The sequence below is a fragment of the Ornithodoros turicata genome, chromosome 9, assembly GCF_037126465.1.
Source record: "Ornithodoros turicata isolate Travis chromosome 9, ASM3712646v1, whole genome shotgun sequence".
NCBI classification, from domain to species: domain Eukaryota; kingdom Metazoa; phylum Arthropoda; class Arachnida; order Ixodida; family Argasidae; genus Ornithodoros; species Ornithodoros turicata.
In genome coordinates, this window is record NC_088209.1 from 745,040 (window position 1) to 817,128 (window position 72,089).

The window sequence follows — 72,089 nt, forward strand, 5'->3', positions numbered from 1 at the left end:
CGCCTTCTTCGCGGTTGATCCCGGATGGTCACATTTTTGGACACACTTCGACATTTAAATGACAATCGACATTTAAAGGACATCCAAGCTCGTATGGATGACTTTAAATACTCCTTTTATTCAAAAACAACACGTGATTGGAACAGCCTTCCGGCCGCCATTGTGAACCAAGTTGATATGTATAGTTTTTTTGCAACTTTAGAACCTGTTTTGCCACCGGGAACGGTCCACTTCTGGACGAACAGTATCCTGAAATGCACGCAGTGAACTACGCAGTGCACAAATGCATGGAGTACATGCACAAATTTTTTTGAGCTTTGTCATCTGTATTTCAGGATGCCTGCAATACAGGGCAGTGTAGAAAAATGGGAACAGTCAGACAAATACAGCATGACTGAAAAGTAAAAAAGAAAATTCTCAAGAAAGCTGTATAGAGCCGCTAATGCAATCATGCAATAACTTAATTTGCACAACTGGACAGTGGCAGTTCTCAGAGCAGCCTTGCCAAAGGAGAAGATGTCACATGGGCCTCTATGTGATTTTACTGTCAAAGTTGAGCAATCTGTGTCATGGCGTAGTAATAACTGCAACTGCATTACCATATAAATTCTTTCTGAACAAAGCCTAAATTGAAAGTCTCAGCTGGCATATTATAGCATGGCACCAGCTGTGAGGAGTTTTTATGCATTGGTGTTGGTGATTGTTTGGCATATAATGGTGCAATGATAATGGAAGTGAGATTGTTCACAATGCCAGTATGAAGTCAAGAGACGAGCTTATAAAGAATGAGCGCAGAAAAATACATAAGTCCCTGACCAGGTACGTAAAAGTGTTCTCAATATTATATGACTTTGAACAAGCAAGCACAATGCAAATAGCAGCATAGACTTGCTTGTAGCTAATGTTGCAGCTGTTGTTGTATGTGTTTGCCTTTGTTCATTGTATGTTGGCTCCACCCTCGAAACACCATTATTAAGACAAATAAGACCTTTACGAGATATTTGATCCATTTTAACAGAAAAGAGAAGATTGTTTGTATTTTGTGTACGTGGTCTCAATAAACAACAAACTCTGAATGGCTCGTATCCATTGTAACGACACTAAGTGTGCCCTTTTGTTTTTGCAATTATGGTGTCTGTGATGTCAAGCGCGCTCAATATATGACTGTAAGACAAGTGTATACATTCCCATTATATTAAGTTCCAGCAACTGACAGTCACAGCACAGCCAGTCTTTGTTAGCTACACAGAATAAATCAATTCAGTGCTTCATGATTTGTACAATTATGCAATTTGTTATATGCAGAGACACGCAGATAAAGGAGGTCACAATTAACCATAGCATCGCACTGATAGAACGACAGGTCACGACACCGGCAACTTCCGCACAACTCACAGGCAGTGACATCCTGGGTAACATAACGAAAACAGCGCTAACATACACACACAGGACGCGGATGTAGACAGGACTGCGCAGTTCGTTTTCCGTCGTGCGCCCGAACAAACGCGGCCAGCGAAGCGATGCTTTAATGCGTTGCAGATTTGTGACACGTTGTAGAGTACCACGTCAATTTCTTGAAACCATAAGTTACGCGTGTGATAGTTGTGAGGCAAGATAGACCAAGGGAAAGGGGTGAAGAAAGGTGTTAACGCTGGTGATGGACCCGATGTCCCTGGCTATCTGCCAAACTCAAATTAAGATTCAGGAATACGGCATTTGGATAACACACAGACAGTTTACTAACACTCTGGTATGATACATACAATGAAAGACTGGAAAAGTATACCTAGCAATTTGGGTGATGAAGGGCCGAATGAGCTAAAGCGAGGATCCAACGACGTATGTTGATGAACGTCGTACAATGAAAGAACTGACAACAGCACGTGGCGCGTGCTTATAAGCATGTAGCGGCGCCACTGCTGGCTTATGACAATGACGGTGAGGCCTCATTTCGTTATTACACTGAGGAAAAATGAAACGTTACAATAGCGTTAATGCAGAAGTTTAACAGTTTAAAATCGAAGCTGTTCTGAAACAGGGTAAAAAAACAAAAGAGAACATGATTCATGCCAGGGCCCTTGGCAGAAGCATGCAGCATCTTTTGTCCTGAAATGAACAACCTAGATTTAAGAGAGCTTAATAATCCACCCTCAAAGGAAGTAGTAGAATCTCCTGATTCTAAACACATTGTGAATTTGTTAACATTGAAGTAGAAAGTTCGTAATACATGACATAGGCACAGCATAGCATGAATAGCAGTGTGACATGCAGTACATACAAAGTACATGCAGTGATATGAAAATGAAGCGAAATATTGCGAAGAAGTGACTAAATTCGAAACTAAGACACTAAATTCGAAATGCAGAACGTTGATCTGAAGAGGTCAGTAGAAGGGAAATGCTAAACAGCAACAATGTAAGCGTGTGTTTGAGTGTGGCTGTGTGCGTGAGTAACTAAGAAATGTGGAAGTAACCCAAAGTGAAAAGCAAAGGAAAAATGACCGCAAAAAAATTCATATTGCAGACACTGGATACATTTAAAGCAATGTAGTACAAAGTCATTTATGGACCAGAGCGTCCCCTGTCCATGAATGAACGACATTCACCAAGGCGTCCCTATGGAATGTGTGTACTTTGAAACAAAGTCAAACGAGGTCGTACGCATGTAATGGTACCCTTTGTTTGGTGACGCGTCCATACCTTGTCGTGTAAGGTGGACTAAGTGTTTCTTCGGATTCTGAAGAACTGTCTTGATGAACAGAGACATTCTCGTCACTGTCTATATCATGAAACGTAATGTTAGGATCCCAATCTGGCTGATCCTTGAACAGTTTCATTTGTGAAACATGAACTGTTTTTGTTATTCCTTCATCCAGACTTTGAACAGTACAAATGTCATGGGGATGAGTGGAAATAACTTTGAATACCTTGTCCTTGTACTTAGGATCAAAAGGTGAAGTTGAAAAGGACTCTATCCAAACTAAGTCATCCACAGAGAACTGAGATGGGTTTCGACCGTAGTCGTAACGTCTCTTCCGAGAGGATAGAGCTTTTTTCTAGGTTTTCGCGTGCTTCTGCACGTATGTCGTGTAGCATTTCAATGCTCTCAAGTCGCGACATGTCGTCAACGATTACACCAACCTGAATCTCGTTTTCAATACGAGGTTCAAATCCAAAGGGAAGGAAATGTGGTGAAAATCTAGTCGAACCTTGTCTTGAAGTGTTTATGAAAGAAGTGGTGTGTGCGATGTATTGGTCCCATTTTGAAGGATTCTCAAAGACATATTTTTTGAGAATATTCTTTATGGTGGCTACAGATCTTTCCACGAGACCATTTGCCTGATGGAAATAAGAACAAGTAGTTGTGTGTTCAATTCCTGCTGTGGTTAGGAATTTTTCCATGTTCTGACTCATGAAACCTGAACCTTGGTCAGAAACAATTATCATAGGAATACCAAAAGTTGTGTTGATCTTTTCCTTAATGAACTGCATGATATGTGACGATGCTGTTGATTTCACAGCCTGTGTTACTACAAAGCGTGTAGTGTGGTCAACACATACAATGATGTACTTGTTTCCATTCCTGTTTCCGGAAGTGGACCAATGTGATCGAGGGATATTGTGGTGAAAGGTTGAGTGGGAATTGGTCGAGGATGTAAGTATCCCACGGGCTTCGATGTTTGTCTATTGAAGCGCTGACAAATGTTACAACCCTGGACGTACTCTTTGACGTCCTTATTAATGGAAGACCACCAGTATTTACTCAGAATACTGCTTTTGGTCTTGAATTTGTCCATGTGACCACGTTTATCATGAAACTTAAGCAATATCTCTTTCCTAAGAGATTCTGGTATGACAATCCTTGTTTTTGTCAGTCCGTTTTGTTGAGAGGTTTTGTGGCAGAGTATGCCATTTGACAACATGAATGTATTCCGCATGTTCTCAGCTTTGCGAGAAGATATATTAGGATTTTTGAGGACTTCAAAAATCTCTAATAACGACGGATCTGACTGTTGGTGATTGGAGAGATGAGAATTCTCGGCAGTGAGAATTAGTGACGCAACCAAAGGTTGTGGGATGCGTGATAGAGCATCAGCGACAACATTGGTTTTTCCCGAACGATGGTGTATCTTTAGAGGAAGTTCTTGTAGATCGAGAACCATGCGAGCAAATTTTCTATTGATTTGCTGTGCATTGGTCATTAAGGAGACACTGTAGTTGTCTGTCCAAACATGGACGATAGGCAACCCGTACACATAAATACGAAATTTGTCAGTGAGTGCCCAATGAAGAGCAATGCATTCGCAGTTGAATGCAGTTTTTCCTCTGTTGTGTTGGTTGCTCTGCTGCCATACTCAACAACAAATTCTTTTCCATCGTGTTTCTGTGAGATGAACGCTCCTAGATGTTTAGCTGAAGCGTCAACATAGACATGAGTTTCTCTGTCTGGATCAAAATGAGCCAAAATAGGTGGAGATCTTAAAAGAGACTTGAGGTTACGTACAGCCTCAGTGTGTGTAGGTGTCCACTCTGACGTAATGTCCGTTTCGCCAGTGCTTTTGGACTGTTGCTTGTTTCGCAAGAGGAGTGATAGAGGTCGCGCAATTTCAGCAAAACCTTTGATGAATTTGCGAAAGTAAGAAGCAAAGCCCAAAAATCTCTTTAAGTCTTGTATTGTGTTCAATGTATCGGGGTATTTGTCAACAGCAGCTGACCTCTCCGGATCTGGCAGTTTACCCTCATGAGATACAATGTAACCCAGAAACTTTATATGGGTCTGAATGAAATGACTTATTGGTCTCGATTTTGAAACCATAATTTTCCAGTATGGACATAGATTGGTCAAGAACATCGAGATGTTCGTCTATGGTGGAAGTGTAGATACAGACGTCATCGAAATAGACGATTACAACGTCCTTCCACTTGAGGGAATGAAATGCTTCATCCATTACTGCTTGCCAAGTGGCGGGAGCACCAGTTGGACCAAAAGGCATTCGAACGAATTCGTAAAGACCGTCAGGTGTAATGAAAGCTGTCTTATGTTGGTCAGATTCCCTTATTTTGATGTTTAGGTAACCTTTCTTTATGTCCATAGTGGAAAAGTATTTGCCTTTCCCTACTCTGTCAACAGTATCATCTATTCGAGGCATACTATACACTCTTTTGACGGTTTTCCCATTTAGCTTACGGTAGTCAACAACAAGTCTGCGTGGTGTTGACGGATGAAATGGTTGATCAACAACGAAAACTGGGGAAGCGTAATGAGACTCGAACTGTATTTTCGAACAAGACCTAATTTAAGCCAGTTGTAGATTTCTTCTTTGATGAATTTTCTGTCATTCCATGAGTAGCGGTAAGACTTTACGCGAACAGGAATGCTGTCAGAGAGATCGATGCAATGTTCGGTCTTTGGACAAAATCCGATGTCACACTTTTGTTTAGAAAACACGTTCGCGTGCTTCGTCAGTGCAGAATGACGTCATGGAGTTTCTTAAGCTGTGTGTCATTTATGTCTGAGGTTACTTTGTCTTTAAGTTTGTCCAAGATTTCAGCATGCTGTACTTCAGTTTTTACATCTGACTCTCGTACAACAACCCTATCCAAAGGAATGATGTCATTGACTTGTACGGTATTCACAAGCAAGTGGTCAGATGACTCATCCTTTTCGTCGTTATGCAACATGACATTTTCACATACCTGTGATGGCTGTATTGTATGAAGGTTGATAACATTACGGAATTCGTTCACAAACACTGTTGTTCGCCGGAAAACTGTTTGACGAACTTGTTCTTGCGGAGACTGATGTTGCTTGATGAGATGGTATCTTCACCTTGTCCTGGGATGCCACGATGCTGGGGCCGTCCTGGGGTGCTACGATGTTGGTGCCAGGAAGAAGTGGGACAGGACAGTTCCTTGGTGGAGATTCGCGTTGTGTTGATGAACACGTTGATGTCGAGGCTTTGTTGTTATTTACTTGCACGTTGTTGGAAGCGTGAAGGATGTGATGTGTTTTGATGTCTGTCGAAGTGTCTTGATCCTTGGATGTCGTGTTGTAGAAGATCCTTTCCTGTATGGGTTGAAATTCTTCAGCGTGAGATGGAGGAAGTTCCTGGAGGAAGTCTTTCTTTAAGAACATGCTGTTGAAGATCTTCTCCTGGTGGGACTTTGGAGGTGACTGGATGGAGACGCGTCCATTAGGCCAAACGGTGATTCCAAGCTTGGCAGATGTGCGCCAGTCGCTACCAAGTATGAAAGGATATATGATGTTAGTGACGATAGCAACTTGAAGAGAAACAGTTGTGTTCGCTAACTTCACTTCTACGACGGCTTCGCCGAACGGCATGGACTCGTTATCGACGGAGATCATTGCTGAGTCACTCCATGGTTTTATGTTAATACCCCAAAGCTCTGCTTCCTGTTTTCTTAAAATTGAGATGTCTGCACCCGTGTCAACCAGCGCGTCGACCGGTGTGTTGTTTACAAGAATCTCAATGACGGGTCTCACAGGGTGTCTAGATGGTAAGTCGTGTCTTATTGAAGCAGTGTAGCTGTGTTTCTTGTCTGTCTTGATGTTTGGTGTAGTCCTTTGGGTCTTTGTATTTTTGGCTTGATTTGTCCGATGTTTTGGTGGAAGTAGGAGAATGTTTCTCACCATTTTGCAGAGATGAATACTTAGGCTGTGATGTGGACGAAAAGCCTTGCTGACGTTGATGTTCCTTCTTCATGTAGTCCTTTGGCTTGGCTCCTTGTTGACGCCAGTTTGGATCACGGTGTTTCTGAGAAGGTTCGATCTGTCGTGCCAGCTTGATCAGAGTGAGACAGTCACATCCAGTAGACATGTAGTAGGAAGTGAGACTGGTCCTCGTTGCCTCGCTCTGTAGACCCATGGTGACGTAACGGATCTTGTCACGTGCCCTGAGCTGGTAAGGGCACTTGCAGAGTATCTTAATCTTTGCGTGAATATAGTGAGAAATAGATTCTTCACTTTTCTGAACTCTAGCTTCACAATCGCGATTCCAATCTGGTAGATCTGGATCATAATCAAATTGATCTTTCAAACCTTTGACCCAGTCTTGCCATGTGACACAACTTCTTCCGGATCCATCGTCCCAATCCTTGGCCGCACCACGAAGCTTACTCTTTGCAATGGCTAAGGCGGTATAATCGTCCCACCGTACTGGATGCGTAACACCTCAATTGATGAAAGCCATGCGCGAAAATCATCGTTGGGCCGGCCATACAAGAACTTCAATGTCTGACTAAGGTCGGGGGTGGTTACTATCCTCTGTGGTGTGGAAACCACCTGTTTGAAAATCTCAGCTAACTGATCGATGGTGATCGGAGCAGATGAACTCGCGGTAGATGTCTTCTTACTTGTTTTGTTTGTTGGTGAGGCTTGTTCATCCTGATGTTCATCTTCGGATGATTCGTATTCCTCCGATGTTTGGTATTCCTCGTTGTCTTTGGTGGGAATAGCACTCGTAGATGCATGTTTCCTCCTTTCGTCGTCTTCCATGATGAGAATTGCTGCCTGACGAGGATCAGCGTTCTCTGGGAGTGTGAGATTACGTGAGACGCACTCTTCAAACAACTCTTGTGCTGGACGCAAAACAAGTCTCAACACCTTTGGACTGTCCATGAAAGAACAAACTCAAAAGACGATATTTGTTAAGACAACGAAAACCGAGAGACGGAAACAATACTGCGCCATGCTCCAGATAGGTGTTAGCAGCTGAACCTAACGAACGTCGAACGTCGTGTTCGAGATTGCGAACAACTGAAAAATTCACAAATGCAACGAAAAAACTGAAGACGCAATTAATGCGTGACAAAAAGTGAATTAGAAGTTACGAAGGGATAGAACTGTTCGAAAAATGCAATGCAATGGGTTCGAATGACGAGGCTAAGCCTAAATCGAACAAGCCTTTCGAACTACGTCAAAAGCTTAAGACTTCGAAGTCGAAGTACTTGCAAACATTAATACAGTATCAACCAGAAGTGAAAAATCTGAAGAATCACTTGCCGTATCCTGTCGACTGCGCCATGTGAGGCAAGATAGACCAAGGGAAAGGGGTGAAGAAAGGTGTTAACGCTGGTGATGGACCCGATGTCCCTGGCTATCTGCCAAACTCAAAATAAGATTCAGGAATACGGCATTTGGATAACACACAGACAGTTTACTAACACTCTGGTATGATACATACAATGAATTAATGATTGGAAAGATATACCTAGCAATTTGGGTGATGAAGGGCCGAATGAGCTAAAGCGATGATCCAACAGACTAACGACGTATGTTGATGAACGTCGTACAATGAAAGAACTGACAACAGCACGTGGCGCGTGCTTATAAGCATGTAGCGGCGCCACTGCTGGCTTATGACAATGACGGTGAGGCCGAATTGAACAGATTGGCTCTCACATAGTCCGATGCAGGACATGGCCACCCTTGCATCAATGTTATTTTCGTTTACTTACAGGCAGCCTACCGTGATGATGCGCCTGCACATACGTTGCGCACATATGACACCAGGCTTGAAAGCGTAAAAAACACGCTGCTGACGTGCCCAAGCGATCGAAAGGCTATCTGGATCGTTGCAATTCACAACAAACGATAAACAAGGGATGGTCCATGGAGGTGCAGTTATTATACGCAACCACAATCGACGACCGAACACTGACAAAAGAACAACGATCGCCTCCACGAGAATACGTACTGCTGCCTCTTCAATAACATGGCAAACGCGCTCTTTGTACAGTGTTTTAGCGATCATGTTACAAACACAAACCATCTTGCACAAACCCACACACCATCCCGCAACCACCTGCAGCAGCGCTAGCGCCGCCTGAACTTTTCTCAACCTCATAACAAAAAAAAAAAGAGAGAAAAAAGAAACGGGAGTCTTTCTTTTCGCGGTTCTTCCGTCGTATGCTACGTTCTCCCTCCCTTCAACCACCTCGTGACAAGGTGAATAATGCGCATGCGTTGTGGTCAAAGCGCTTCAGAGCCGGACATGATCAACTTTAACCAGACGTTACTAAACTAGTGGCTAAGTGCGACTAGTGAATACGGGCATAACACACCGCCTCATAGACGTACGCACGACCTGGGCTGTCACCGACGAGCAGGCGCCCCTACCCAGTCGGCCACACCGCTCAGTGTGGCAAAACTACTGAAGTATAGGCTGGGTCGCGCATAGAGTGCTCCACAGCGTGGTCATCGGCCGCCATATTGGTGGGCCCAACGCGTCCTGTCGTCTGCATTTAGTTCAAGCGGGGATGCCTGTATTTTTTTAAAATTTCCTTTAAATTAAAGGGCATGCCATGCTAATTTGTCATGCATCTTTGAGTACACTCCACACGGACAGAGAAAGAGGGATCAATTTTTCACAGGTAAGCTCTTTACTTCGAGGAAAAATCTGTTTATTCGTATCGCATGCATCTGACAACTCGGACTTGATTGGTACTTCGCTGGTGCCATTACGCACTAAGAAAGTATGTGTGGCTGCTCCTATCAATCTTAAAACAATGTATTTTCTATAAACAACGCGCTTATGCTTACAGGTTCCCCTCATAGTCGCTAAGCTGTGCCGATAAAGCGGATGCACAACCTGCGCCAATATGCCAATTGTTCCACTGTTCTTTTAATTTGTGAGGTACGGTGGAAGTAAATAAACTGCTGTGTTAACCTCGTATGTGCAGTACCTCCTACAGCGTGTGGGATAAGTCACGCATGCGCATGCTCTTCGTGCACAGCGCTTCGAATTTCTGTAATGAAATACGCTTACAGCTGAACAACTGCAACGCGCTCGTGACAATAACGTTATTTTAAGATGAGGAGTGGAGAGTCTCATCAGGGTCTATACTCCACACCATTGCTGGTGGTGATGTGTTGAATAAAATAACGAGCCCAGCCCATTCAGAATAAGTATCGATGTCTTATTGTAGAACACACACAGACACACTCGTAGGACATAATACGGTAATGAAAAAAGTCAAACGAGAACCCTACAATTCCAAACCACACAATAACGAACCACACCAGAACCGAACAAACGAAAACAAATTATATATATATATATATATATAAACGGAAGTATCTTACAATAACAAACAGCGTGAAACCTTTCTGAGCAAAAATAATTAATTTTATAGGTTGACGTCACCGAATTCATCTTCATGCGTATGTGCCGCGACACTTTCTTTCTTTCTTTATTTATCTTCACTGAAGGTGCAAGGCATATACATATCGTCCGGCCGTAGCCCCAGGGGGCTTGTGGGCTCGAGACGGCTGGAAAGTGACGGACCATTTATAATTAACTGACTGTAATATAAACAATTAGAAGGAGAAAACTTCACCACTCAGTAGGGCACAAGCACTGGTACAACAAGTCACTTAAGAAAGGCTTAAGTTCTCTGATCGTGGTCAGGGAAAGAACATCAGAAGGCAAAGATTTTTCGTTGGCCTTTCCCATAATTAATGATGATTCTGGGCACGAAGAATGGTTCCGGCTTCCTAACGGGTATAGTGTATAGACGTCTTCTTTTATAATTATTGGGCCAGTAATTCTTTATAACAACTGTTTCCAGCATGAGATTATCGAATGTTGGCATTCTTGTAATTTAATACGTAATTTAACTTACGATCCCCTATTCGCATTACAGACAAAGAAAAGAAAAGAAAAAGAAGGCAATTACCAGTAAACACTAGCGGAACACGGCTGAAGCACGATGGGAATACATCAGCACACGGATTCCTAAGAAAGATGCGAGCAATGAGGAGCAATGAGGAGCGTTTAAAGTGCAATAAATACTCCAAATCAAATCGCTTCCCATTGTTTCCTATAGGATTAGCTGGCGCCCAGTTGGCCTCCCGGTGGTCACCATTACGTCGTTCCTTCAGCAACTGGCTTCTCACTTATTATATCGGTAGTCATGCAACATGTTGGACTAATTAGATATCGATCAGAAAGGCGTTGGCCAATTTTCAACAGAAACACATCAGAAATTCATTTAAAAAGTCAACAGAAATTCTGACGAGTGTGATGTCAAAAAGACTTTGACCTGACTTTTCTTCCGAAACTCATATATTTTTCTTGTATGCGATGCATACTGAGGAGCCGCTGAAATCTTTCAAATGAACCCTCATTTGTTTTTCTGGTGCCCATCACGGCAAATTCTAGGGCATTTGCTCCAGTACTCGATTTTTTTCTTTATCATCATCTATTTTTTGTTGTTGTTGTTTCTTCTCGGGTGTTCTTGGAATGAGTCTGCAGCATATAAACTAGAGTAGGCGGGGAACATGTACATGGCACAGCATCAGGAGTCTGCCCAGTTGGGTCCTTCATCGTACTACTATTTCCCTCCATGTCTCGTTGTCAAGTTAAGGCGGAGTCACTTCTTCAGAAATCTATGGGCGATTTTTATTCGCGCAAGACACGAGAACGCTCTAAGCTATCATCATAAGATTGGTACTGGTGTGTTTTCTTAGCTTTTTCTTTAGTCAATTACGTATTTTTAGAGGACAAGGTTGAGCCGTTGATTTTTAATAAATTAAAGTTTGGTGCGACTCGAACGTGTGCTACCATCTGGATAGAGTGTCGCGCACTAAAGTATTTGCGAATTCGGGCTCAATACAAATCAACGGATAGCCCACGAATTCTAAAAAATGTGTCATTGACAAGAGTAATACAAGGAGAACACGCCAGTACTTCTGTTTTGACGATATTTTACGCCGTTTCTGAGCGCTTTGCGAACAAACTTTCTCTATTGTCTTGCGAAGAAGTGATTCACACGTAACTGGATGCTTTTCTGATGTGTTCTATCTTAAAATAAAGCTCGCAAACCTACGTAGAAATGTTGAACTTTTACAACTGAGCCCTTGCATGCAGTGATATACTTCATGCACTAAATATGAATAAATATTATATATGTGCGCGGCTGTTTATTCCTCTTTATTCTCTTTGCAAGGCGCTGTGATAGCCGCACAACCAAGAAAGCCCGTCATGGTCACCGTAGTCAGTTTCAATAATTCCATTTGTCACTTGAGCCCTCCGAAGGATTAAAATTCCCCTCTCTTGGACACGTGACAAAAATAGTGACGGACGTAGCGTGACGCCGGCATCTCGGAAACGTAAAGTATCGCAGGTCGGCATCAGCAGATTGAAGGAGCTGGACGGGATTGTATGTCGTCATGGCGCGGGAGAGGGAAGTATGAAGAGGCCCGATTTTACCTAGATGCTGTTAGAACAGTTCAAGCGTGTATAAGCGACGGGGTGAGCTGCGAAAAAAAAAAAGTGCAATGAGCACGGAGCTTTCACCAAGTCAGTCACGACAGCGTCGTGTCGGCCGACCTCTGCTGCTTTCTCCAATTGTTTTATGTATGTATATAGGTCGAGGGAAGTACAAAAAAATCAAACCGCCACGAAGTTTTACAGTTGTGGAAGGAAAAAGACGCGGACAACAGATTTTAGGGAAGTTAGAAACACTAGTTCATTTAATGGGTAGAAATTAAAAGTTGAATGAAAAAAGGGGTCGACGTTTCGACAGTGGCACTGTCTTCGTCAGGAGAAAAGGTCCTAAATGAACTGGTGTTTCTAACTTCCCTAAAATCTGTTGTCCACGTCTTTTTCCTTCCACAACTATATATACAGGGTGTTTCAAAAAACGTGTCATTCGGACTTTACAAAAAAAAAAAAAAACGGGGCGACGGAAAAATACGGGGTAAACGGCATTTGTGTGGCGACTGAATTTGCCATCTTTCAAAAATATTTTCATTTCATTTTAATTAAATGAAATTGAATTTCTTTAATTGAACTCCAAAATTTCCCAAGTCACCCTAACGTTTTTTTTTTTTTTACAGAATTAGAGAGCCCGTAGCGAACTTCGTCAGATCCACCAAGAAATCCGCTCGATATTGCAAATGGAACTGCCCCAAAAAAGTACCGAAACTGAGGCTTCAAAGTTTCGGGTATTCAACGGCGTACCAAATCAGTCGCAAAGATGCGTGGAGAGAGGGACATGCTCATGCCCCCATGAAAGATAGAAGGTCAAAAAAGAAAAGAGAGGGCGGGAAAAAAAGAGGTGGAATCATTTTTTTGCCGCTTATCAACGTATGGTGGAATGTCATCCGCCTTGTTATCGACGCGTCTCGTGCTGCACGCCGGTTAGGCGATAAATTGTTCTAGCTTCATGGGGGAGGAGCACGTTTTCCTGGGTTCCTGGGTTTTCCTCAGACGCTTTCAGACATATGTCGGCACAGTTCCCTTAGAAGTCGGCCCAGGACGCACATTCCCCCAGGGCGTGAGTCGTGACGTTGCCCACATACGTGAGGCCGACAACAGCAAGCCCTATCACCACCACCAGCACCAGCACCAGCAGGAGCACGTCCTCCTCTCCGTGCATGTTTCGGACTGGTTTGGTGCGCCGTTGAATACCCGAAACTTTGAAGCCTCAGTTTCGGAACTTTTTGGGGGCAGTTCCATTTGCAATATCGAGCGGATTTCTTGGTGGATCTGACGAAGTTCGCTACGGGCTCTCTAATTCTGTAAAAAAAAAGACGTTAGGTAGACTTGTGAAATTTTGAAGTTCAATTAAAGAAATTCAATTTCTTTTATTTAAAATCAAATGAAAATATTTTTGAAAGATGGCAAATTCAGTCGCCACACAAATGCCGCTGATCCCGTATTTTTCCGTCGCCCCGTTTTTTTATAAAGTCCGAATGACACGTTTTTTGAAACACCCTGTATATATAAGGAAAAAAAAATAGCCGGAGGCCTTTGGCTGCACGTATAGCATATGTTTGTAAGTCAAACGTCGCCATGCCAGTACTGGATAGCTGTTTCGGCCTTCTTGGGCCTCATCAGCAGTACGCAGGCAGGCAACGTTTGACTGGATGGCGTCCTTCTGACGCCATCCGCTCAAACGTTGCTTGATTTAGATTGGATTTAGATGCCTGATTTAGATAGATTTAGATGCCTGATTAGATTTTTTTATTCCGTGTTAGCGCCGCGAAGCAACTGTGGCTATCAGCGGCGTACAGACGTGGACAGATGGAGAGAGGACAGCAGGAAGGAGCGGGAGACAGAGGGGTTAGTGTGCGTCCTGGGTCGACTTCAAGGGGAAGTGTGCCGACATTCGTCTGGAATGTCTTCGGAAAACCCAGGGAAAGCCTCAGACAGCAGAGCCGGTGACAGGATTCGAAGCCGTGTCACCTCCCAGTCTCGGCGTGGAAAGCGATCATCGTATAGCCACTACGCCACGGGAGCCGGTATACAAATTTGAATGCACAGTTCTTTCGCGTCGCAGAGCCAAAATATTTTGAATATTTCCCCGGCACTGTCGGTGGACAGCTTGACAGACGCGGGATTTCGAGCGCCGTTAAACGTCACCTCATCGTTCCTTTAACTTTGGTTCCGGTTGTGAATGAATCTTTGCCAGTGGGCGCTGTCGTAGGCGTCGCCCAAGCGCAGTGTCATGTTTCTTCGTGATATGTCTTCTTCACAATATTTGCCAGCCTGCTCTTAATTTCAACAACATTCGACAATATTCGAGAACCGTTCAGTATTCCCATATAAGGTACTTTTCACGAGCTCAAGCCTAAACGAAGGAACAGAATACAACAATTTTAACGTCTGTTCTGATAGATACTGTTGCTTGTCTTTTGCACCGGCGTTGTTGGCAGCACGAGTTATCATCAATAAAAGGAAAGAAACGATAACGAACACTTGTGAGGGAACGAAACACAGAAGACTTAAGGCGTGACGCACCTGTAAACATTTCTTAACGAGTGCTTTCCTTCAACAACACACAAAGCACAAGACCGGTTTTAATGCTCGGCATTGACGTATGACTCGTTGAGCTTCTTTGTGGCGCTTCCGAAGGCATACTAGACTAACCTAACCAAGACATTGCTCAAGTATATTCGCAGGAGAGGGCTTGCACGTGCACAAGTAACTGATGTACGTTAACAGTCAGGACATGAAGGTTTTCGTTATATTTTTATGCGCCTGTCTCACGAGTGGTAAGCTTTAGTCACTTTTCTTGTGTTTTTGTTTCGTTTTTGTTTTTGTCAGTTTGGGGTTCTGCACGTTGACATATAATGACATACTTTTTTGCAACGCATTTGGCTGGTTTCACGAACAGCACTGCAATACCGGGAAGGTGAGTACAGAAATAGATCCATTTTAAATATCAGTGGTTGAGTCAGTCATGGACGTCTGTTGGGTTGACAACTCTCTCTTGAACGCCCATACAGCGAGGCAACAGCTTCAGTAAATGAGTAATAAAACCACTGATCTTAGTATATGAAGGTATCCTAGTTAACAGAATGCTGGCATATGCACAACGATGCAGCAGAAAAAAATGTGCCAAAGTGATTGTGCCCAGCAGAGCCTAATTCTAGACTACACTGCGTCATCTGTCATCTTTTTTCCTTTGAGTTCCTGTACAATCTCGGTGAATATTCGTGCCACATCATTTATGTAACGCCCCAGTTATTGAAAGAAAGGACCCAAGAAGGCCTCGACCAGGAAGTGCTTCTCCTCCGTCGAGTCTCATGGGAAACACAAGGAATGGTGATTCACGTAACGGTCCAAATGCTTCTCTACTGTGCAGGAGAAGGTACAGATATGAGAGGCCAATATCTAAAGGCGCGTCTACTGGCCGGTTATAGCAAGACCGGTTAACTCCCCATTTTCCCGTGTTTTCTCCTACTCGGCGCGACATACACGCCGGCAGTCATATGCTGTACGCAGTGCAAGCAGCATGAAAGATAACGCGCCAAAATATGCGCCGAAGTAGAACTTGTTTGGATACATTTTCCTCTGAAGTGGGCTCATAGTGTATTCTAGAGTGGAATGGATCCACTTCTACTTCAATTTAAACAGCAGCGGCCGTAGCAAGAACGGCCTGAATGTTTCATGAACCTTTTAACCGTTCGTTAGGGATCCAACGCAGTAAGGAATGCGCCAACGACTCAAAGTAGACCAACATCGTTTTATTCACTGAGTTTAGAAATCCTAACAAAAACTGCACTGCAACTGTGGGACATAGTATGGCAGCTTCCATTGATCGGCGGTGGTTCCTGATAAGCTTGGCGCAACTGTGTTGCGGGGGGGGGGGAGATGGACACGAGCGCGACCACGCTCCAACATCGCCTATTGAACTGCAGGTTGACTGAAGAGTCCAGCGAACGCTGAAAGCGCCAGCGACATCGACGAACTGCCCGATAGCTGCAGGCGACATCTAGCTAACCAGGAGACACAGAGTGTTACATGATCGGATGTGATAGTGGACCACGGTTCATGGAAACATACAAAACGAACCGGAGCTGCAAAACCGGTTGTCAAGGCCACGACCTACTATATTATAACGACCACGTCGTAAGCAGCAACCCCTATGAGGAGCCCGTCCGCACAATTCGCTAGGGGCGCTACTCATCGGCACGCGAGATCTGCATCACGATTGGACGACGGAAATTTGAATTCTGAACGCGCAGAAGCGTATGTATGACTACCATAGCAGTCAACAACTACAACTTTATTTCAGGATGATGGGTGGGGAGTTACATCGCCGGGGGTGACACTCTACCCCATTGCTGGAGGTGAAACGGGGAATGAAGTAATGGGTCCCGTTACAATGAGGATCGAAGTCCTGTGGCGTCCAAAAAGGTGAAGAGAGCCTTGAGAGCAGAGTGTTGGTGAGCTGGATGCGACCAGGGGCCAAGCAAATTTTGTGAGGGAGAGGGGGTGGGAGTCGAGTTCGTTGAGGGAGGCGGAGAATACGGAACGGGTACGATGGTAGCATGGGCAATGGAGAAGAATGTGCTCGAGATCAACAGCACCGCAGTGACTGCAGTGGGGAGAGTTAACGTGACTCAAGCGGTAGCGCCACTGTGCTGTGAAGGCCACGTCGAGGCGCATTCGATGGACAAATCGGCATCTTGACGAGAGATATGTGCGGGCATGCGGAAAGCGAGCTCTGGGTCAGCTCTGCTCAGCATGGCTGGGGGTAGTGTGTCGGCGGTCCGTTGGCGGGTAGCCAGAGGAGTCACAAGTCTTCGAGGTATGGACCGCCGATCGCCTCTAAGCAGTGCTATACGCGTCCGTGTCCGAGACGAGAAAGTTGCTTCGGCGGAGCTGTCCGCCAGTTCATTGCCTTCGACACCGCAATGGGCGGGAACCCATTGGAGAGCGAGCCTATGTCCTGCTTCGTAGACAAGTTTGTAAGCAGCTACCATAGCAGACGACAGCAATAGCTCCTATGAAAACGCTTAGAATGATGATGATAATCAACCTCAGAAGGAAATATCTTAGGAATATCCACCGCTTGTACAGAAATGCTAAGGTAAGCTGAAGTACAAAGTATTGTAGAAGTTGAGGAAGCAATAACTGGGACGCTCAGAAGCGCCACCGCTAGCTTCCAAAAATGCGCCGCTGGGACGGGTTGCCTATGACATGGTCATTATAATCTAGTAGGTCGTGGTCACAGACGGCACAGACGCATTCTAAGAGTTCGAAAAAGGGGAGGACCGAAATGAACGCTTGTGCTCTTCATACAGACTTGAGCGGACGTCTCGTTCCATTGGCATGTTCGATAGTATAAGAAAGAGGATGTCATTGCGAGCGTAACAGCCGGGATGGCGACAAAGTCGACAACTTACCCAAACGGTCTTAGCAACACACACAAGCACAGGGATGTTGCACTGTGTGTCGCTGTCACCAAAAATCTGGACAGTTACGTCTCGTCCCGCCTGTTCTATTGCGAGATTCCTGCCATGATTCTCGAGAAAAAAAAAGGGGCGGGGGCAGTCCCGAATCTGAGCACGTTGGCCAACGTTGGCGGCTCTCACTGCTGCGGCATTGCCCGTATAAACCAACGCGATAATTTTGGCTCGTATGGACGTGTTCTTGCGGGAATCTGGTTTCTGGTCCAGTGACTGAAAATTCGCTCACTGAGAATTCGCTCCGAGGAAGCCCTAGAAGCTATGAGAAAACGGGACCCCACGACTTGCCAGTGTACGTGTACGATCTTGTAAGAGCCTTCACCTCTACGGCAAGAAACGGGCACACAGTCTCCCTTCAGTGGTTAACCCTCGCACTGCGGAATGCCAGGAAATCAATTGAGTGACACGATAGCAGAGGGCGTGCTTACCAAAACCAAGTTGCCTCCAATCTGTTTTTCGAACTCAGATGGGAAAAGATCACTCAGAATATCCACAAGCACAAGATCAAACAGGCATGATAAGAAGTACAGCGAGACTCCGGTTAGATGGCCCACATAGATCCGCACTCACAAACAGTCATACCAGATGACATTGGCCGAAGCCTCGAGTCAGCTATTCACCGCATCCGTCTGGGTGCTTCATACACCGAGACGGCGGCATCGTGGCCTCGAACCTCTGCTGTAGATGCAATGCGCCACAGGACACACTTCACTTGGTAAAGGAGTGCTCGGACCACGAGCCAGACTGCTCTTTTTAATAGCAATCCGACCTTTGTAGGGCTGGCTCTTCCCCTTCAAGTTTGTGATGTGTCGACAAACGTTGGCAAACCCGTTAGAAATGCCCCTTAACCTACGACTCCTACAAGGGTTCTGAGTATACGGTTCAGATCCCTCGGGACTTGTGCTACAGGTAGTTCAAGAGGGCTTTGGATTAGACTACCATGCATAATGTATATGGATATTCGTGTGTTTGTACAATTATTTACTACAATATATATCACAACACCAGTATATGTCGACATGGTCTTTGTTCTTTTTCTGGCAGCTAATCCGGGCGACCGCTACTGTCCTCAAGAGTTTTGGAAGTGCCACGAATACTGCCTGGCCCAGACGCCAAGCAGTCCACTAAAAGCAATGGACGGTAACTGTGGAGGGAGGTATTCCCAGGACTGTAACTGCTACGAATACACCCCAGGCTACCCGGAGTGGATCCCTCCGGAGATACCAGATTGAGAGTGTTAGTTGCAATAAATGGTTCGATGCACTGTAGATGAGTGTAAGTCACAAGTATCAAGACGACGATTGGCGGGTGGGTGGGGATGGATTGTATCCTAGTCGCCACATGCGTTTCAAGGTGAGCCTCGAATTTCTAAAAATCTGTCACACGTGACTTTATTATTGTCATTACACGCATTGCACTTTGCATTCTGCGAGAACATTTTCTCAGTCTGACATATAGGATATTTTCCTCTATGACGGGGAACGCAAGCAATACAAACAAGGCCTCACAACATAAGTTCAAACGAAGAACTGCCAGTGTATTGGAAGGAGAGTCGGAGGGGGAGAGAACACCCCCAAAAGGTCACTGAAGGGGGACGCGAAGCGACGACACAGATGAAGCACTGAAACTGGTGGGCTATTCAAAGCTGTCCGGCCTTGTGAATCTTCATAGCCTACAAAATTTCTCGTCCCCGCTTGTCTTCGTTTCGCCGTACAATGTCGGTGCGACTAAAAAGTGTGCGACGTCACACCCGCACAAGTGCGACGTCACACCCGCACTAATCCAGATGGCGTTTTAAAGACAACAAAACCGAGCTGTTCACGAATCTAGAGAGCCCACGGAGCCGATCGTCGACGTACGATCGACGATCGGCTCCGTGGGCTCTCTAGATTCGTGAACAGCTCGGTTTTGTTGTCTTTAAAACGCCATCTGGATTAGTGCGGGTGTGACGTCGCACTTGTGCGGGTGTGACGTCGCACACTTTTTAGTCGCACCGACATTGTACGGCGAAACGAAGACAAGCGGGGACGAGACGATCGAACGACGCTGAGTGACAGGTCATAAGTGTCTTATAAACGACGTTCGTGGCGCATTCAATGTGCTGGTTCGGTGCAGGACATCACACGTGGAATCGCGAAGAGGGCCATTAATTTGCTTGACCAACTTCGCCGACTTGCGGCGGTTACTGAAGGCGACGTCGATGCTCCTTTAGCCACCTTATTGAACCTATGTGCTCTGACCTTCTATACAGGGTGTCCCAGAAAACGTGTCATTGAATTATAATAAAATAACTACACAACCTAGAGTCATGCGGTCAATGGCATTTGTTCTTACTGGGTTTTTGCCACCTCCTCATGTGAATGTCGTGTAACGTAAGTTTAATTATGTAAATTTTTGCGAGCTTAAGGCGAAAATTTGCCAAGTAAAAGTCACTTTTTTACCCCACCAATGTGAAGAGCGTGTCTAATTTAGTCAAATCAATGATACTTGACAGGTATATTCAAAAGCTATCCCATCGGAAAAAATAGCCGAACATCATGCTCTACGGAGGTCGCACATAATAGCGCACGATGAATTTTTCAGTCCGGCGAAAGGAGGTTGGAAACCCAGCCCTCCCCGACATCACAGAAAGACATAAAACGTGCAAGACTTATCACGTTCGACTTTCGCTGGGACAATGCTTTCCCTCTCCCAATTTTAGAAACTGTTGCTTTTTCTACTATCCCTCTGTGGGCTGGCTTCGGAACCTCCTTTCGTCGCACTGAGAGCGATTGCGCTCAGAAAGTCATCGCGCGCTACGGTCCGGTGCCCCGAAAAGCATGATATTCGGCTATTTTTTCCGATGGAATAGCTCGTGAATATCACTGAGAATTATCATGAATTTGAGTAAAATTCGGCACGCTCTTCATATTGGTGGGGTGAAAAAGTGACCTTTACTTGGCAAATTTCCGAGTTCAGTTCGCAAATATTTACATAAGTAAACGTGGAGTTCATGACATTCACATTAGGAGGTTGCAAAAACATAATATGAACAAATGCTGTTGACCGCGTGATTCTAGATGGCGCAGTTTTTTTTTTATTATAATTCAATGACACGTTTTCTGGGACACCATGTATACGGTATGGCTACTGGGCGGACCGGCTCTCTGGCATTTGTTTTCGGCTCTTCTTGCCGCCGAATTATTTTCAGGAGACGTTTCGCTACGCTAATTAGCTTATGACGTGGGTAGCCCGCATCAGTGACACGCCCGTCCTGACGATAGAAACTGCAACACAAGTGGTGTTGTCAAGACCAGAAGACGAAAGCTCGTAGCACAGATGATGCGAGGTCGACCTTTATGATCAATTTTGATGTAGACGAATCGAAGGGCAATAGCACTTTCCGTGAACGTTGGTTCAACTTCCAACAGAGCCCCTCGTCGATGTGCATGGTCATGTCTAAAATTAGATACTGTCCGCTGGGAAATTCTGTCATGCACTTTCGATGGAACGGGCCGAATGGAAAATGTCAGTCACGGAAGAAACTGTAACCCTTCTGGGTAAGATCACCAAGTATCGTTTACATACCACTGTACCCCGCCATTGCCCAATAAATGAGTCCATCAGCCAACCACTGGCCAATACTAGACAGAAAAATCTCACTGAGCACAGGTGCTAAACAAGATCCGATACAAACTCCGGATTTTTGGCGATAGGGCTCATTCTTAAATACACATACCAAGCAATTAAGGTAGAACTTTATAAGACTCAGTAACTCGCACACAGGAAAGTCCGCTCTGTTCTGGAACCGCACCGCACCTGTTTACAGCATAGCATGTTCGACAAATCCAACAAGAAGGCTCCAATTCAGTATGTAGTACATGTTTACCATGTCCATGGAAAGACAAGTTTATTTATATTTTTTAAGTACCCGTCAGGGCAGAGCACAGTAGTATATGATCAGCTCAAGTAGCACGAAACTCACACAGAGGCCTGGACGCAATTAAATTATCAATTAAAGCAATTTGGGACCCCCCAGTAATTAGGAATATTACACGAATGGGGGAGCATCTAACATGTGTCCAGACCACTGTGTGAGTTGCCGGCTACTTGAGCTGATAAAAAATAAAAAAATAGCTATAAATAGAGAGGAGAAAAGCAGTTTAGTTGAAAATCAACAACACCATTTTCAAGAAACCAGTCAGGAACTGCCGCTGACAATCGCTGGGTCGCTGGTTACAGAGGCAGGTGACCACTTAGTTGTAAGGCATCACACCAGGTGGCGCCACCGTCCTTCTTGTGACCACCAGTTCTGGACAAGCAAGAAGAAAACCTCTCATAATGAAGACACAGGAATGCAAACTGCTGTGAAAGCAAGAATTAAATATGCTAACAAGGGACACCATCAATAGACAACAACAAAAAGGACTAGGTGCACAACAAATCAGCCCACCACAACAGCAGTCACGAGCAGTGCAGAACGATGCGCTGTTCTATCCCACAGCCAGACAGCGAACTGAATTGTAATGCTTTTTTCTCCTCTATAAGGTCATGCATCTGCACCCCCTAGCGGTTACTTTTTGAATTAATTTCATGACGAAATTATTAAGGATCATGCCAGTGCTATTCTCGTTCCCGCGGCCAAGGCGGCTTTCGGGGAAGGCAGAAAATGGTGGTGACGCACGGACAGGAACAACAACAAGCACCCAACATGCACGGGCACGTCACTGCTAATCGCAAAGCGGGGACAAAGTTATCACGTCCGTTCTATCAGAGAGGCAGGCAGAGAACTGAATCATCATGCTTTTTTCCCCCTCTAAAAGCCTCGTATCTGTCCCTCTTGCCGTTACTTTCTGGACTAATTGAATCGCAAGAATATTAAGAATTGTTCTAGCACTACTCCTCTTTAGATCAAGGGTGCGGCAGCACTACCGTCATCGTCAAGACAAGAACGATCAACAAAAATCTTTCTTGTCCAAAAAAGAAAAAAAATACAGAGCTAGGTGCATGAACAAACCATCTCATCTCTTTTTAGCTTTGTTTTTCATGACAACTTCATCTTTTCTGCAGTGCACTCTAAAAACTGAACTTCACCGCATAGCACGCTCTGCGCCAACCATTGCCACGAATGATAGGGTTATCGCTTCTGATTCGAAGAGAGAGGCGGGCGTACGCCTTTTTGTGTCAATTTGTATACATGATAATTGACACAAAGAGGCGTACGCCTCCCTCTCTCCTGAAATCAAAAGCGATAACCCTATCATTCGTGGCAATGGTTGGCGCAAAGCGTGCTATGAGGTGAAGTTCAGTTTTTAGAGTGTGGAATTGCAGAGGATTGCTTTCTAACATTGACGATATACACAATATCCTCGAGAGCCCACCGGTTTTTGTGTACAAGAAACATAGGCTAAAACCAAAACACAAACCCGTTGAGGCACTTTAACCTTTTTCGGAAAGACCGCCCCACGACATCGCGATCCTCCGGTGGTGTTGCAATCATAATATCTAAATGAGTGGCAGCAGCAGAATTGCCACTTAACCCCTCTCTAGAAGCTGTAGCCCTTCGTTTCTGTGATATTTCTATTACTCTTTGCTCCTTATACGTTCCGCCTGCAGCTGATGTACAGCAAAAGCAGCTTGAGGAACCTGACTAAGGGTCAGTTCTCACTTGGTGACGCCCGACGCGACGTCGTGAGCTGGCGGCGGAAATAGACGCGCATTTCCTGCGTTGGGAGAAAAGAAACGTAGTGCAAAAAAAAAAAAAAATGCCATGTTGATTTTTTTCACCAAGCCGGCGAGAGCTGCCGAGAACGATATACTGGCGACCAATTAGGTGACACAGAACGGCCACGCCTCCGGAGTTTTCGTCTGCTTTGGACGACGGAACGCCACTGTGGTGGGAACATGAAAATCGTGCGCGCTGACGGGGCGGCGGAAATGCACATCTGCTTCCGCCGCCCGTTCACGACGTCGTGTCGGGCGTCGCTAAGTGAGAACTGGCTCTAATAGACCGTGTTTTTCTGTGTATGTACATCAACTAATTTAGCGACGGTAAGCACGCACGAAATGTGACTTTGAGTATAACGACTGCGACAAGCAATACCTGCCATTGTAGTCCTGAATGGAACAGTCAGCCCTTCACAAAAGCGCAACAGCCACCCATACTGCTTCTGAAGCGTCTGTGAACCCAATTTTAAACAGGCAGTGATCACAAAGCACCTCGCCTATCGGAACCTGTGAGGTGCTTGACACGGAAGCCAGGACACTGACGTCATTTCCGCACGAAATTACCGGTGTCCTGTACCCACTGATGTTCCACATTAAAATAACACATTGGTCTAGGATGTCTCCTTGAAAGAAATGCACATTAATGCAAACGGCATTTCATCTATTTCGGCGTTTGTCGATGTTGCTTTCTTCGTGCGGGCCGCTGTCATCGCCGCCATCTTGCCAGCCCGGAACCGGCAGTGCGAGTAGCGAGAAGGTAAGGGTGAAACGAAGCCACTGCGCCTGCGCCAACCCTCCTTGAGGTGTGGAATCATGTTCACGAACGGGGGACAAGTGTCTGCGTTGTTGATCTCCGTCGCTGAGACTCGCTTTGTCCGGACCTGAGGGCGATCACAATCGCTGCCTGATCACGATTGCGCGCGATGTCGATCCGGCATCAGTGCGCTTTCAGTACTAGTCCACAAGTCAAAAAACCGCAACAGAGGGGAAGAGGCATATGTTTAATGGCTAGGGAAAGGTTAGCCGTACAAAAGGTTTGCTACCCCCCCCCCCCCTCCAAAAAATAGTAAGCTACTACACACACTGTTGGTCCACTCTACAGCAACTCATACCTAGGGTACCGCGTTTTCAGGATTTGTCGAACACTTATTACTTGACAGGCCGGGTTCAAGCACGCCTGGTGTCTCTCAAACAAGGAAATTAACTTTTTCTTTTTTTTTGCGCCTCCAATATTTTCCTACTAACTATGTCATTGGTAAATGTGTAGCGATAACCCTGCACGATTAGATCAGGGGCCGTTCACATAAAGCGGTTTGAAATCGATCTCGCACCTGAGTTCGATCTCAAGCTCGTGCTCAGTGTCTAAGCCACAGAATCGAAACGAAACGTTTATCGATTAGGTTCGGGCTCAGGTTCGATGATAAGGGTTCGCTTCCGGTTCAGCTCCGGAAGGCATCTATAATGGTTCGAACCGTTTTCTTTCTTCTTTTTTTTTCAAACTGGTTCGGTTCGCGAACCGTCAGTTCTATCACTCGCACATAACTAGTTGCTTTGAAATCGACTGATATGTTGTGAATTTCGTTGCAAGTTGTTGTCAAATTGGAAATATTTCACCTAATGACATCCTTTCGTTTGTTCCACTTTTCATCTTCACTTGGGTGTTGTAACCTTCCTTCTGTCTAATTTGGGTTCCGTTTCACCGCCGTTCAACCGATGAGAGGCAGCGATGAGATACAGTCAGTCGATATGTAATCGTCTCCAACATGCAAAACAACAGAGCACACGAAGCTTAGTCTCCATTTTTTTAACGGAGGTACTTTACAATCTGGTGAAGTTACTGAAATATCTGTGTGCAAACCTTCACTCTGTTCTATGAACTTGCGCACTGAATAAGACGCAGACGACAGAATCTGTCACCATTTTGAAAAGCGCAGCTGTATACGAGGGGTGTTCAAGTCAAACCAGGACTTTTCATTTTTCGCAAAAGTAAAATGAGCTTACAGGCGATAAACTAGTTTTATTTTTCGACGTAATCTCCAGTTGCACTAATGCACTTGTCCCAGCGTTTCACGAGGGCTTGGGTGCCAGCAGCGTAGAAATCCTTACCGGCGCGTAGCAGCCATGATCGGACCGCATTCTTGACCTCGTCGTCGCAGCTGAAGTGGCGGCCCCCAAGAAACGCCTTCAGTTGCCCGAAGAGATGGAAATCGCTGGTCTAGACTGTAAGGGGGATGTGGCAGCAACTCCCAGCCAAGTTCCTGTAAGGTGCGTGTCGTGAGATGCGCGGTATGCGGGCGTGCATTGTCCTGTAGGAGGAGGACTCCTTTGGTGATGAGGCAGGCCGCTGTTGCTTCAGCGCCTTATTCACATCCCTGAGAACCTGGCATAAATATGCAGTTTTGATGGTGGTACCACTGGGCAGAAAATCAATATGAACAACGCCAGTCTTGCCCCAGAAAACCGTGGTCATGATCTTACCCACAGACGGGGTGCTTCGGAACTTCTTGGGTGGCGAGCCCGGATGCTTCCACTGTTTTGATGCGTGTTTAGACTCAGAAGTGAAATGGTGCACCCACGTTTCATCACACGTGACGATCCCATCAAGGAACAGTTGTCCTTCAGTGTCGAAACGGTACCTTAGGTCTTGGGAGATGTCCAATCTTCTCTGCCAGTCAAACACGGAGAGCTGCCTCGGGACCCAACGGGCCCTAACTTTCCGAAACTGGAGGTGTTCATGAATGATAGTGTTCAACTTTCCCACAGAAAGGTCCTCTTGCAAGCCAGTTCGAGACATGTTATCCGTCGGTATTTGAGGATCAGGCGCTCCACAAGCTGGATGATCTCAGGAAATCTGACACTGCATTGGCTCTGAGCCGGGCCCGGCCGGGATCGTCCTGCACTGATGTACGGCCGTCTCGGAACCGTCTGCACCACTCAAACGCTTTGCTGCGGCTAAGTTTATCGTGGCCATACTGAGCCTGAAGTCTTCCGTGAATTTCAGACGACTTTACCCTTTCATTCATGAGAAACTTCACGACAATTCGCTGTTGATGTGCGCGCTCACCTCGTTGTCGACCATCTTGTCCAGCACGTGTCTTCTGTTTAGCACAAACTTTAAACCACAACGTGATGAACGCGGAGGCCTGTCGCGTGTGAAAATGACGAAAAAGAAGTAGCGCGAGCCATTTGTGCACTCACAAGACAGGAAGTCTCGGTTTGACTTGAACACCCCTCGGATATATGCCTTCCGCAGATCAAATAATGCTACGTGAGCATACTGGAACTGCACAGATTTGCGGTACAATGATATTGGGGGGCGGAGGATATGTTTAATAGAGTGAGAAAAAAAAGAAAACGGAAATTTGGCCTGATATTTGGCCTTCCTACACTTTGACGCGACTGGCAAGAGGTAGAAGACGACGACACAGCAACCCGCTCTGACATCCGAGTTGTGCGGAGAACCACTATCCTTCACGACATTGGACGGTTGAGCGCATGACGTAGTTTCCGCTCGCCAGTTGCCATGCTGCCGATCTCAATTTCGGTCTCACTTGAGTATGAGACGATAACGGTCTCCTCAAGTCCGAGACTTTAGTCATTTGAGTATGAACTCACCGTGAGGTCGTTCCCATCTTTGTTTTCTATTATGCAAACGACCCCAAATGCCAATTTTGATTTAATAATCTCACCATGTAGCACGCAGTTTTCAGGGGGCTACTGTCGAAGTCATTTTTTTCCGCGTGGAAATTTTGCGCGTTTTCGAATAAAGCTAGTTTGAGGAGTGATTCGCGAGAACTTAAATTCACGACACAGGTTTACGGGAGTGCTTTGCTCTTGCATATTGTGCCGCCGTCAATACTCGGGCATACATCGACACGCACTAAGACATCCGTTGTTCACGGGGATTGCGCCGTTCTAGGTCGATCCCTTTCCTCTCCTCACAGACATGGAAGGAAATGCCCTGTAAAATGGCCTTTAGGGACCCTGCAGGAGGCCATAGTACTGGCCGTGTGGAGGTCAGCGAGTTCATTTTAACAGTTCTGATTCATTATCACTGAGGGCACTGAACAGTTCGGTTGAGATGTCGTACTACCATACAAGCTGGTTTTGAGAATGCAGGGAAAGGCATGTTGCGGATTCGTGGTATAGTGGTATATATGTATTATGTACAGTGCAATGCGTTTGTGGGAGTAACAAATGCATAATCAATTTTCATTTCTTTACATCTTGCCTGATGGGGTAAAACAATCTTCTGCGGCTTGCTTAAACTGCCTACGCTGCATGGAGTAGAAAGGGTCAAGGTAGTCACGGTATAGCGTCGAACGCCGCACAATTTTCGTCCTCATGTGACCAGGGTTATTCGCGGGAACTTACGTTCCCGATTTTAGAGGAACGCGCGAAAACACACATACACACACACACACACTTCTACAGTAGTTTCTCCCTGTGCAGCCCTGCCCGGTGATAATAGCTGCGGATATTTCGAGATCTATCTTTCCACAAACGTTTTAAAATGCCGAATATTTTCGAATTTCGTAAAACGTATAAATGCCGAAAATGCCCAACATAAACACCGAAAAAGCGGAACCCTACCTGCACAGACAGTTCATGCTGGGACAGCTCATACCACGCTCAACTCATACCTCGGCAACTCATTACACTCAACATTAATATAGCGATCGTTATCGTTATATTTTATAGGCTCGCGCAAGAGCTCGTGTCAAATCACGGGTTGAAGTGGTGCATTTAATGCGCGTTATGGGATGACCACAAGTTGAAGATCGGGCCCCAGGAAAACTCATAGCAAGACAGCTCATGGCGAGACGAATGATACCAGGAGAACCGACACCAGGACAAATCACACCAAGTGAACTTGTACCGCACACTTTGCGTACTACACAGGGCTCATTCCAATTCAAGTCGCGCCGGAAATGACCATATAAGGAGAAATAACATTTACTGAAGCGCATTGAAGGGTCGTTGCAGAGCACCACATTTTAAATGAGGAATTTGGAAAAGGAACTAAATGGAGAAAGGGGGGACCCATAATCAGAGCTCTCATTGTGCAGTTCCAATAGTTTTTCTATTACTTTTCAATGTTTCTTTAATGTGCTTCCATAAACTGGGTATCGTGAACTTTCTGTACTTTCTTCTCAGCATTTCTCCATGACACTTCAAATGGGACGAGTCCAGACTAGTATGAGGTGAGGGCGGCATCAGCTTTGCCTGAAATACAGCAGCTAAAACACCCTATAAAAAAAGGGGGGGGGGGCATCCGCTTGCGGACCCCTTGCAGTGCTTCAGTATAATTGTTCTTCTGGGGATTCGTACATCTCCTTCACTGCAAAGTCACATTCTCTGATATTTTTTTTCCTCGAACGGTCTTCCCCGCCGCAACTTCAATTGGTATGGGACGTTATGAGTTCGCTGGTATAAGTTGCCCCTGTATGAGATAGTATGTTGGTATGAGTTGCCTTGCTGTAACTTGTCCCAGTATGAGCTGAGTGTGGTATGAGCTGGATGGGTGGTCACTTGCCGAACATTGTCTTCACATCTTTCCCCTGTATACCAAGACGTGCTGGAAGGCCCATAGGCAAGATAATTTGGTCTTCATCCGTGCACTGTATGGACTAAAACAGTGAAATTTCCTGTTTATTCTCGCGTCGACGTCCTCTTCTTGGCAGTAACGGTGTTTCCATATGACAAGTAATAGCAACCCCTGGCGAGAGTGAGAGAGAGAGAATACCTGTTTATATACAAACATTGGAGCTGAGTTATACCCATCAGGGGACTGCTGCCAATATTCTCTCTCTGTCACGATCAGGCCGCATTCAACTATAGGCTGACCACTGACCTAACACACGAGCACGGTGTGAAATGTTCAGTGGACACCTGGGGTACGATGCTGAATTACAGATAACGTCCGTACACTCTAAATCCGGTGACACATAGGTGCCGTCTGATCAACTGACACATCTTTTAAAAAATGTGCCAGATGACTTCAAGGGGCCCGCCATGCCTGCGAAAGCTGCAGGTGCTCTGTGCCTCCTGACACAACTGGTACGACATCTCTGCTGACGCCAGGAGCCACAGTGTACCGGACGTATTGAAGGGTTACTCATACTCCGTAATACACGAGACAATAAAACGTACCAAGGACATCGAACTTGAAACACTATATTTAATTGTCGTGAATATACCTTTAAATTGCATCCAGTACATCATCGTTTGCCGAATGTAATGCATACACGGTTCACTAATCCCCCACACACATATGAAGCAGATGTTGCACGGGCACACAATCCAACCGATGCACCAGGCAGTCCTGTAGACATCGAACACACAATCGTAGAAACTCCGAACAGGCTAGCACTACAAAGCTCAATCAAGACCATCCTTAATGACGAACTCGACAGTTCCTCAAACGAAGTGACCGACGAACAATTGTCCAAGCAAGGGGCACCAGACACGCTTCGATGTGCGAAACAGTTGCAATTTTGCCACGTATGTGTGACAGTTGAGACAGGAAACAACCTGTGAAGATACCGAAGTAAATATCAGGCTGGCATTGTTCCAACGTCAATGCTGGAGCAGTACACCATTTTGTGACCCACGTCCTTGCAATTAGCCTCACTTATAATGTACACCATCGCTTCACGCATGTAGCCGATCCCCTCCTGCCGCCATTTGCAATGCGTCCGCCGTTTGCAACAGAACCTACTCCGATGGTTAAACACAAGTGAAACACACACGTCTAGCAATCACAGCTACCCAAGCAGCACACAATATTGGGCCCATATGGGCTGGTCAGTGGACGCGTTTCGCCAACTTTTCCCCCCTATTAGCTGAAACTGGGCAATATGGGGCCCATATTGCCCAGTTTGTGCCAATACTGGGAGAATCCTGGCAATATGGGCCCCATATTGCCCACTTTGAGCCAATATTAGGAAAATCCTGGCAATATGGTGCCCATATTGCCCGTCTACACCCCATATTGACTGAAAATGCAGAAATGGTACGTGCCCGTGTTGTACAAATGCACAAGCAGCACGGCAAGATTGGACGTTGAAGCGTGTGAAATGGCCACTTCAATCCGTCACTACATCCGACAACTTCCCGCAGATGATACACATTGTTCGAAACAGTCCACATACGTGGCAATCCCATTGCAACAATCACTAGAACTCGACAACTCAACTTTCCACTTTCTGAAAGCAGCCGCCATCTTGCTTCGCGATGCCAATGCCAATCGGCCGAACCGACTGAAAGCGAGCGTGGTCGTTTGAGCGAAAGTCACGCGTTCTACAACTAATGCGCATGCGCGACAGTCGGATCGGACGTTTCATACGGGCTGAAATGTCGCTAGTTCCTCTAATGATAACGGAATTGCGGCAGGTCAAGTCAAAAACAATGTTTGATAGAAGGGGATGGCTCTTCTCTCAAGTTACGTGCTTTCAAGTTACTGCAAGCAGTGTGAGTTGCTGAGGCGTACACAGTAAACTTTTTTACACTTTTTTGGTGTAAATGGCTTGTCCCATGGCGCACACCTTTTTGGTGTTGCCTCTCCACTCAAATGATGGGTGTTTTATAATACACCATTTAGTTAAGTGTATTCCTAATAAAACACTGTTATAATGGGCGTTTAAAAACACCCTTAAAAGGGGAGTATTCTATTGAAAACACCTTTTATGATGGAATTATTTGCTAGCAAATATTCCCTCGCAAATAGTGTAACATAAGCTTCCGCGGCAGCATGCCGAGACCAGTGGCTGAGAGATACAATTCGACGTTCTTGCTTCTGCGGGAAGCAGCACGTGAACACGGCAGACTTCCAGCCGTTCGTTCGGTGACGGGAATGCGTTTTTGCAACTAACACCCATGTTTGCAAGGAGTCAAAGATATAAGGCAAATTTCTAACATCCCTCCCTGTCAAATACTGTGTTTTTAACTCAGGTTATCGTCTATAATGTGATTACTTGCTGAGCGGAGCTGTCAAACCAGCATAAGTTTTCTCTCACGAAATTTTAAGACCATATTCCCAACCCAAATGGGGATTAAAAAAAGTATATTAGACGGTAAACACCTGTTTCAATACCTCACTTTACACCCTTAATGATCGGCATTAGATAAAACGTGGTGTATGTCGATATTACACCTTTAGTAATGCTCTTCTTGCAACCTTTGCGGAATAGAAAATGGTGTTTTTATAAGAATACACCACTTTTGAGCAAATAAATGTGTAAAATGATTTACTGTATATGTCTGCCACCGTCACGAAAGCGTTTCGTTCCTTTGTACTCTCGGAGCGGGTTGCAATTTTTGGTGTATAGAATTTTGCGACCCCAATGAAGGCTTTTGAGGGATGTTTGGCATTGGCAGTTCCGTGGGACTGCCTGTGTCCTTCAGCAAGGCGGAGGTCGCACCTGTTCTTCGTTTTTGGTGTGATGCAATGTTGCTTTTGTGATTTTATGCAGCACGGATCTATGAGACCTGTAGAAATGAAAACTCAAAAAGAAGAGAGAAGTAATATGAGTGGTGGATATTAAACCGGATAATACTTTATAATTACACGGACTCCCCGTTGGTTGGCGTTATCGCAGAAATATTGGCAATATTGGCGTAAAATGGGCTTTTCAATATGGGCAGCCCATATTGGACTAATATTGGCAATCTTGGCAGCCCATATTGGTCCAATATTGGCGTGCTGCTTGGGTAGGTTGACTTACCTTTCTTGTACTTAAGCAAACATTAAACGTGTAATGAAACGCACGTTTGTCATCCTTGTCAACGGCGAGGTTGCAGCGGCTGCAGCGCAGACAACGGGCGAGAAAGCCTGAAGGAATGCACCAAGCTATATGTAAAAAGGTAGCGACACTCCCATAAGGCCCTGCGTCTTCAAATCTACGCAATCTTTTGACGGTCAAGGCCATCCATCCGTTGTGCGGACAACTACAATTGCGACGTCACTCATGATATCCGGTGACGTCACAATGGACGTCAGCTGTGACGTCGGTTCAAGTGCTTCCGTTTGCTTCCCTTTCCCCCGTCACCCCGCACGCGCATCGTTTTACAGGTCCCATCGCGACGTCGAACAGTTCTTCGAAGATGGATGGGTCACCTGTTTGACCATGGAAGTATCCCTCTAAAGAGAGCAATGCAATACAAGAAAAAGAAAAATTCATGTAAGAGTGCACTGACAACCGTTTAAAGGGACAGTCGCATCGACCACAGATCGATTCCGAAACCACAGTGAAATGAGATTCCCCGTCCTTCACTGACCATGACTCCGAAAGTCCCGTTCCGATCGACGGAATACTTTTTGCATAATTCGTGTGTAAGCGGCGCTACAGCAGACGACGGAAGCGGGCGTCAAGCGGAACTCCCTGCTGAGAATCTTTAGCAACGTCACATGGAATCTGACCAATAAGAACGCGGCGAGCCAGAGGAGTCCCCGCGGCTTGCAGCTTGCATGAGCAAGGTCAGGGAGACGAAGGCGAAGGCACATACGGAGATGGCGGACTCGGAACGCGGAAGTGGCGAATCGTGCTGTTCAAATGCCTTTAGTAATAGCTCCCGTGACGAATATACATGTTTGATGACGGCCCATATTCGACGGATCCGCTTATTCTGCAAGTCGCTGGTGATGTACGTGCCGCAGCTGCGTTAGCGCAACAGAACGAGCCTCAGGACCACTGCTTTAGGTACGTTCATGATCGGAGTGCTCAATACTTAATCCCGTGACATTCACACTACGACGCAGGAAACAATCCAAGTGTTTGTCCGGCGTCTGTGTTCCTCAGGAACTGGATGAGTACCTATATGCTGCAGTGCTGGTGAAGTGGTAGAGTTGTGCAATGACGGCACGCACCACACGCACGCATCACACTTTCTTCCCAGCTCCCTGTCATCGGCCAGAACTTCTAGTGGTGTATCTACCGCAGTATTGCAGCGACGATCACAGTCTTCGCCTACTGTGCCCACGATAGATAGGCACGTCGAGCAATCCTTATTTTCGTAGTTGTCGTCGTTGTTTGCACACACGACGAATGCCCCATGAAAGTTACGAAGGCTCTAACCAACTGTGCAACTCAAGGGCCGGGTTAGAATTAGAATGATTGTCAGGAAATTACTATGCTACGTGTTTAGGAAAGTGTCCTTTCTTTTTACAGCTACGTCAGGTTCACTGCTTATTGTGTGTTTACAAGCTGAGTTTGGAGATTCCTTGGACCGAAAAACAGACGACAGATACCTGGGTGTGTCGTCCGCATGATTCGTCAACGTTTTTCCATCCTGGTCCTATCAGGACTATCATCTTTAGTGTGCCTCAGTTCCTGTTCACACCTACACCATAATAGACTTGCGTAGTTTCCAATTGAGAAGTGTGAAACAGAATCTGTGTTACCACAGTAATCCCGAGAAGTGCAAAGGAATAGGCAGGAGCAATAAACTACCTGGCCATAAGTGACAGTTATACTTTTAATGATAGTGTAATGCTTCTTATCGTTGTCAGTATTATAGCATGTGAGGGATATAACACGTCAAATAATTTCAGGTAACGTTTCATAACTCACTAATGGTACAGTTACACCTCATTATCATAGTAAGTGATACATCTGTCTGGGAATGTCCAAAATTTGTCATTCCCACGGAAGATTGTTCTGCCTTGATACAGCAAAACAAATTTTGATACCTGCCATTGATCCAATTTTTTAGCGCCACTGTCTTGAAAACAGCTTTCAAGACTGTAACTTCAGAGATCCTTGGCAGAGCATTACCTCTTGTCTATGTATTATAATAATTATTATAATGACAGGCAATAAGTTACGCAAATGTGAATAAATCTTTGTGTTGACTGAGTGTTGTCCATTCAAGAGCCATTGCACAAGTCCACATCCAACTCTTCACGCACAGATATTTATTATTTGCTATGCACAGACAGTTATCAGCGTGCACCACACTGGCAATGTCCCTTGGGATCTGAAGCGGGGACTCACAAAAATAAAAAATAAAATAAACAGTTTTGTAAGTACCTCAATTGCAATGAAAACGGGACGATTGGACAGTAAATTGGACGGTTTCATTATAACAGTGGTACACAGGAAAAAAACTCGGGGTGTTGGGGGGGATCTGGATCCTTCTCTGGGCATAACCAAGTGTAAAATTTTAGAAGGGTTAGTACATCCTGAAATGGCCCTCATGCCTCAGACCCCACTACTCGATTAATGCACCTCCCTTTTACAGTAAGAGGCCTCTTACTATCTACGGCATATCCTATCAAAGCTCACAGGACAGCAAATTTGGCCAATGCTTATGTGACAGTGCCTCGTAGAACATGCAGGTTTTCTGTTGAATTGACACTACATCTCTGGTAGCCCCTTTAATGTCTGGAGGTAGGTGCATCATTTTACATTTAACCAGCAGTAATGCAAAAAAGGAAACAAGGGCTTAATCTCAACGCTGCATCAGCATCATTCATCATCTCACAATAGCGTTGTTGTTGTCAGCCTCTGCACAAAGATTTGGGTGGACCTGAAACGGACCTTTTTTTTTTCTTTTCATTTCCTGCTGTCAAGTTATTTTGTCTTGGCATGTAGCTGTGAGATGTCAGTAGAAGCCATGAAGTCATTCTCTTTACTTCTTGAACTTGGATGAAGAAAGCACTGTTCTGGAAGATCCTAATTTGTCAGAGGCGTCGTAAAGGCATTAGTGTAAAAACCAGGTCTCTCAGCAAAATTGCCGTGCACACACGTACATTGTTTGATGCCGTTTCATGGATGGATGGGACTTGATCAGCAGCACCTGGTCCTTCTATAACACAGAACGTCAAAAGTGCACCTCAAGTTGGCTACGACAACCGCAAAAACCGCCGCCCTACAGCACACAAACAGTTCACAAACAGAGAGATAAAACGTAACTGGGAAATGGGTTATGGCGCTTATGTTACGGACAGAGGTACTGTTTGTATAGTGCCTGTTTCTAACACCAGCACACAAACAGCGTCAGTTCTTCCTTTTAGTGATCGGGGTTCATAGTTTGCGAATTGCTCTGTGTCCAAAAATTGTAAACACATTATATGTATTTAAGTAATATACGTACCACTTGCGCTTGACCCTGTCGAACTGCCTGCAGCTGTAATACACATGAAAACCAATCATGTCTACCACATTCCACAAAAGTCACAGGTTCAGTAACAGTGAAAGTTTCATGATAACGCGTCCGACAACGAGAAAAGTCAATCACGTTCATATGAACGACATCACTTGAACTTGTTTATTGTATTTTATTTATCTAGTTATTAATCATAGGTTAGGAGATACCTTACGTTGTACCGATTTCGTCTTTTGCTGCTAAGTTACTCACGCGCAAGAGTGACAGACCCGATTGGGAAACTACATCGACATTGTGACTTACTGTCGAAGTTGCTGGCTCGCTTTGTTCGTGGAACACTGTCGGAACGGCGTCAAGTTTCAATTCGTTCCTTTTTTGTGTCAATCCAAGTTGCACTTCCATGATGTTCTCATCCAGGTACACATTATCGGTGAAATGCGAGGAGCATACACGGACAGCATGAACACTCCTTGCTTCATCTGGATACCCGCTAGTGATGTAGCTGCTTCCAACTTTCGCTTCGTCTGGGGTCTGGCTGTAGCTGTATCCTTGGCGTGCGAAATCAAACATGGAGATTTTCGAAGGAAGTTTTCCTGCAGTCGGGAACGCTGCGTCGGTTTCCAAACGACATCCCACGCGAAGGATGCAAGCGTAGCGATAGTATCCGAGTCACTAGAAAGTGTCACATGTGAATACGGGCGACGTGCCGGAAAAAAACAAAGCAGCCCCAGACTTGGCGGCAGACGACAGCGTCCTTCACAGCGGATTAGCCAGATTCGACCTTGCGTCACGCGATGTTGTTGGCGCTGGCGCTTTCGAGGATCAAAACGAAACCGGATCTTTTAAATTCGATTCCTCATCACCCGGTCCGTTTTGGAAGGAGAAAATTTGGCAAATAGCTCGTGGTAGTGTACCGAACACATTGGTATTGGATTCGTAACCACGGTTCCGGATGCGACAGTCCCTTTAATGACAAATCACCCATAGTAACATATGACAACTCGTGCGAACATTGAGAGGTTGGTGTGTGGAAGCCTGACGTTTACAGGATCAGCAATCAGCATATACAAGGCTATGCACAGTAGAAGACATGGTGTGGTGCACCTATGACCTCATAAGGGTCCTGCCCAGGTTTGGGTTACAGGAAACCTTTCAAAGAAGCTAGTTCATTCCACCATCACACGTCACTGCAACACAAGTCTACAATCTGTAGGAGTGCACTTTGCAATTATGCCACTTGTATGAGATGGGACCACAGGCAATAACTCTCAATATACAACCTGTATATCACCTGTAACTTTCACATGCTGATCACAAGTGAAAATAGGACACAACAAGGCGGCACGTGAAAAGGCATGGAGGGTTACTTCATCTGGCACATCTGTCATAATGCTGCATGGATTGCTTCACCTTTTTAAAAAGTGTTGAGTAGATCAAGGTAGCAATTCTCAGACACTGAGGGAGGGCAAAAAGTAGCAAGTGTGCATGTACATGGTGCATGCATATGACAGTCAACCTGAGACATTCAAAATAACACAATGCAAAGCAGAAAAGGCATAATAAGCACCAAGCCACACTATACTCCTCAGTAAAGCAGTCCGCATACAGACAGGATTTCTAAGCTCCCCAGGAGCATTTACGTGGTCTTCATGTGCACCGAGTAAAATTATGAAAAAGGTTAAACCAGGTTCAGGTTATGTCATTTTCTCATGTCGATGTACCATGGTGATGATCCTGGAGGGGTAAGGTTGGTGACCCTGTGCTCCCTGTATAACCTTCTGTCCCTGCAGTTTCATCACAGACGAGCCTGCTGGGCACCAAGATGATGACATGTTTTCTGCTGTCCTCCCCAATGCTTCTGCTTTACGCTATATGGTGTCAACCTACCTCTGTACAACAATACATGCATCTGCTTTACTCCTTTCGCGGTCATGCTGATATAAGGACAGAGACACAGAAAACATTGCTCAGTTCTGTTTTTGTTGACCTCATACTTACCAGCACTATATGAAGAGCATCTATGTGTCGGGACTGCATCCCACCTGAGCCTTCCTGTGCGTAAAAGTGCAGTCTGTGCAAAGTGTTGTGCACAGAGCAATGCGGGGTGCCAAAGAAACAGAACAGCTCTGGAGCTTCACGTCACAAAATTCCAGCCATGCCACCACCCGTTAAATAGTTCCCATAGCAAGTAGCTGTTACACAAAAATGTATGCAAGATAATATACAAGAACTGGCGGGTATCCCAGGCATGCATCAGACTGTGAAACACGAAGCCCCACAGTTCACTGCAACACCGTGTTCAAATGCAATCAGAAGCAAGCAAGAAAGCGAGCCCATACTCATGCCCAAGTGCCCACCTGACAAACCACATAACTCCAGTATCCATCCAAATATGAGAAGAAGCAGAAATTATGCGACAATCTCGTGCCTCTGCGTGAGGTGGTGTGGTGCACACCGTTCAAATTCGCGCGCCCAATATCAGAAACAGCGAGGCACGTGCTTAATATTTTGAGTGTTTACCACCTCAGGTGAGGTTTACCAATGCGGACAGATGTTCACTTATCAACAGCGCAGAAAATCACACAATACCATTTACGCACCAGCAAACTATCTCATGTGGTTGTTGGACAGTTTTTTCTTTTCTTTTCGCTCTATAGGCATCGCGTCATATCCAATGCTAATCAGTTGAAGTGTGCGTAAATGAGAAGTCTGTTGCTAGCGTTCTGTCCTAACCTAGCCTCAGTCACGACAGATGCAGTCTACGTTGACTCTCTCAACACATGGAATATGTATTCGCCAGATCTATATAACTTAACCTCAGTCACGACGGATGCTCAGTCAAACGCAGAGAGAGGGAGAGGGGGAAAAATTCCATACGATCGGATTCGAACTGCGGAACCCCACTTTTACAGCCAGGAGCTCAACCCATTACTCCATAACCGCTCCACTGAGAGGCGACGTACTTTGGACGGAACACTAACTGCAGTGATTCGGCTTCCGTCTAGACGGAACGCTAGACACTTCGAAATGGGCATAACCGCAGACGCATGTATGTGCACTTCTTCTCTGCGCTTCTCGAAACAACAATGCTCCTTCAGGTGCTCACCTGGTAGGATCCTTAAGAAAAGGGTAAAAAGCGTGTACCTGGACATCGCTCACGTATTTACCGGGGCTTGCAATAGGGAATATTCTATGTTCAGCTTCTCTACTACACGTTCAGCTTACCTTCAAATCCCCGGGTGTTATTGTATGATATAGCAATAAATACACGCAACAAATGTGAAGCAGTCCGTGCGGCACAACAAATGGAGAAACTTGAACTGCACACGCGCAGCTCCCGGTGAGCAGCGGGATGCGGAAACTCGCTTACGCTGCATGACTTTGACGTACGCATCGAGCAGGCAAGAAGGTACTTTTTACTATATTGAATAACCGAGCAAGTGTTTAGTTCACACCTAACTTATTTCATCGATGTAAAAAAGAAAAGTTGCTTACGTTCGTATTTGTCCTCGCAAGAGCCAGGTTCACTTGCGCATCAAAATGCCAGGGTTGCCGGGTCAGATTTCGTATTTTTTTCCCGCCTTCGCTACGTTTTTAGATTTACGTTGGTGAACTCATTAGCCATGTGAAGAAAATAGTGAACGGTGTGTGCGTATAGATATGCTTCGATGGCGGTGAGTTGTCGGTTTAATGCATCTTGTCTTGTTGCGTCTTATTGCATCATACGTGAGAGCGTGTATTGAAGTAGTGTATCTTTTGTGATTAACTTGTTGCGATTAGCAGAAAGTCTTCCCATGTTGTCGGTATTATTCTTGTCCGTGCATGCCCAAACATGTTAGTTGTTCCCTTGTTGCTGTTCTCATCAGTGCATGCCCGCAAGTGTTCGTGTTGGTGAATATCCCGTGTGCGACGAAAGATGAAAGTCACTGAAAAGGTTAGCCAGCTGTAGGGATCGAACCCACATCTTCTGGATTGCCGGTCCAGGGCTCTACCAATTGAGCTAAGCTAACACGCCTCTCCAGCGACTTTCGGGGTGCGTCATCTGAAGGGACGACAAACCAGCCACTCACTCTCACTCACCCTCCTTTCACTCTTACATTTTTGCTCACTCATACACACATTCATACGACGGAAATCGACGCAGCGGCACCTGTTGAACAAGAGATAAACTGATGTTCTGAGGCTGGAACAACATAGAGGGGACAGATTTTTCTTAGGCAATTTGAGGCTTTGTTTGTATCTGTCCCCTCTATGTTGTTCCAGCCTCAGAACATCAGTTTATCTCTTGTTCAACAGGTGCCGCTGCGTCGATTTCCGTCGTATGAATGTGTGTATGAGTGAGCAAAAATGTAAGAGTGAAAGGAGGGTGAGTGAGAGTGAGTGGCTGGTTTGTCGTCCCTTCAGATGACGCACCCCGAAAGTCGCTGGAGAGGCGTGTTAGCTTAGCTCAATTGGTAGAGCCCTGGACCGGCAATCCAGAAGATGTGGGTTCGATCCCTACAGCTGGCTAACCTTTTCAGTGACTTTCATCTTTCGTCGTTGATTTCTTAGGCAATTTGAGGCTTTGTTTGTATCTGTCCCCTCTATGTTGTTCCAGCCTCAGAACATCAGTTTATCTCTTATCCCGTGTGCGCCTGTTTTCGCGCGTGTTTTCCCCTCCATAGCACATTTTCCCCCATAGAGTTAATATAAGAAGACTCTAGGGAACGTACTTGGCGCGCCGTCAATGGGATTCTCCTATTCGCGAGCGTGATCGTCCGGGCGCAGCCATCCGTTCGTCATGGACAGTGTTAGTGGACGAATTTCAGCCCCCTAACTACAGCAGAGCTGCTCCATTTGTTGCCAACCCTGTGCAGTCACGTGGTCTGTGTGTGGTCTCCCAAAAGTCGAGCTTTACCGCTTTCTACAGATGTTTCTAGAGCCATGCACATCCACCTCCAGCGCCCATAGCGTGCATCGTCTGCTATTTTACACACGGAAGTCGACACTTTTTTCGTGATTCTTAGAAAGGACTGGTTATGTATTGCGTGAAGCTTCCGCCAGACGGCTGCAAATGAAAACGAACGTGAAGTGCGGACGGCGCAGCGTGCCCAGCGGGATTGCGCTAACCAGGATTGCGGAGCTGACCCAGATTGTGTTCGACACTCAGTGGCGGATCCAAGGAAGGGGGGGGGGCGATCGCCCCCCTAAAACGTCAGTTTATACATTGGATTTCCCTCTGCCCCTCCCCCACTAGGCGCTCCGTCAAAGAAACCGCCCCCCCCCCCCGCCCTATGGCCCTGGTTGCCTTTGTGCCATTCAACCCATAATCTCTCTCTCTCTCTCCCCCCCAAACCGAGGGTCTTGATCCGCCCCTGTCGACAGTGCGTTTGGGGTATACGAGGGATTATATGGGATTTGGGAGAGGAAGAGAAAGACGAGGACAACTACGTCGTGTTCTGCGTACGCTTCTCCACTTACTGCTCGAATTTGTCTTTTCTTTCTTTCTTGTTTTTTTTTTTCGAGGTTCGACGGAGTTCATTAAAACTGGTCTTCGGAGCAGTACTGCTAGTCATTCTTTTTCTGAGTGCAAGCTTAGGTTTTCAGAATACCAAAAGCGTAACTGCCTTATTTCTACCCGCGAATTGGAAAACTGCTGCAGTACTCTCACATTTTGTTCACCATTACATTGAACTTCGACCCAGCATGAAATAAAAGATGAACGTACCATATTTAGATATAACTGTGCGTAGAGGTCAAACTGCGTAATATTTTCGGATCTCGGTACAACTCGTTGGAGGGGGTCAAAGTGCCTGTCGCCAACAAAGTACACTGTTATCGGGCGCCACAAATACATGGTGCCATCAGGATGGCTCTCCCGGACAGGTACCAATTCTGAAATGGTGAAGAAGAGAAGGTAATCAGCTTTTCATCGCTTACATGACATCATGATGCACACCGAACCGAAATTGCTGTAAAAAAGGCAGCGCACCATCCGTGGTACAACATTGGTGGCCAACACAATGTACGTTGACCCGATATTCGCTCTTAGTACTATTGACCCTAATGAATTGTCAATCTTGGCATAATAGGGAAGTGGTTGAAATGAATGAATATCGTATCGGAGGTGGACATTTCCAGGAATCCGACACGGCATGCTGGATATACTCCTATACACTATTCTTTGAAACATTGTGTGACGGTATAAAACCAGGGTGTTAAAACCAGGGTGTCGAACCTGAAACAATACGGGTTCGGTTCGGGTGCGGGTACGGTTCCGGCCAAATTAACGGTTCGGGTGCGGTTTTCGGTTCGGGTTCGGGTTCGGTTCGACACCCTGGTTAAAACATCCTGACATCCGCCAATTGTTGGAAAGTGAAACTACGTTCCTGTAGTATTTGCAGGATTCATTAGTATTTGTCGATTTATGTTTTTTCGAGGGTCTCACAAAGCTGCACAACACTCGGGACTTTCTACACAGTTGGTGTGACCAGAGCATGTCGCAGGACCCACCACAGTTGCTCATGCGAGCAACTGTTAGTAGCCTTCACTTGCACGTTAACACCCGCAATATGCGCTTTTTGGATAACATGTTTAAGCGAAAAACTGAACTACTGCAAACATCCCATTATTGATCTTATAAATACTCTTATATCGCTCCCAACGTCTGAGATAAGCGTTGCTAACGAGAAAATGCACTTGACGGCCCATAGCCCTTCCTGCGAATGACGTTCGGACCGGATAATGTTGATACCTTCCATAGATATAGTGTTGATACATCCATCGTATGAATCTAACCTTAGGGTTATCGTCATCAAACTTATTCTCTGCCCCCCGCTAGGAAACCCAATTAGACTTTGTGCTTTGTTCACGGCGGCCAGTCGCACCCAGCTGTTTCTTGGTATAACGAAACTTCCTTTCGCTAACATCAACGTCAACGGATGAAAATACAGTACAAGTGACCTAATGTGAACGGAAGTTGTAGCCCACCAGATAGAGGAAAAACAAATGTACTGAGAAGAAAGACACACACACACATTTCTCTCTTCAAACGCCGCAACACACGGGTTCGTTTAGAAATAACTTTATTGAGCTGCATTGACCCGGCATGTTCTTATTAAAGCATAACTTTAAAGTAACTAGGTTACTTTGACGTGGTGACTGTAGCTGTAAATCAGTTACTGTTTCTACACGTTACCGTTTTGCGGAATAAAAGCGGCCTGACCTCCAGGCAAATAGGGTGACATATGGGATGCCTCGGTGGACGGCGGCGCCTGCAGGGTGGAGACCCTGCTCTAGCAGACGCCATAGGGCGAGGCTATAATTCCAAGAAGAAGACCGCGGTGTAGCCGCGGACCGTTGTAGAAAACGAACGTATACCTATTGCCAACATGCTTGAATTTTACTGCACAATAAACAGCGAGCACATCCAAATGTTCGACCCAACACGCCACTTTCGCACCCGAGGGTACGTCTACACTGCGAGCGGCGTTGTCCATCGAGCACCCTAGGGTGACAGTACCGTCAGCGCCGTTCTGCATGTGAGGAGGAGAGTGGCGCGGGGGCCTGCGAAAGGCAACCCCACACGCCACTATTACGGCGGGCCATAGCACCAGTCAGTTGTATCGGCAGAGTCCCGCAGTGATGTCACCCGTTGTGAAGTTCCGTATCACATCAGGAGACTCAATGCACAGCAGGAGATTCCATCACCGTCAATACCATGTGGGCGAATGCCACGCCTCAGCAAACCCAACAAGAGGCGAAGAGAACGGTCCCCATCCCCATCTTCCCGTTTCCTTCTCACTCGATGTGGCTTTTACAGCTCAGCGGCGTTACCGCTCGAGACAAGTTAACCCTCCCAGACGCTGTCACAGCGGCCTTCTAGAGCACATTCTTCTTCATTGCCACATTATAACAACCTTCCCAAACCGCACTGTCCGGGTCTCCGCCTCGCCTTTTTCCCTATCAAATTTGCAGGGTCCCTAGCCGAGTGCAGCCCACCAACGCTGTGCGCTCCCTTTGACATTTCTGGACACAATCGGACTTCGATCCTTATTGTGAAGGGGTTCATTATTTCATTCCTCACATCACTACCAGGAACAGGGTAGAGTGTCGCCCTCGTTGTTGTTGTTGTTGCTCACTGTTGCTTCAGAGCCTGTTTGCTTCAGCACAAACAGGTAAAGGAAAACTGAGGAGGCAGGTTCATGGGAGGCACGTGCTTTGTAGGGAAGGACACGATTTGGGTAGGCGATGATCTTCTGGCCAGATCAACCGCGTTGTGGTCAAGATAAGCCACAGAAGAGTACGTGCTGACCTGGTTCAGTGGTTAACCTGCTCGCTATGTCACGACTGGGAGATACCCGGGTTCGAACCTCGGTGCCGGCAGTGCTTCTTAACTGCGAGCGCATAACGCTTATGGAGACACTCAAGCCTTCAAGCCAACGCTGAGCCCCTTCCATGGCTGCTTCCCCACATTGTAAAACAAGAGCTTCTCGCTTTGCACCAACAAAAGCTGTAAGCGAAAACTACAGAGAGAGGTCGTTCCTTGATACACGACAATCGCGTTTAATTATCAAAATATTCTTTTCCTTCTCGCACTAGACACACTAGCACACCTCAAACAGCCCATTACGTGTACTTCATTTCAAAGGAGCAAGAACCTGACGGAGCGCGAGCGCCACGCCGCGGCCCCAGGCTCGAAGAATCGGAACGATGCTTTCTCAACGGTGGCGCGGCAGTGTTCGGTCTCCTTAGGGCCAGTTCTCACTTAGCGACGCCCCACGCGACGTCGTGAACGGGCGGCGAAAGTAGTGGTGCATTTCCGCCGCCCCGTCAGCGTGCACGATTTTCATGTTCCCACTACACTGGCATTCCGTCGTCCAAAAGCAGCTCCAACTCAGGAGGCGTGGCCGTTCTGTGTCACCTTATTGGTCGCCAGCATATCGTTCTCGGCAGCTCTCGCGTGCGTTGTGAAAGAAATCGGCATGGCATTTTTTTTTTGCCTCGACGTCTCGCCTCTCCCAACGCCGGAAATGTGCGTCTATTTCCGCCTCCAGCTCACGACGTTGCCTGGGGCGTCCCCAAAGCGAGAACTGACTCTTAGTTCCCTTCCGTGGTCCCGTTGAGAACGGTTCACCGGCACCGCCACGGATGGAAGCATCATCTGGTTACGTCCTCGGAGCCTTTCCATACCAAAATTACTTAATGGATGCCTGACCAATTCTGGTCGTTGTAGGGATAAAGAAAAAAAGAGGAGAAGAAGCAAAAAACAGGGAAGCTTTGAATTGTAACTGGCTCAAATTTTGCAATTTCACGTTACCCCCTGAATGTCGGCACAGTTCCTTCTGAAATGGGACCATGGGCTCTTTCTTGCTGTCCTACACTCTAAGAAAAAAAAGGAGTACTTCTATTCCTTTTTGGGACTAAATGTTCTGCCACAAAAAATAGTCAATTTCGGGAGTAAATGCACGGCAGTAAATGAATGTCACAGAGTGGAGACTGCATTTCACGCGCTGTCGTAAGCGTCCCGGGTACATAATTGGTGCGCATGCACGAAAATACTTTGAAGCAAACCGTCAAACGTGATATATAGAGTGATATAAAATCTTTTGCCATACTAGGGCACAATTTGCGAAGAAAGGACCGCTGTTTCTTACTCTATGTGCGAGGAAATTCGCTACGTTGTCTGAGTTATACAGCCTTATGTCGTTCAAAATGATCAAGGGCACATATTTACGTAGACTGTTGCATTCAGGAGACCATTCAAGAAGTTTAGTGACAATTTGCAGTCCTGGGGAGTAAATGTCGGGTTAGGGGGCCAAAAATGGGGAGTGATTCCAGACTAGGGGAGTAGAAGCTACAATTACTCCCCGTTTTATTCCTTTTTTTCTTAGTGTGTACTAGAATGGGTCCGCGGCTCTACGGCGCTTAGCCACGGTTGCTTCACGGCGCTAACACAGACTTAAAAGAATAACATAAAAAAGAATTCTGACCAAAAAGGCGAATTATTTAATTTCAGTGAATTACACTACAGGCACGGACAGGTACGAGGCCCTGTAATGTCCACCGAGCTCAAGAAGCCATCATCCGTGTAGTGGTGCGCCAGACTTCTCTCTAAAATTGTCTTTCGATTGAAAGAGGTCACCTCGTATATACGCATGGCGAATCCAAATACCTACACAAACGGTGCGGTTCATCACGATTGTGAAATATCAATTAAAACATTACGAGCTTTGAAGTTGAAAAGTTCTGCAAAGAAAATTTAGATATTAGAGTTGCATTTTTTTCCTCCCTTGTAACTTCCATCGGCGGCTCACTTATAAATTACTGTAAACATACACATAGCGCATACATATAAGGATAACGAGACCTGGGCGCAAAACATAAAGGGATTTAGAAGCTACTGATTACAAGTTGGGGTTTGTTAGTTTGTGCCGTTTTTATCCGTACATTAACCAGGGTGGACGTGTATCAGCTTACAGCAATGACGGCGCTATCCCAGCACTAGACAGCCGTTTCGGCCTTACTGGGTATTCGTCACCAGTACGCAGGTAAGCAACGTGTAACTATGTGGTTTCAGAAGGCATTTTTATATTGGAATGAACGAGACTTACCCATGGCGGTGGAGGGATGTCTTGAGACTGCGGTGCATAGCGCGAAGACGATAATGGCAAGGTAAACGGCGGAAAAGGTATGGAGCATTTTTTTGCTTCCAAGGAGTGTGATCGACAGAGGGGTTGAGTCTCGAAGGGACTGAATATCAAAAGCTACTTCAGATACGATGTTCGCTACGTGGTGGAGATATCACTTTAGGACGATAGAAAACGGAGTATCTGTGGGCTCAAAATTAAAGGTCGACAGCAAGGTGACGAATTGAGCAACCTAAGTGTGCTGACTAGCATTCATTAACACACAACCGAGCTCGGTGATACCTGTAAAACTGTGCAGTAAAATTTTAATTAGGTCACGTTTTCTTGCAGCTTCTATTCACATGTTTTCGTCTCCATCTCGAAAGTGTGAACTTAACAAAGGATTAAGCTTTCGCTAATTGGCAGGCTTACGGCACGCGCGGGAAGCACTCGAACCTAATGAGCTTTCAGCAGTTTACATTGGAAGAACGTACTTTAGAAAATGAAGGAGCGTACGCACGTTTATTAGCACGTGATCGTTACGAAATGCCGTGTTACCGGTCGCTCTAAGGAAAAATGTTCGAGTCTGCCGCTAATAAAACTGTTCTCCTCTTACCAGCTGTACAGAACGATGAGCTATTAGTGCAAAATATTCGACTCTCGTCAGCGCCATCTGTGAGAGCGGACTGGGGAACAGGAAGCTGAGACAACGAGGATACACTCTAAGAAAAGGAGTAATTTTACTCCTTTTGGGGACTAAATGCATTTTCACAAAAAATAGTCCCCTTCAGTAGTAAATAAATGTTACAGAGTGTAGACTACATATCACAGTCTGTCGTAAGAGTCCCAGGTACATAATTCGTGTGCATGCATGAAAATATTTTGAAGCAAACCGTCAACCGTGATATATCGAGTGATATAAAATCTTGCGCCGTACATAGGACACAATTTGCGAAGAACGAAGCGCTAACGGTTTCTTACTCTGTGAGGGTGTAAAATTGCTAAGTTGGCTGAGTTATAAAGCCTTATGCCATCATATTGACCAAGATCACATATCTACGTAGGATGTTTCATTCAGGAGACCATTCGCGATGTTCAGTGACAATTCGCAGTCCTGGGGAGTAAATGTCGGGGCCAGGGGACTAAAATGGGAAGTAATTGCAGTCTAGGGGGAGCAGATGCTGTAATTACTCCCCGTTTTACTCCTTTTTTTTCTCTTAGAGTGTAGAAGGACGATGATCAGCCATGGTAACAGCAAAAAAGAAACAAAAAGAAACGAACTTCCACCAAGCTGTTCGAGGAAAAGTACGGGACTCCGATTAGTAACAAGTACTGGGCGTTTAATGACGATGAGGAGTATTTACGAAAATGGTGTTTAATCGAGGATGGTAAAAGGACGAAGAGATCGTCGTCGAACGGGTATCCTAGGGGATAACGCGAGGCGCACACTTACAACGTGACGCACAGCCGTTGAATACAACGTTGGCACTACACTCTAAATCGTTTCACACCTTTAAAGGTGTAAAATAGGTGTATTAACAAAGATCACACCCCTTTCACACCCTACAACTTTGTTTTGGAAGTTCCTGAGGGTGTAACAATGGTGTACTACACCCTCAGGTGGTGATAAGTGTGTCGCCCGGGGTGTAGGAAGGGGTATGTTTATTCTCGTTCACATGAACAAAAGTAAATGTATACAACAACCGGAAACGGGAAGTTACATTACAAAAGTGCATGGCGTGGATTTACAACATCGTCTACCATCTACAGATTTAGAAGATCTGTTGAGATAGTGCCTAAATTTCTTAAAACACGCCACTGAAACACTGAAAACACTGAAAGAAACCCACGTAGAACCCACGTTCACGTTTTGTTCTTCATGCATGTCGTCCACCATCTTGCCTGCGTCTACGCCTCTTTCGTCTTCTTTTTTTGTGTCTTCTCCGCGCTGAAAGCGCACATAGTATGCCAACACGCTGCGCCATCTGCGCATTCTTCTATCCCTCATTGCACTAAAATGAAATAGCTTCGGAGCTACAGCGTTCATAACGTCCTATTTCCCCCCAAAGAATGGACATAGTGTTGGACAATGGACGTGTTGCAGCCTTATCACCAACGCCCGCGTAAAATGGCGGCGCTAGACTCAGGCTCAAGATCACCAAAGACGATAAGAAGGAGTGGCTTTTTTAAGTCTGGCTCGCATTTCCGTTGACAGTTCCCGACAGCATTCCTGGCGACTGAACTGAGCCTTTCATGGAACAGAACATGGAACATGGAACATTTCATTCTTATTCTTGCTTCTAGGTTTCTTCTATTCCTCTAATCTTGCTGTATGGTAATTTTCACAGATGTTCCTTCGCTGCAAGATTCCTTCTGCAAGGACCTCCTACGATATTGCCCAGGAAATCTTCCACCAAAGTGGAGTTGACAGTTCCCGACAGCATTCTTGGTGAGCGAACTGAGCCTTTCATGGAACAGAACATGGAACATGGAACATTTCATTCTTATTCTTGCTTCCTGGTTTCTTCTATTCCTCTAATTTTTCTGTATGCTAATTTTCACAGATGTTCCTTCACGGCAAGATGTTCCTTCTGCAAAGGCCGCCCACGAAATCTTCCAAAGTGGAGTTGACAGTTCCCGACAGCATTCTTGGGGAGTGAACTGAGCCTTTCATGGAACAGAACATGGAACATTTAATTCTTATTCTTGCTTGATGGTTTCTTCTGTTCCTCTAATTTTTCTGTATGCTAATTTTCACAGATGTTCCTTCACGGCAAGATGTTCCTTCTGCAAAGGCCGCCCACGAAATCTTCCAAAGTGGAGTTGACAGTTCCCGACAGCATTCTTGGTGAGTGAACTGAGCCTTTCATGGAACAGAACGTGGAACATTTAATTCTTATTCTTGCTTGATGGTAAATTTCACGGCAAGATGTTCCTTCCACCACCTATCCTTGTGCAGCTTCAGATGCGTTTTCGTAACGCGTAAGCTATATAACGCTAGTTGGATGATACAGATAACGCTTTCGGAGCAGATTGTTGCAGCTTCAGATGCGTTTTCGTAATGCTCCAATTTTTTTTAACGATCCCGACGCAGAGAAAAAAGTACTGCGATGCAGACACGTTGGGACCGTCTACGACACAGTGGCTTAGTCGATACTCGGTAGCCACTAAGGCGAGTCGGCGCCTGTGTCGTATTTTGGAGCACATTGTTGCAGCTTCACATGCTTTTTCGTAACGCGTAAGCTATATAACGCGAGTTGAACGCTGCAGATAACGCTTTTGGAGTATATAGATTGTTGCAGCTTCAGATGCTTCTTCGTAACGCGTAAGCTGTATAACGCTAGTTGGATGATACAGATAACGCTTTCGGAGCAGATTGTTGCAGCTTCAGATGTGTTTTCGTAATGCTCCAATTTTTTTTAACGATCCCGACGCAGAGAAAAAAGTACTGCGATGCAGACACGTTGGGACCGTCTACGACACAGTGGCTTAGTCGATACTCGGTAGCCACTAAGGCGAGTCGGCGCCTGTGTCGTATTTTGGAGCACATTGTTGCAGCTTCACATGCTTTTTCGTAACGCGTAAGCTATATAACGCGAGTTGAATGCTGCAGATAACGCTTTTGGAGTATATAGATTGTTGCAGCTTCAGATGCTTTTTCGTAACGCGTAAGCTATATAACGCTAGTTGGATGATACAGATAACGCTTTCGCAGCAGATTGTTGCAGCTTCAGATGCGTTTTCGTAATGCTCCAATTTTTTTTAACGATCCCGACGCAGAGAAAAAAGTACTGCGATGCAGACACGTTGGGACCGTCTACGACACAGTGGCTTAGTCGGTACTCAGTAGCCACTAAGGCGAGTCGGCGCCTGTGTCGTATTTTGGAGCACATTGTTGCAGCTTCACATGCTTTTTCGTAACGCGTAAGCTATATAACGCGAGTTGAATGCTGCAGATAACGCTTTTGGAGTATATGGATTGTTGCAGCTTCAGATGCGTTTTCGTAACGCGTAAGCTATATAACGCTAGTTGGATGATACAGATAACGCTTTCGGAGCAGATTGTTGCAGCTTCAGATGCGTTTTCGTAATGCTCCAATTTTTTTTAACGATCCCGACGCAGAGAAAAGAGTACTGCGATGCAGACACGTTGGGACCGTCTACGACACAGTGGCTCAGTCGGTACTCGGTAGCCACGAAGGCGAGTCGGCGCCTATGTCGTATTTTGGAGCACATTGTTGCAGCTTCACATGCTTTTTCGTCTAAGCCACTGTGTCTAGACGGTCCCAACGTGTCTGCATCGCAGGACTTTTTTCTCTGCGTCGGGATCGTTAAAAAAAATTGGAGCATTACGAAAACGCATATGAAGCTGCAACAATCTGCTCCGAAAGCGTTATCTGTATCATCCAACTAGCGTTATATAGCTTACGCGTTACGACAAAGCATCTGAAGCTGCAACAATCTATATACTCCAAAAGCGTTATCTGCAGCATTGAACTCGCGTTATATAGCTTACGCGTTACGGAAAAGCATGTGAAGCTGCAACAATGTGCTCCAAAATACGACACAGGCGCCGACTCGCCTTAGTGGCTACCGAGTACCGACTAAGCCACTGTGCCGTAGACGGTCCCAACGTGTCAGCATCGCAGGACTTTTTTCTCTGCGTCGGGATCGTTAAAAAAAATTGGAGCATTACGAAAACGCATCTGAAGCTGCAACAATCCGCTACGAAAGCGTTATCTGTATCATCCAAATAGCGTTATATAGCTTACGCGTTGCGAAAAAGCATCTGAAGCTGCAACAATCTATATACTCCGTGGAGTGGAGTGGAGTGGCGTAGAGGAAGACGGGAGAGGTCTGCCTGTCAACACCGACGGCAAGTTTCTCCCGCTGGGAAAGGGGTGGGGAGGAGGGAGGGAGGGAAAGAGAGAGAAAAGAGAAGAAATCAGTCAGGGGCCGTCGGGGTGGCAAAGTCCAAGGTTGCTGGGGAGGTCTTGTAGGTCAGGCAGGCTCTCGGGTTCGGGGCAGGTCCGTGGGAATTGTGCAACGCCGTGGGCGACGCAGGGTGGTGCAGGATGGCGGCGGCGGGGGACCTGGGGTGGCTGTTGTGTCCTGGGAAGTCCATAGGGGTCGTGCGATGCTGAGGGTGACGTAAGGCGATGGAGGGAGGCGGTGGCAGTTGCAGAAGTGGGACCTGGGGTGGCTGTGGTGTCCTGGCAAGTCCAAGGGGGTCGTGCGACGCTGTGGGTGACGTAGAGGGCGCAGGGTGGCGGCGGCAGGTGGCGAAGTGGTCCAGGGGTGGCTTTTTGTGTCTGGCAGGTCCATGGGGTCATGCGACGACGTAGGGCGGTGGAAGGTGGCGGCGGCAGGTGGCGAGGTGGTCCAGGGGTCATGTCAGGGGTGGAATTGGTGTCTGGCAGGTGCAAGGGGGTCGAACGACGCCGTGTGTGACGTAGGGCGGTGCAGGATGGCGGCAGCAGGAGGAGAAGTCGTCCAGGGGTCAGGTCAGGGGTGGCTTTGGTGTACAGGCAGGTCCGTGGCAGACGTAAGGCGGGTCAGGAAGGTGGCGGCAGCTGGAGAAGTCCTGGGGTCAGGTAAGGGGTGGCTTCTGGTGTCCTGGCAGGTCCTGGGGTCCTACGCTGCCCTAGGCAGCGTCAGGCGGAGGAGGTCCGGAGGGCGGCAGCTACAGGCGGGTGTCCAGGCCGGTAGAGCTCAGGAACTGCAGCAGCTCCCTCTGGATGCGTCGGCGATGGTGTCGCGGGCCCATGGGGTAGACCAGGTTAACCAGGCTGTGGTCGGAGATGCCGGCGCTGGACAGGTTCTGGAAAAGAAGATCTCTCTGAGAAGCAGTATCTCTGCAGCGGGTGATTAGGTGAGCAACACTCTCCTGGACACCGCAGGTTCCGCAGCGTGGGTCGTCGAAAAGGCCAATCGTGAAGCCGTACGCCCGGGTGAAGGCGCACGACGCACGGAGCCTGAGCAGCAGCGATGCCTCGTCCCTGGTTAGGCCGGCCGTCATGCAGGGTGGTGGTGCTGTCCCATCCGCCGTGGGCTTGTCCTTGTGGAAGCTCCGCACATGGAGGGCGATCCTCTTCTTAGCCTGGCTGGTGGTAGATGGTTCCTGGCGGACCAGGGTCTTTTATTTTTTTTTTATTATTCGGACCAGGGTCAGGGATGCCTTTGTGGGATGGGATCCACTGCAGCGCGATGCGATGACCGGATGCCAGGAGGAGCTGCAGCTTCTGGTGTGCTCTGAAAGAAAGATGGCAGTGTTCATAACGGTTGTTTAGCCTCGACAGAGCCTCGCGGGAGTCCGTGAGGATAACCGCTTTGGTGGCGCTCGTCTTGGCGATGATGTCCAGGGCTTTCGTGATCGCCAGGAGTTCTGCATACGTGGAGGAGAGGAGTCCGGACAATCCTTCGGCCCAGGAGAACTGTGTTGCTGGGATGTGGCAGGCCAGGGAGCAGGCGCGTCGTCCAGGGTCGACTGAGGCGTCCGTGTACATGTGCAGGTAGTCCTGGTAGCTCTCATGAAGGCGCACGGCGGCCAGGAACCGTGCCACCGCATCCGGAACGTCCTTTTTCCGCGGCAGGCCTGGCAGTGTTGTCCGGATGGCGGTCCCGAGGAGCCTCCATGGAGCATCTGGACTGGGAACTGGTGGGATGGGCTGGAACAGCTGGTCCTGCGTGAAAAGCGTACATGAAAAACGGCTCCGTTGTCGGTCCCTTAGACGCTGCAGTAGCGCCCTTCCGGTTGTTGTCCTGTTAATTCTGGTGAGCTGGTTCAGCAAGTGTTGGGTGGCTCGTAGTTGGAGAGGGAGAGCGGCAGCCTCGGCGTACACGGCGACGTTCCGCGCCCCAGGTGGGAGTCCGAGAGCCAGCTTCAGTCCGCGACGGTGGAGCAGTTCTAGGGATTCCAGCGCTGATCTGCTGGGCTTGGCGTAGGGGAGTCCGAACAGCATCCGTGCGGCTTTGGTGGCGTTGTGGATTGTCAGGAGGTTCCTCTTGGGGCAGCCGGAGTGCCGTCCGCTGAGTCGCTTGGTCACGTTCAGGGTTGTCTTGCATCGGGTCTGGAGGTCCTTGACGAGTGGCGCCCAGGAAGACCTGGAATCCAAGGTTACTCCGAGAAAAGGGTGGACACGTACCTGTTCCAGTGGTGTGTTTTCCATCAGGATCGGTTCAGGCAGCGTACACCCGTTTGCCGTGGAACCAAGCAGCATGACCCTGGTCTTTTCGGCTGACGGGGTGAGTCCGAGGCCACGGATGTACTCGGTCGTAGCGTCCACGCCCTTCTGGATGGTCTTCATCACTTTCCAGGGGTCCTTGCCGTTGGTCCACAGGCAGATGTTGTCCGCGTAGATGGAGAGTTGCAGGGGAGGTGTTGCTGGTAGGGCCTTGGGAAGTCCAGCCATGACGAGGTTGAAGAGCAAGGGGGCTCAGGATACTGCCTTGAGGTAGACCGAGGTTCTGTGGGCGTGGGGTGTAGAGGACGGTGGTCTCCCTCTACATGAGCCCCGACCGGCGATGATGGTATGCCACGGAGAGGCGGTGACGGTGGCCTGTCTCCATGGCCGCGCCGGTGGAACTGAGGCCGGTGCTCCACGCGCGTGGCCATCGTTGTCGTCGTCGTCGTCGTCGTCGCCCGCTACAGGGGTCCCCCGGCCGTCAGATGCGTTGCGGACGCATCGCAAGAGCTGGAGTTAACGGGCGACCGTGGTAGGCGTATAGACGTGGTGACGTGTGGTCGAATAGGGGCACGGCACACGTTGGCGGCGTTTCAGAGGGGATGAAGACGGGAACAGCGATCCGTGCGTAGGTAGTCATCCTTGCGGTAGGTGTGGACGGGAACAGCGATCCGTCGCAGAGAGAGTGAGGCGCTCGGTGTCGTGGTCCTGGGGTGCCGCGACCGGCACGGGAGCCGAAGCTCGATAGTCCCAGGTGGAGTGAGTGAGGTGCCGAGACGGGCTTAAGTGTGCCGAGGCGTCGGCTGCCGCGACTGCCGCAACCGGCAGGTGAGCGCAAGGCTCGAGTGTCGCGGCCGGCAGTGAGAAGCGTGAGAAGACTTGAGCGAAGAGAGAAGCGTAGGTGAGAGAGAGCGAAGAGTGCGGTAGGAGTGAAGGTGGGCCGTGTGTGCCGGAGGTAGTGCTGCTCGATGGCGTGGTCGGAAATTTGGGATTGTGAAGGGCCGAATTGCTGCGGACGTGATGTTCTTTGTCCGGGTCACCAAATGTAGAGGACGGTGGTCTCCCTCTACATGAGCCCCGACCGGCGATGATGGTATGCCACGGAGAGGCGGTGACGGTGGCCTGTCTCCATGGCCGCGCCGGTGGAACTGAGGCCGGTGCTCCACGCGCGTGGCCATCGTTGTCGTCGTCGTCGTCGCCCGCTACATGTGGAGCTCAGCGTCGATCGCAGTCGGACCCTGAAAGAGCGGTTGGAAAGTAGAGCGTGAATGAAAGCAGCTGCCTTGCCTCCGATTCCAGGGTCGACGAGGGAGTCCATGACGGTGTTGATGGGGACGCTGTCGAAGGCGGCCTTGATGTCGAAGAACACCACTGCCGTTCTGCACTTGCGTTGGGCGTCGTCGTCCACGTCCGAGACATATCCAGCACAGAGTCCTGGCAGCAAAGGTTGCGTCTAAAACCTGTCATGCAGGGGGGAAAAAGGACTTGGAACTAAGTAGCCATGTAATGCGGCGATGTAGCAACCGCTCTGTCAACTTAGCCAAGCATGATGTGAGCGATATCGGTCGATAGGAGCTCAGTTCGCCCGGGGGCTTCCCTTGCTTCAATATCGGCACGATGACGCTCTCTTTCCAGGATGGTGGTAGCATGCTGTGGTCCCAGCACTGGCTGATGGAATCCAGGAGCCGTGTAGTTGTCTTGTCCGGTAGGTTCCGCAGGCACTGGTAGGTGAGTCCGTCCATCCCAGGGGCTGACTTGGCTTTCAGGGGGTCCAGGGCGAAGCGCAGTTCTCCGGCCGTGAAGGGGTGGTCCATGTCCGTGGGGGATGCCGGATGCGCCGCCGTGGAGGGGACGTCCCTCCCTGCGCCGAACAGGTCGGCGAAGTCCTCTGCCAGCTCCTCAAGGGAGACCCCTTTGGCTAGAGCCATGGAGCTGAAGGGGTTCGCCTTCCTCCTCCCCCTCCCCCCCCCCAGGGCGTTGACGACAGACCAGAGTTTCCGGGCCGATGTGCTGCTGGTCAGGGAGGCTGAGAACTGCTTCCATTGGGAGCGCTGCAGCGTGACCGCGTATCTGCGCAGGGCGGCGGAAACTCGTCGGTAAGCCGTCAGACGCCTGGGGGAGTGGTTCCGACGCAGGGCCCTCTGTGCGCGGCGCCTCGCAGCACACAGGCGGAAGTACTTCAGGTCAAGTCCTTTGGGTCCGGTTGCTGGCGCAGTCCCGGACTTGGTTGCGGCGGCCAGGGCTGTCCTGATGTCCTCGCAGATGTCCTGGGAGGCTGGAGATCCGTCCAGGCAGGCTCGGAAGGAGTCCCACACGACGATGTTGGTCCGTCGCTTAGGGGCTCGGTGCTTGTAGGCCAGGGTCACGTCGATCGGGAAGTGGTCGCTACCCCAGCTGTCCATTCCGACTTCCCAGTGCGCAGGGACGTCCGGGGTGTGCATGGTGACGTCGATGGCGCTGGATACTGGTGGCCTGTAAAAGGTTACCTCACCTGTGTTGGCGACGAGCAGACTGCAATCCTCCAGGGACTGCACTAGGCGTCGGCCGCGGCGGTCAGCGTTGCAAGAACCCCAGAGCGGATGGTGCGCGTTGAGGTCACCGCAGAGAAGCAGAGGGCCTGGCAGGGAGGACTGCACTTGCTGCAGGAAGTCGTCAGGTATCTGGTCCACCGTAACCGCGTAGCTGGGACGGATGTAAGCAGAGGCGACAGTGAGTGAGTCATTTCCAAAACTTACCTTTACAGCTGTGACTTCAATCACGGCTGACGACAGCTGGTCTGTGGGCAGCTGGGTTTGTGCCAGGTGCCTTGCGACGAAGACTGCCGTGCAGCCGTGGCCGAAGTGTGGTATGCTGGGAGAGGTGTACATGATGAAGCCAGGTAGCCCCATCGTGTCCGGGATGTTGCATTCCTGGAGGCAGATGACGCTGTAGCTGGTCTTGGAGAGGCGTTACTTGAGCTCGGCCAGCCTGGGTCGTAGTCCGGCACAGTTCCATTGCAGGACGCGGGGGAAGGCGGGTGCGGTAGGTTGTTGGCTCCGGTGGGGCTTACTGTCCATAACTGAAAGTAGAAAGCAGACTGGTAAGCATTGGTTCCATTACCTTGAAGGCTTGGACTTCTGGGATGTTTCTGGCAGCTGGGATGGCAGCCAGCATAGCACGGAAGGCTGTGATGAGCAGGGGGACCAACATCATCACCAGCTGGGTGCCCTGGGGAGGTGCAGGTTCCGGCTTGGCAGCAGCTTCCTGTACAGCAGGCTTGGGAGGGGCCGGCGTCGTCCGCGGGGGTCTGTTGGCGGCAGGCGGCGGCGGTCTCTGGGTCGGGGCAGGGTCCCTGGGCAGATCCCAAACACTGGGGGTAGCATTAGTGTCAGGAATCTTACCTGAGGCCGGTTTGGCTGTGGCAGGCTTCTTGGCAGGGGTCGCTGGCTTCGGCAGTGCTGGGAAGGCGTCGGCGCTGCGGACGGGTGCTGGGCGCGTTGGCTTCACGATGGCAGGGTTGATGCGGCCGCTCCGGGACGGGCGGACCTCGCAGGCTTCCGTCTTCACAGCAGCGATGGCGGCCTTCCTCCTGGGGCATCCTCCGAAGCTGGCTGGATGGGGACCTCCGCAGTTGGCGCACCGTTGCTCCTTCCGCGTCGTGCAGTCCTTGAAGGCGTGGCTCCCGGCGCGTGCGCGGCAGCGCTCCGACCGACGGCAGTACTTGGCAACGTGCCCAAAGCCCTGGCAACGATAACACTGGGTGGGTGAGAAGTACTCGCTTACCTTGAACTTGTTGAAGCATAGCGGCACTTCCTCGGGCATGGACGTCGCTCTTGAAGGTGACGACGACGCTGCTCGTTGGCTGGGACCTGGTTGTGCCGTCCGGGTTCGGGCGGTAGCGTACCTGGCGGCGGGCGTCGATGGCTCCGAAGGGTCGCAGGTACTCCAGCAGCTGGGCGTCCGTGTAGCTGGAGTTGACGCCGACGATCTTTCCCACGTTCCTGGCGTAGGACTCCGGGATCCGGGTGGTGACGGCGGTGGTTCCGAGGCACGTGACGCCGAGCAGCGCCTTGGCAGCTTGCAGCGATGCGACGGTCACGGTCAGGCTTCCGTTCCGCGAGAAACGGTTCCTGCGTGGATTTGAGTACCTGCGCAGCAATCAGATTCGGGTCAGTGTTGAGGAGACTTACCTCGGGGTCGACGGGCGTGAAGACCACTGGGATGCCGGCCTTTCGTGACTTCTTGTACACGACCGTGACGAAGCCGTCGTCGTCGTCTTGCAGGTGGCTGGTGGCGCTTGTGCTACGGGATCTGGAACGGAAAGAAACGTCGTCAGGAGAAACTCGCCTTGGACGTTTCACTGGCATGGTCCCGCGACGGGGTCGCCGGCGGTAGCAGCATGGCGGGATCCGGTTCCAGGTTCATTCCTGTAAAAGAAAAAAGAAAAACGCAAAAGGGTGAACGAGGCACTTAGCCCTGAAAAGGGCTGTTAAGGCTGGGAGGCGCTAACACGAGGTTAGGAGATTCCCAAAACACGTCCTCACTCGACAAGAGCCGAGAGCGTTATCTGCAGCATTCAACTCGCGTTATATAGCTTACGCGTTACGAAAAAGCATGTGAAGCTGCTCCAAAATACGACACAGGCGCCGACTCGCCTTAATGGCTACAGAGTACCGGCTAAGCCACTGTGTCGTAGACGGTCCCAACGTGTCTGCATCGCAGTACTTTTTTCTCTGCGTCGGGATCGTTAAAAAAAATTGGAGCATTAGGAAAACGCATCTGAAGTTGCAACAATCTGCTCCGAAAGCGTTATCTGTATCATCCAACTAGCGTTATATAGCTTACCCGTTACGAAAAAGCATGTGAAGCTGCAACAATGTGCTCCAAAATACGACACAGGCGCCGACTCGCCTTAATGGCTACCGAGTACCGGCTAAGCCACTGTGTCGTAGACGGTCCCAACGTGTCTGCATCGCAGTACTTTTTTCTCTGCGTCGGGATCGTTAAAAAAAATTGGAGCATTAGGAAAACGCATCTGAAGCTGCAACAATCTGCTCCGAAAGCGTTATCTGTATCATCCAACTAGCGTTATATAGCTTACGCGTTACGAAAAAGCATGTGACGCTGCAACAATGTGCTCCAAAATACGACACAGGCGCCGACTCGCCTTAATGGCTACCGAGTACCGGCTAAGCCACCGTGTCGTAGACGGTCCCAACGTGTCTGCATCGCAGTAGTTTTTTCTCTGCGTCGGGATCGTTAAAAAAAATTGGAGCATCAGGAAAACGCATCTGAAGCTGCAACAATCTGCTCCGAAAGCGTTATCTGTATCATCCAACTAGCGTTATATAGCTTACGCGTTACGAAAAAGCATGTGACGCTGCAACAATGTGCTCCAAAATACGACACAGGCGCCGACTCGCCTTAATGGCTACCGAGTACCGGCTAAGCCACTGTGTCGTAGACGGTCCCAACGTGTCTGCATCGCAGTACTTTTTTCTCTGCGTCGGGATCGTTAAAAAAAATTGGAGCATTAGGAAAACGCATCTGAAGCTGCAACAATCTGCTCCGAAAGCGTTATCTGTATCATCCAACTAGCGTTATATAGCTTACGCGTTACGAAAAAGCATGTGACGCTGCAACAATGTGCTCCAAAATACGACACAGGCGCCGACTCGCCTTAATGGCTACCGAGTACCGGCTAAGCCACTGTGTCGTAGACGGTCCCAACGTGTCTGCATCGCAGTACTTTTTTCTCTGCGTCGGGATCGTTAAAAAAAATTGGAGCATTAGGAAAACGCATCTGAAGCTGCAACAATCTGCTCCGAAAGCGTTATCTGTATCATCCAACTAGCGTTATATAGCTTACGCGTTACGAAAAAGCATGTGACGCTGCAACAATGTGCTCCAAAATACGACACAGGCGCCGACTCGCCTTAATGGCTACCGAGTACCGGCTAAGCCACTGTGTCGTAGACGGTCCCAACGTGTCTGCATCGCAGTACTTTTTTCTCTGCGTCGGGATCGTTAAAAAAAATTGGAGCATTAGGAAAACGCATCTGAAGCTGCAACAATCTGCTCCGAAAGCGTTATCTGTATCATCCAACTAGCGTTATATAGCTTACGCGTTACGAAAAAGCATGTGACGCTGCAACAATGTGCTCCAAAATACGACACAGGCGCCGACTCGCCTTAATGGCTACCGAGTACCGGCTAAGCCACTGTGTCGTAGACGGTCCCAACGTGTCTGCATCGCAGTACTTTTTTCTCTGCGTCGGGATCGTTAAAAAAAATTGGAGCATTAGGAAAACGCATCTGAAGCTGCAACAATCTGCTCCGAAAGCGCTATCTGTATCATCCAACTAGCGTTATATAGCTTACGCGTTACGAAAAAGCATGTGAAGCTGCACAAAGATAGGTGGTGGAAGGAACATCTTGCCGTGAAGGAACGTCTGTGAAAATTACCATACAGAAAGATTAGAGGAACAGAAGAAACCATCAATCAAGAATAAGAATTAAATGTTCCATGTTCTGTTCCATGAAAGGCTCAGTCACGAAGAATGGTGTCGGGAACTGTCAACTCCACTTTGGAAGATTTCGTGGGCGGCCTTTGCAGAAGGAACATCTTGCCGTGAAGGAACATCTGTGAAAATTAGCATACAGAAAAATTAGAGGAATAGAAGAAACCAAGAAGCAAGAATAAGAATGAAATGTTCCATGTTCTGTTCCATGAAAGGCTCAGTTCGCTCACCAAGAACGCTGTCGGGAACTGTCAACTCCACTTTGGTGGAAGATTTCCTGGGCAATTTCGCAGGAGGTCCTTGCAGAAGGAACATCTTGCAGTGAAGTAACATCTGTGAAAATTACCATACAGCAAGATTAGAGGAATAGAAGAAACCTAGAAGCAAGAATAAGAATGAAATGTTCCATGTTCTGTTCCATGAAAGGCTCAGTTCGCTCACCAAGAACGCTGTCGGGAACTGTCAACTCCACTTTGGTGGAAGATTTCCTGGGCAATTTCGCAGGAGGTCCTTGCAGAAGGAACATCTTGCAGTGAAGTAACATCTGTGAAAATTACCATACAGCAAGATTAGAGGAATAGAAGAAACCTAGAAGCAAGAATAAGAATGAAATGTTCCATGTTCTGTTCCATGAAAGGCTCAGTTCGCTCACCAAGAACGCTGTCGGGAACTGTCAACTCCACTTTGGTGGAAGATTTCCTGGGCAATTTTGTAGGAGGTCCTTGCAGAAGGAACATCTTGCAGTGAAGTAACATCTGTGAAAATTACCATACAGCAAGATTAGAGGAATAGAAGAAACCTAGAAGCAAGAATAAGAATGAAATGTTCCATGTTCCATGTTCTGTTCCATGAAAGGCTCAGTTCAGTCGCCAGGAATGCTGTCGGGAACTGTCAACGGAAATGCGAGCCAGACTTAAAAAAGCCACTCCTCCTTATCGTCTTTGGTGATCTTGAGCCTGAGTCTAGCGCCGCCGTTTTACGCGGGCGTTGGTGATAAGGCTGCAACACGTCCATTGTCCAACACTATGTCCATTCTTTGGGGGGAAATAGGACGTTATGAACGCTGTAGCTCCGAAGCTATTTCATTTTAATGCAATGAGGGACAGAAGAATGCGCAGATGGCGCAGCGTGTTGGCATACTATGTGCGCTTACAGCGCGGAGAAGACACAAAAAAGAAGACGAAAGAGGCGTAGACGCAGGCAAGATGGTGGACGACATGCATGAAGAACAAAACCTGAACGTGGGCTCTACGTGGGTTTCTTTCAGTGTTTTCCCTGAAAAATAGTTTTAAAACCACTCAATTGTAAAAAGTGCCGCCAGAAAAACCGCTGGAAATTTCCAACACAATCCGGGCGCACTTGTGCCGAGTAAACGAGTGCAAAATATCAACAAAACATATGCCTCTTTGAGGTAGACCAATCAAAAAGCTATTCCACCTTTTATTTGTATGGGAATAACGCATTGAACAATATCAAACTGGTTTAACTAATGAGCGTCTATTTCCGCCACCCGCTTACGCCGTCGTGTCGTTCGTCGCCAAGTGAAAGTTGGCCCTTAGCCAATAGACCTCTCCCTGTTTGTAAACAAATGACGTCATAGTGCTCGAGAGCGCCACTAATTTGGTAGAGTTGATATACGATCGAAGTTAGGAACGAACAAGGTCGCGCCCGAAAGCCACGCACGGTCTTGGGGGGAATTAATATGGTCCCTGAAAGAGATGCGACCTTCGCTCCTGCGTTTCTTTCAATCAGCGGCAGCGAACGAGTGTCCATTCGTGGAACCCAGTCCTCCCCTTCCCAGTTGTTTCGGTTTCGGTCTGTCTACCAACGTCATGATGATGTTTCTCGGGTAGAGGTCTATATAGAGGGTCGGGGTGGGGGCATTTAATATTGTTGCTCGACGAATGGGCGATTATTTCCCACCAGGCGTCGCGCCGTGTGTTTTCACTGTAGGGTGACTCAATACAAGCTCCCTCTGCAGTGGGAGCTACCATATTCTGGCACCCTATATTTCCCCGTAGCTTCAGTCGTGGTTATAAACTGTTCAGGGTTTTCTGTCGCACGTAAAATTTGCAATGCGGGCGCTTCTTTCGGAATAAGCTTTCAAATACCGCTGACAATATTAACAGCCTGCCTGCTCCGGAGTACAGTCTCTCCAGAGTCCAGAGCGCTGCCGTTCTACTTGCGGCGGCCCGTGGATGACTATGAAGACGTGTCTCTGCTGCCGCGTGCCACTGCCTCTTGCAGCCAGTTCGACCAGCACCGTCCTAGCGTGAGGCCAGGATCATCTGCCCGCTGGGACATTCCATCATCGCCGGTCAGGACTCATGTAGAGGAACACCACTTCCTCTACATACTCAACGGTATCACTCCTTTTCCGGAGCGTGGCGCTCTTGACGCACTCTCACGCTCCAGCTTGCGGGTCGGAGTGCGTAAGTGCTGCTCTGGACCCGTGACGTACGGGGGAAGGGGACGTCGGAAAACCAATGATACGCCTCGGAAACTTCGCTGGGGAGTGTATCGCGCTCGTGGCCCTGAAAGACCATTTAGTAGAGGCACCGGAGTACGAGGGAGCGAGTACACCGAGCGCGTTGGATAGAGCTGCTACTTAACGTTCCCATCGACATTCTACGTCTTCTTCCTGCAGCGAGGCCTATATGATAGCATATGATACGCGGGGCCACGCACCGGTTGGTTACTATGGCAACCCACTGGCGCACGCATTACAACGCAATAGTGTGATCCGGACTTGGTGTGAACTGGGCTTTAATTCTCGCACTAAGTTAAATAGTGACACATAAAAAATAGAGAGATTAAGTACAAACTCCGCGGCATTTTAATTCTTTAGGAGTCACAGTAAGGAAGCATACTCGAAGCTATCCATTGTCAATAATGTCCGCTAGCTGTTTTTCTCCGATTTTTCTGTTTCTTTTTTTCAAGTACAAGCTGTGAGCAAAGGCGACAATACTGTGTGTAAATAGGCAGTGTATAATTTCAGTGCATCCAACATTGTCATAATTGCTTGTGAAGAACAACGTATTCTTCCTTAATCATTTTTCGCATTTCCGGCACCCGATCTGGAAAGGCAGGTTACTCTATTTGTATTGCTGTGTCAAGTGGATCTTTCAGTAATGAATTCTCCACACATCGACCGACTCCGCAATGACTACTACACCACTATGCTTTTTTGCGGTATCTTTATTGTATTTTGGGCGGAGGGCATTTTATGGTACGTAATTACCGTTATTTTTGTATTTTTCTTGTTTTTATTATGTTGTAATGTATTATATGTATTGCGTTGTAAAATCATATTAGTATTATTTTATTATTATTTATTGTATTATTTTATGTGCATAATTATCACTATTGTATTTTTATAATAAATACGTATTACTTCGTATTTCTGTATTAGGGCATTTTATGGTAGTACGTAATTACCATCATTTCTTTTCCTCTATGATGTGGTCTAAGGCGAATGCGTCCCACGACTAGTTTTGAGCCCTGAGTCCCCTGATCCTAGGGAGCCTAGGCATCCTATTGGAAGGCGCCGTTGTATTGGGAACTATTAGGGATGACGCAAGGGATATGACAAGAGCATCTTTAATTGAGGGAGAACGGTAGCTCACATAACAAAGAGTTACAAAGTCTTTGGACGTTTCGTCCGTAGAGACGTCGAAACGTCCAAAACCTTTGTTACTCTTTGTTATGTAAGCCACTGTTCTCCTTCTATTAAACATAACTCCTGGTTTCTGGTCTATTTTCAGAAGCATCTTACAACACATCGTTTTTCTTCCTTTTTTTTTTCTTGTGGCTCGAATTACTCCTGAGCGGGTGGGTGGCCCCGAACGATTTGTCTGTGGGTATTTTCCTGGGCTCCTGAGCCTCCATATCATGGGGGGTGAGTTGGCCAGTGGCGTGGTCAGAGGGAAGATTTCGGCAGTTTAACGCCCGCCCCGAAGTCTTACTGCCCGAATCTGGTAGTGCATTCTGGGAGAGGGAAACGAGGGTGATGTCCTCCTCTCCCACGTAGGGTCCCCATAGAATACATCGCTAAATGCTTAATTTTCTGGCTACGCCACTGCAGTTGGCTCACACGTGGCGAAGGGTTATAGGCCGTCTATGTGCAGGTCTCGAGCAATACTGCTGAATAGCTAGTTTTCGAAGATAGCTTGCGCACCCTTACACCCAATGCGGGGTTTGGGTTTTGCGCAAGCGCAGTGGCGACGGCGCTATTGCTTTGGCACCCCCAAACACTTCTCTCTCCTGTGCTAAAACTATTGCGGTTGCTCACTAAGAGGGCTTTTAAGAGACTGTAAGAGACTCTTTCGTACGCACGCGCCCTGTGGTGATAGCACGCTTCACAGGAGACCACCATGAGCGAAGAGAGAGACGTTTGTTTGACTTCACACCCTAACCGTAGAATGCGTTTCGCATTTAAAAAAATATTCAGTGGCGATTTAGCTGTAAATGCGAGAGAAATGCGTTAGCGCCTTTTCCAGTCCATACTTGACTTTCGGGTATCCACTTCCGGTCTAAATCTGGCTTCCGGTCTAAACTCGACTTCTGGTTCTCCACTTCCGGTCTAACCCGACTTCCAGTCCGTACTTGTCTTTCGGGTATCCGCTTCCGGTCTAAATCTTGCTTCCGGTCTAAACTCGACTTCTGGTTCTCCACTTCCGGTCTAATCCGACTTCCAGTCCATACTTGACTTTCGGGTACCCGCTTCCGGTCTAAATCTTGCTTCCGCTCTAAACACGACTTCTGGTTCTTCACTTCCGGTCTAACCCGACTTCCAGTCCATACTTGACTTTCGGGTATCCACTTCCGGTCTAAATCCGGCTTCCGGTCTAAACTCGACTTCTGGTTCTCCACTTCCGGTCTAACCCGACTTCCAGTCCGTACTTGTCTTTCGGGTATCCGCTTCCGGTCTAAATCTTGCTTCCGGTCTAAACTCGACTTCTGGTTCTCCACTTCCGGTCTAACCCGACCAGTCTCGCAAATATAGTCTCGCACGAGGTCTTAACGGCTCAGTACTGCATTTGCATGGAGGGACGCATAGAGCTGCACCTATTATGAGCGTGTTTTCTCCGGATGAAGTCAGGTTAGTCAGGGCAAGCAGGCCATCAGTCTACGCAGCTCCCCACTTTCCCTCTCTGCTATATTGCGCCATGGAGTGACCTCATCCGTCCCCTCCTGAAAACGGGGGTATCCCAAGGTGAAGCACATGCAGGGAACCATGTCGGACTGCGAATACCCCTTTATTGTTACATTGTCTGACTGGACAGATACACTTGGTCACGTGGTTTCTCCAAACCTTACCCTCTCTCATGCGCAGAGGCAAACTGTCGTAGAGTGCACATGCAGGGACGTTAGAAACAACGGATAAAAGTAGTAGGGCATTGCCGTCGTCGTCAATTTAAGCTCAAGGTTATGATCACATGCGCGACTCAGTATAACTTGAGTGTTCGCTACTAGAGTTGTATGTACGAAAGCAGAAGTGTACCACGGCGTCGGTTCCATTGCGCAGACTTCAAAGAAAGCCCATGAAATTTAAAACATGCCACGTGATTACTGCCCGCGTGCTTCGATCGTAGCGCCCTCAAGCTTGCTGTGAATGAAAGAACACATACCACGACTGCAGCATGGGATTTAGTGACCAAGTCGGAGACCAAGCCTACCGCATCCGATCCACTGAAAGACCAAGCAGAACCGTATATTAAAAGGGAGTCTGGCCATTGGGAGGAGCCCCCAAAAGACGCTCGACCTGTCAATCAACAGTTCCGCGCCTCTGATTGGTTTGCTTTTTACCACGGGGGTCGCCATGACACCTTACTGCCACCCAAAGTGGGACGACAACAGACACAGTAGGTGCGTTCTTTTCGGCAAAAAAAGTGCTGCACCTAAATCCACGGTTTTCTGGGTTGGTAAGAACGCACCTAGTGAAGCGGGAACTTGGTGACAGAAAGAAAAAAAAGAAAATAAGAAAATCACAGGCTACTGTGGTTACTGTGCTTTCCTTTTGTATCGATCACGAAAAAAATAAGCCTGGAGGGAACGACACGGAGGTGCTCTTCACAACCACAACGGTGACTGCATGGCACTGCAGTAAAGACATTCGTACACATACATAGTCTGCGACAGGTTCCAGTTACCGTTACCGAGCTGTGGAACCTGTCAGACTATGCCCCAAAGCAACGTAAAATCACAGGCTACTGTGATTTTACGCTGTACATGTACCTCGTATAAGTTTCTCGAATTAAAGCCCGGTTCACACCAAGTCCGGATCACACTATTGCGTTGTAATGCGTGCGCCAGTGGGTTGCCATAGTAACCAACCGGTGCGTGGCCCCGCGTATCATATGCCATCATATAGGCCGCGCTCCAGGAAGAAGACGTAGAATTATGGCCCTTCTAGCCCGCCATAGTAGAATGTCGATGGGAACGTTAAGTAGCAGCTCTATCCAACGCGCTCGGTGTACTCGCCCCCTCGTACTCCGGTGCCTCTACTAAATGGTCTTTCAGGGCCACGAGCGCGATACACTCCCCAGCGAAGTTTCCGAGGCGTATCATTGGTTTTCCGACGTCTCCTTACCCCGTACGTCACGGGTCCAGAGCAGCACTTACGCACTCCGACCCGCAAGCTGGAGCGTGAGAGTGCGTCAAGAGCGCCACACTCCGGAAAAGGAGTGATACCGTTGAGTATGTAGAGGAAGTGGTGTTCCTCTACATGAGTCCTGACCGGCGATGATGAAATGTCCCAGCGGGCAGATGATCGTGGCCTCACGCTAGGACGGTGCCCGTAGAACTGGCTGCAAGGGGCAGTGGCACGCGGCAGCAGAGCCACGTCTTCATAGTCATCCACGTGCCGCCCCAAGTAGAACGGCAGCGCTCTGGACTCTGGAGAGACTGTACTCTGGAGCAGGCAGGCTGTTAATATTGCCAGCGGTATTTGAAAGCTTATTCCGAAAGAAGCGCCCGCATTTCAAATTTTACGTGCGACAGAAAACCCTGAACAGTTTATAATCACGACTGAAGCTACGGGGAAAAAGGGTGCCAGAATATGGTTGCTCCCCATGCAGAGGGAGCTTGTATTGAGTCACCCTACGGTGAAAACACACGGCGCGACGCCTGGTGCGAAATAATCTCCCATTCGTCGAGCAACAATATTAACCCCACCCCGACCCTCTATATAGACCTCTACCCGAGAAACGTCATCATCACGTTGGTAGACAGACCGAAACCGAAACAACTGGGAAGGGGAGGACTGGGTTCCACGAATGGGCACTCGTTCGCTGCCGCTGATTGAAAGAAACGCAGGGGCGAAGGTCGCATCTCTTTCAGGGACCATATTAATTCCCCCAAGACCGCATGTGGCTTTCGGGCACGACCTTGTAAGTTCCTAACTTCGAACGTATATCAACTCTACCAAATTAGTCGCGCTCTCGAGCACTATGACGCCATTTCTTTACAAACAGGGAGAGGTCTATTGGATAAGGGCCAGCTTTCACTTGGCGACGAACGACACGACGTCGTAAGCGGGTGGCGAAAATAGATGCTCATTAGTTAAACCAGTTTGATATTGTTCAATGCGTTGTTCCCCATACAAATAAAAGGTGGAATAGCTTTTTGTTTGGTCTACCTCAAAGAGGCATATGTTTTGTTGATATTTTGCCCTCGTTTAACCGGCACAAGTGCGCCCGGATTGTGTTGGAAATTTCCAGCAGTTTTTCTGGCGGCACTTTTTACAGTTGAGTAGTTTTAAAACTATTTTTCAGGGAAAACACTGAAAGAAACCCACGTAGAACCCACGTTCAGGTTTCGTTCTTCATGCATGTCGTCCACCATCTTGCCTGCGTCTACGCCTCCTTCCTCTTCTTTTTTGTGTCTTCTCCGCGCTGAAAGCGCACATAGTATGCCAACACGCTGCGCCATCTGCGCATTCTTCTATCCCTCATTGCACTAAAATGAAATAGCTTCGGAGCTACAGCGTTCATAACGTCCTATTTCCCCCCAAAGAATGGACATAATGTTGGACAATGGACGTGTTGCAGCCTTATCACCAACGCCCGCGTAAAATGGCGGCGCTAGACTCAGGCTCAAGATCACCAAAGACGATAAGAAGGAGCGGCTTTTTTAAGTCTGGCTCGCATTTCCGTTGACAGTTCCCGACAGCATTCCTGGCGACTGAACTGAGCCTTTCATGGAACAGAACATGGAACATGGAACATTTCATTCTTATTCTTGCTTCTAGGTTTCTTCTATTCCTCTAATCTTGCTGTATGGTAATTTTCACAGATGTTCCTTCGCTGCAAGATTCCTTCTGCAAGGACCTCCTACGATATTGCCCAGGAAATCTTCCACCAAAGTGGAGTTGACAGTTCCCGACAGCATTCTTGGTGAGCGAACTGAGCCTTTCATGGAACAGAACATGGAACATGGAACATTTCATTCTTATTCTTGCTTCCTGGTTTCTTCTATTCCTCTAATTTTTCTGTATGCTAATTTTCACAGATGTTCCTTCACGGCAAGATGTTCCTTCTGCAAAGGCCGCCCACGAAATCTTCCAAAGTGGAGTTGACAGTTCGCGACAGCATTCTTGGTGAGTGAACTGAGCCTTTCATGGAACAGAACATGGAACATTTAATTCTTATTCTTGCTTGATGGTTTCTTCTGTTCCTCTAATTTTTCTGTATGCTAATTTTCACAGATGTTCCTTCACGCCAAGATGTTCCTTCTGCAAAGGCCGCCCACGAAATCTTCCAAAGTGGAGTTGACAGTTCCCGACAGCATTCTTGGTGAGTCAACTGAGCCTTTCATGGAACAGAACGTGGAACATTTAATTCTTATTCTTGCTTGATGGTAAATTTCACGGCAAGATGTTCCTTCCACCACCTATCTTTGTGCAGCTTCAGATGCGTTTTCGTAACGCGTAAGCTATATAACGCTAGTTGGATGATACAGATAACGCTTTCGGAGCAGATTGTTGCAGCTTCAAATGCGTTGTCGTAATGCTCCAACTTTTTTTAACGATCCCGACGCAGAGAAAAAAGTACTGCGATGCAGACACGTTGGGACCGTCTACGACACAGTGGCTTAGTCGATACTCGGTAGCCACTAAGGCGAGTCGGCGCCTGTGTCGTATTTTGGAGCACATTGTTGCAGCTTCACATGCTTTTTCGTAACGCGTAAGCTATATAACGAGAGTTGAATGCTGCAGATAACGCTTTTGGAGTATATAGATTGTTGCAGCTTCAGATGCTTTTTCGTAACGCGTAAGCTATATAACGCTAGTTGGATGATACAGATAACGCTTTCGGAGCAGATTGTTGCAGCTTCTGATGCGTTTTCGTAATGCTCCAATTTTTTTTAACGATTCCGACGCAGAGAAAAAAGTACTGCGATGCAGACACGTTGGGACCGTCTACGACACAGTGGCTTAGTCGGTACTCAGTAGCCACTAAGGCGAGTCGGCGCCTGTGTCGTATTTTGGAGCACATTGTTGTGAGCTTCACATGCTTTTTCGTAACGCGTAAGCTATATAACGCTAGTTGGATGATTCAGATAACGCTTTCGGAGCAGATTGTTCCAGCTTCAGATGCGTTTTCGTAATGGCCCACGGCGTTGCGACCATGTGACGTACCTGTAGTTGTGTGTACTTGTGTGTTTTGTTAATAAAAGGTGGAAAAGAAAAAGTTGGCTTAGCTCAATTGGTAGAGCCCTGGACCGGTAATCCAGGAGGTGTGGGTTCGATCCCTACAGCTGGCTAACCTTTTCAGTGACTTTCATTTTCATCGTTGATTTCTTAGGCAATTTGAGGCTTTGTTTGTATCTGTCCCTTCTATGTTGTTCCAGCCTCAGAACATCAGTTTCTCTCTTGTACGACACAGGCGCCGACTCGCCTTAGTGGCTACCGAGTACCGACTAAGCCACTGTGTCGTAGACGGTACCAACGTGTCTGCATCGCAGTACTTTTTTCTCTGCGTCGGGATCGTTAAAAAAATTGGAGGATTACAAAAACGCATCTGAAGCTGCAACAATCTGCTCCGAAAGCGTTATCTGTATCATCCAACTAGCGTTATATAGCTTACGCGTTACGACAAAGCATCTGAAGCTGCAACAATTCATATACTCCAAAAGCGTTATCTGCAGCATTCAACTCGCGTTATATAGCTTACCCGTTACGAAGAAGCATGTGAAGCTGCAACAATGTGCTCCAAAATACGACACAGGCGCCGACTCGCCTTAGTGGCTACCGAGTACCGACTAAGCCACTGTGTCGTAGACGGTCCCAACGTGTCTGCATCGCAGGACTTTTTTCTCTGCGTCGGGATCGTTAAAAAAAATTGGAGCATTACGAAAACGCATCTGAAGCTGCAACAATCTGCTCCGAAAGCGTTATCTGTATCATCCAACTAGCGTTATATAGCTTACGCGTTACGACAAAGCATCTGAAGCTGCAACAATCTATATACTCCAAAAGCGTTATCTGCAGCATTGAACTCGCGTTATATAGCTTACGCGTTACGAAAAAGCATGTGAAGCTGCAACAATGTGCTCCAAAATACGACACAGGCGCCGACTCGCCTTAGTGGCTACCGAGTACCGACTAAGCCACTGTGTCGTAGACGGTCCCAACGTGTCTGCATCGCAGGACTTTTTTCTCGGCGTCGGGATCGTTAAAAAAAATTGCAGCATTACGAAAACGCATCTGAAGCTGCAACAATCTGCTCCGAAAGCGTTATCTGTATCATCCAACTAGCGTTATATAGCTTACGCGTTACGAAAAAGCATGTGAAGCTGCAACAATGTGCTCCAAAATACGACACAGGCGCCGACTCGCCTTAATGGCTACCGAGTACCGGCTAAGCCACTGTGTCGTAGACGGTCCCAACGTGTCTGCATCGCAGTACTTTTTTCTCTGCGTCGGGATCGTTAAAAAAAATTGGAGCATTAGGAAAACGCATCTGAAGCTGCAACAATCTGCTCCGAAAGCGTTATCTGTATCATCCAACTAGCGTTATATAGCTTACGCGTTACGAAAAAGCATGTGACGCTGCAACAATGTGCTCCAAAATACGACACAGGCGCCGACTCGCCTTAATGGCTACCGAGTACCGGCTAAGCCACTGTGTCGTAGACGGTCCCAACGTGTCTGCATCGCAGTACTTTTTTCTCTGCGTCGGGATCGTTAAAAAAAATTGGAGCATTACGAAAACGCATCTGAAGCTGCAACAATCTGCTCCGAAACCGTTATCTGTATCATCCAACTACCGTTATATAGCTTACGCGTTACGAAAAAGCATGTGAAGCTGCAACAATGTGCTCCAAAATACGACACAGGCGCCGACTCGCCTTAATGGCTACCGAGTACCGGCTAAGCCACTGTGTCGTAGACGGTCCCAACGTGTCTGCATCGCAGTACTTTTTTCTCTGCGTCGGGATCGTTAAAAAAAATTGGAGCATTAGGAAAACGCATCTGAAGGTGCAACAATCTGCTCCGAAAGCGTTATCTGTATCATCCAACTAGCGTTATATAGCTTACGCGTTACGAAAAAGCATGTGAAGCTGCAACAATGTGCTCCAAAATACGACACAGGCGCCGACTCGCCTTAATGGCTACCGAGTACCGGCTAAGCCACTGTGTCGTAGACGGTCCCAACGTGTCTGCATCGCAGTACTTTTTTCTCTGCGTCGGGATCGTTAAAAAAAATTGGAGCATTAGGAAAACGCATCTGAAGCTGCAACAATCTGCTCCGAAAGCGTTATCTGTATCATCCAACTAGCGTTATATAGCTTACGCGTTACGAAAAAGCATGTGACGCTGCAACAAGGTGCTCCAAAATACGACACAGGCGCCGACTCGCCTTAATGGCTACCGAGTACCGGCTAAGCCACTGTGTCGTAGACGGTCCCAACGTGTCTGCATCGCAGTACTTTTTTCTCTGCGTCGGGATCGTTAAAAAAAAATGGAGCATTAGGAAAACGCATCTGAAGCTGCAACAATCTGCTCCGAAAGCGTTATCTGTATCATCCAACTAGCGTTATATAGCTTACGCGTTACGAAAAAGCATGTGACGCTGCAACAATGTGCTCCAAAATACGACACAGGCGCCGACTCGCCTTAATGGCTACCGAGTACCGGCTAAGCCACTGTGTCGTAGACGGTCCCAACGTGTCTGCATCGCAGTACTTTTTTCTCTGCGTCGGGATCGTTAAAAAAAATTGGAGCATTAGGAAAACGCATGTGAAGCTGCAACAAT

General features: G+C 47.6%; 1 protein-coding gene across 3 annotated transcripts; it reads right to left on the bottom strand.

Annotated features, from left to right (window-relative positions):
• Positions 1 to 21,406: 21,406 nt before the first annotated feature.
• Positions 21,407 to 46,436, bottom strand: LOC135368045 (uncharacterized). Of its 3 annotated transcripts, none has more exons than XM_064601123.1 (5): positions 46,131 to 46,436; positions 41,246 to 41,412; positions 35,842 to 37,345; positions 35,527 to 35,559; positions 29,592 to 35,238 (listed from the first exon to the last, which is right to left on the bottom strand). In XM_064601123.1, exons 3-5 carry the CDS (start codon positions 36,106 to 36,108, stop codon positions 35,155 to 35,157), a joined length of 384 nt encoding a protein of 127 aa, XP_064457193.1. In that variant the 5' UTR covers positions 36,109 to 37,345; positions 41,246 to 41,412; positions 46,131 to 46,436; the 3' UTR covers positions 29,592 to 35,154. The 3 variants fall into 3 exon arrangements, 2 of the variants coding, with proteins under 2 accessions (XP_064457193.1, XP_064457192.1); XM_064601122.1 differs by having other exon boundaries at positions 35,842 to 37,427; XR_010414645.1 differs by lacking the exons at positions 29,592 to 35,238; positions 35,527 to 35,559; positions 35,842 to 37,345 and adding an exon at positions 21,407 to 22,015 and having other exon boundaries at positions 46,131 to 46,432.
• Positions 46,437 to 72,089: the final 25,653 nt, after the last annotated feature.

Bases quoted from the DNA above. Each gene is read 5' to 3' on its own strand.
- LOC135368045 (XM_064601123.1), bottom strand. From the start codon at position 36,108: ATGTTTGATTTCGCACGCCAAGGATACAGCTACAGCCAGACCCCAGAC. The intron at 35,560-35,841 runs GTAAGTCACAAT...TGTGTATTACAG, and splicing joins GCGAGCCAGCAACTTCGACA to CTGCAGGCAGTTCGACAGGG. The intron at 35,239-35,526 runs GTACGTATATTA...TCTGTGTTATAG, and splicing joins GACAGGGTCAAGCGCAAGTG to AAGGACCAGGTGCTGCTGAT.